Source organism: Ochotona princeps, chromosome 9 (assembly GCF_030435755.1).
Source record: "Ochotona princeps isolate mOchPri1 chromosome 9, mOchPri1.hap1, whole genome shotgun sequence".
NCBI classification, from domain to species: Eukaryota; Metazoa; Chordata; class Mammalia; order Lagomorpha; family Ochotonidae; genus Ochotona; species Ochotona princeps.
Window position 1 is genome coordinate 44084782 of NC_080840.1, and position 69661 is coordinate 44154442.

General features: G+C 40.6%; 2 protein-coding genes and 1 pseudogene across 2 annotated transcripts; all 3 read right to left on the reverse strand.

Moving 5' to 3' along the window:
• Nucleotides 1–1699: 1699 nt before the first annotated feature.
• On the reverse strand, nucleotides 1700–20798 carry LOC131481098 (epidermal retinol dehydrogenase 2-like). The gene is made up of 7 exons (XM_058668377.1): nucleotides 20773–20798; nucleotides 16249–16595; nucleotides 13250–13381; nucleotides 10579–10678; nucleotides 7824–7968; nucleotides 5460–5582; nucleotides 1700–1981 (listed from the first exon to the last, which is right to left on the reverse strand). Exons 2-7 carry the CDS (start codon nucleotides 16579–16581, stop codon nucleotides 1888–1890), a joined length of 927 nt encoding a protein of 308 aa, XP_058524360.1. The 5' UTR covers nucleotides 16582–16595; nucleotides 20773–20798; the 3' UTR covers nucleotides 1700–1887.
• A 457-nt stretch (nucleotides 20799–21255) lies between these two features.
• Nucleotides 21256–55626, reverse strand: LOC101529924 (short chain dehydrogenase/reductase family 16C member 5). The gene is made up of 7 exons (XM_058668898.1): nucleotides 55538–55626; nucleotides 50138–50484; nucleotides 47641–47772; nucleotides 43004–43103; nucleotides 42113–42257; nucleotides 37781–37906; nucleotides 21256–21406 (listed from the first exon to the last, which is right to left on the reverse strand). Exons 2-7 carry the CDS (start codon nucleotides 50456–50458, stop codon nucleotides 21256–21258), a joined length of 975 nt encoding a protein of 324 aa, XP_058524881.1. The 5' UTR covers nucleotides 50459–50484; nucleotides 55538–55626.
• A 1642-nt stretch (nucleotides 55627–57268) lies between these two features.
• LOC105941571 (elongation factor 1-alpha 1-like) lies at nucleotides 57269–60744 on the reverse strand (annotated as a pseudogene).
• Nucleotides 60745–69661: the final 8917 nt, after the last annotated feature.

A 69661-nucleotide genomic window follows, 5' to 3' on the forward strand; every position in this document is an offset into this window, starting at 1 on the left:
ATGTACTTGCTCCCAAGGGCCATTAAATCACCTTGTTATTTATTGCCCTCTAGAATCCTCTAATTTAAATGTGGTCTCTTCTCAGAGGAGAGCCCCAAGTAAATGTGAATGTGTTTAGACAATGTTATGGGTTTTGTAAACCCACAATTGAATTTCAGGCCTTTGTAGCAGTCCAGCCGAGATGCACTCCAATTAGAAATAATTGCTGTTAATGCTGTTATGATGTGTCAGATGCCCACTCTGCCCCTCAGACCTTTGTTCTCTCAAATCCTTTAAGAGCCTCTTTATTCTTCAACTAAATAGACAAGCCCCAAGAATATACGCTGTTGGAATTGTAATATAAGAGCAATATTGTGCCTCACTCTTAATTAACCTTGTTAACCAAGGATTTGGCACAGCACTTGGTGTGTATAAGCAGCACTTTGATCTTCTCTGAGCACATCCACAGTTCAGTAGGATGTCACTCTGAAATAAGATGCCTTTTGTACCTTGGCATACACCAAATTCCCTGAGCATGCTTTGAGTAATGACGTGTTATTCCTGTGAATGAAATAATGTTTGTTATGTGTTAAGCTTAGGGGCCAGGCACGAAAGATATTTGTTATTATTGCTGTTATCATAAAACGAATTTCTTCTTTTGTTCAAGGATGAAGTAGTTTTGGGATTTTACAGGCTCTTGAAGATGGAACAGTCCACAATACATTCCAGACTCCAGACTTGTTAGCTTTCTGCCCTTCAAATAGCATTCTACCTGCCAGATAGACTCTGAATTCTTGCAGTTCTTTTGGGATCATTCAAGGTACCTCTTATCCATTTCTGCTCCCTACAAGAATGCTGCTGGTTCTCTGACTGGACAGGTGCTGTCACCAGTCAGGGAAGTGGACCCATAGATATGATAATTAACACATGTTTCTTAGTCTTGCTTTTATAGTTCATCTCCAAAGCATAAAAGACGTTTGCCAGTTGATTAACTGTATGAACACAATAGATCTGAGGCAAAAGCAGCCTTGATGAATAGGCTTGCATCAAACTGCCCACTTGGTGGAAAAGTGCCTTGCCACAAATCCCCACTTGAAATACTAAGTTAAACACTTCAAACGAACCACCAGGACATGCTTTGTGGATCAACAAAGCAGTAAATCTAACTCAGCAAAATTTCATTTTTAGAGGAAGAAGCAACCACTCTTTGATCAATTCTAGGGAAAAAAGAGGAACCTATTTGAGAATTTGGTCTAGGATCACCACTGAGGAGGGGTGTTCAGGAAGGCCCAGTAAGCCTCCCTGACACAATGGTGCCTAATGGACTTTCAGCCAGACTGCCACTCGGTTTGAGACTCCAGGGAACTGAGAAGGAAGTGTTTGTGTAGCAGTTTGGCAAGTAAAAGGCTGGAAGTGATCCTTTTCTACAATTTGTGATTCAGGTTTGAAAAGGTCAATTCTGAGAGTGAGGTGATGGGATATACATACTTCTGTGTCCACTGGAGAGAAGGCATTCATCTCAGCGCCACTCTTCCCTGTCCACACCTCCTTTATCCAGTGCAAGTTCAACCACAGCCACTTGCTCCATGGAAGTCATCTTTCCAATACCCAAAGCTCAAGGTAGCTCATGCAAGCAGCCCATCTGACACATCAGTTGCAAATGGAAGCCACAAAAATGAGCTGTCTCTGGTTTTGAAAATAAACAAACCAAAGCCACAACTCAACAGAAAAGGTGAGTACAATCATATTTTCAAAGACAGTGATTGAAAATTCTGGTCCAGATAGCAGAATACAAATGGTACTTATAGTCTCTACATATATTCTATCACCATCAAAAGTACTTTTCTTCACTGATATAAGCCATAAGTAGTGTTCGGTATCAGATGACATCAGTCATGGAGTTGGTCTTTAAACTTTCTTCTTTGGGCCAGTGAAGCCATCCATTACATTGAAGATGCCCAAATAGTCTCCTATGAGCATTCCTGTTTTGATGGGCAAAAAACTAAAAAGAACACAAGAGAAGAACTTTTCTTGGTTATCATTCACAACAGAATCTTTAGCAAGTTAGCCTCATAAAGACTTGTCTGCTAAACATGACCCCTATTCAGAGTCTCTAGAGTCCTCCTGGCTTTGTTGAAATCACCCAGTTCACTTCTCAGTGCAGCTTCCGAAGTATCACTATATTTTGTTAAGACTGAAGAGGAGCAAGACAATCTTGTGTAGTGGGGATAGGCTTTGGGGTAGCTGACCTGGCTGGAATCTAAGGCATCATTTGCAGTGCTGGCTTAGGCAATTTATAAGGGTACTTTAAACATTTTATAGAAAAGTGGAATTATAAGGGCCCAGGGTGATGGTTCAGTGGCTAAATCCTTGCCTTGTTCCTGGACACATAAGGCACTAGTTCATGTCCTGGCTGTTCTACTTCCCATTCAGCTTCTTGCTTGTGGCCTGGGAAAACAGTGTAGGATGGCCCAAAGCCTTGGCATCCTGGCACCATGTGGGAGACCCGGAAGAAGCTTCTGACTCCTGGCTTCAGATTGGCTCATCTCCGGCTGTTGCGGTCACTTGGGTAGTGAGCCAGTGGATGGAAGATCTTTATCTCTATATCTCCTTCTCTATAAATCTGTTTCCAATAAAAATAAAAACTTTTTTAAAAAGTGGAATTCTAAGATAAGTTTCTTTTGAGAAAAAAGTTTTGAAATCCACGCAGTTTTTATCACTTGCATTTTCATGAATTTTAAAAAACAGATATTCTATTGATTTGATCTCCAATTTTTAGTTTTTCTTTCTCTCTTTCCATTCTGCCTCCCTTGGCAGAGATAAAGAGAGAAAGAGACAAAGAGTGTGTGAGAGAGGCCTAGAGCCAAGAACTTATTCAAGGTCTCCCTACGGTGGGCAGGGATCCAAGTGTTTCTCCTCTCACTGCTCCTTCCCAGGATTTGTATCTCAAGGGGGAAGCTGGAGTTAGGTGATGCAGCTAGGTATTTAACCCAGGCACTCCAAGAAGACATGAGTGTCGGAATCATTAGGCGAAATGCTTTCTCCATGAACTTTCTGAAGATCCCTGTACTTAGCTGTAGCCCTTAGTTTCCTTAAGTTTACAACACACTCTACTATCTCTGGGAGTCACTACTATGAGAAGATGCAATAGACATTCATACTTTTGGCAAGACAAAGACTGTGCCTCCTCCCTCCTCACTTGCTCATCTAAAGTCACCATTCCATATGGAATACTATTAGTCCATTGATCTTGACTTTAAAGGTGACTGCAGAGCATGGAAAGGTACAAGGCAGGCACAACAAATCCAAGACTCGCTGCAATGTAGATAAACAGAAGGACCCTGTACTTGTTCATTGTCCTTCTCTGTGTGTACCCTAAAGTTTCCAGGTGATTCACGAATCTCCCACCCCATCTTATAACTTAAGGTATGGTTAAGTGTCACTCTCTGGATGATATTAAGTACTATACTAAATCTTTTTTTTTTTAAAGATTTATTCATTTTATTACAGCCAGATATACAGAGAGGAGGAGAGACAGAGAGGAAGATCTTCCATCTGATGATTCACTCCCCAAGTGAGCCGCAACGGGCCAATGTGCGCCGATCCGAAGCCGGGAACCTGGAACCTCTTCCGGGTCTCCCATGTGGGTGCAGGGTCCCAAAGCTTTGGGTCGTCCTCAACTGCTTTCCCAGGCCACAAGCAGGGAGCTGGATGGGAAGTGGAGCTGCTGGGATTAGAACCGGCGCCCATATGGGATTCCGGGGCTTTCAAGGCGAGGACTTTAGCCGCTAGGCCACGCTGCCGGGCCCTATACTAAATCTTAAATTCCAACTTGTAGCCTCTCCCTTTCCCTTGCCCTTCCTGTTTGAGTCTCTCTTCTTGTTTTTATTTCCTCACACTGCTATGACAACTAGGATCCCTTATTTTTTGCTTGTTTTTTTATTGCTTCCCGCTCCCTAAGAAAACAATTCCAAAGGCAGCTATCTTATTTTGATTATTATTATAATAGTAGATCCTAGGACAGGGACTGTACTTTCTACTAAGTGCTTGCTGAATGAAGGTTTGATGGAATGTTTACTTCATCCTTCTCGGGAACTATCTACTCTCTCAAGATGTGGCCCCAAGCTAGTATGTCATAAAAATAAATATATAACCTCCACAATTCAGCATGGAGAAATTCTGTGCTATGTTGTTAAATTCAGCATTAATCTGATGTGATAACCTGCTATCAGACAAGAAGTACCCACTGCACTATAAATGCATCTGCTGCCGCAGAAACAAGACATCACACTCATTTACATGATGGGACACATTTTGTCTCTGACATAATGAAGAAAGTGAGGCCTGGAGAATATGGGAAGTATTCAGAGCCACAGACTTAACAGAAGGACCAAAATCTCAAACTTTACATTGCTTGTCAAAGACTTTTGCTCTGAGTCACATGGCCTAATTCAGCCACAGTGACCCTTGCTGCAATACTTGAAGACAGACTTTGGGTTCATTGTACAAGGTTTAAATAATTGGCTTGTGAGAAAAGGAATTTATGCATATAGGAAGAACACTGATTGTTGGCAGTGTGATGGACATGAGTTATAAATCTATCTTCAACGGAATGAAGAGTTATCATTGTCAATGATCATGGAATTACATGTGTAGCTCAGAGCAAAACTAGAACCATCAGGAGAAAGTTTATAGACAGGTTTCAACTCAAAAGAGCAGAGCAGGTCAATAATGCAATGTGCTTCTTCTGTGAAGGAGAAACCTCTATGAAAGGAAGGATAACCAGATGTTGTGGCACAGTCTAGAAAATGGACCAAGAGAGTAGGAAGCAGCACCCTTTTAGCAGTTTGGCATCACCATCCTTGTTACTGAGCGAAAATGTCACAAAGTACAGTTGATGATGTCCACAATGCAAACCTCAGGAAAAGCAGAGAAAGATGAGCAAAAAGAACTTCCTTTCTTGTGTTTTTAAAAGGTGATTTTTCTTTTAATTGTCTGCTCAATTTCTTTATATTAGTGTTCAACTATATTACCTATTAACATTTTTACCCATATCAACTTTTTCTGAAGCACTTGGCTTGGGGTATAGTCTTGACTTTGGGTGCTGTACTAGAAGAAGTACCTGTTCCAATAGAATTATTTCTTAATGGTTACACAAAAATGCATCACTCCTTTATAAAACTCATCTCACTATGTCCATAGGTCATTCAGGAAATCTATTTGTTTATGAGACAAATGCAATCCTAAAGATGGCAGCCAGGGTCTGACTCATGTTTTTGACTTATAGAGGGGGATAGTACCATGCACTGTTGGTACTGCATCACCAAATTGGCACAGTGATCAGCTCACCGACCTAGGAGATTTTCTTTCTTAAAATTCATTCATGTGAGAGGCATTTTAAAAACAGCTTGTCCTGGGGGATTTGGAATGAACTGTTGACTGACACATTAGCAAAACGATAAAAAAGCAGAGGTGGTTACCTTTTTAAAAACATGATGAAGTACAAAAACTTTGGCATATACAAGTACACTCTTTCTTGCAGAATAGCATCTATGATTTTCCTGACTGCATATTCTGGCTCCAGAATCGGCAACAGAGGACACCTCGGGTATGAAAAAACAAAATACAAATTAACAAATTAGTAAAACAAACTCTTTCATGTTAGGGAATAAAAAGATATCAAGGTATTATCTACTTGTTTCTTTTCATTCCATGTTCCATCTATTTCTATGTTTACTCTCTCATTACCAGTGTGGTATCAATGTGGTAGCACCACTAAAAGTCATGGGAAATGATGATTCCAATAAAAACAACTATTGTTTAATGAAGTCATATTAAACAGATGGCATAAATGTGATAAAGCTGGGTGTTGCAAAACTGCCTGCTGTCAGGTGGTAAGGAGGAAGCTTGGATCCCAACCATGAAGACTCCCAGACCTTCACCACAAACTATTAATATGAGCAACAAGGACTATATCCCAACTGCCAAGGAGGCCACAGGGAATTGGATGCCCTCGGAGGCCGAGTACTCTGAGGTCACCCACCCCCAACCGGAGCTTCCACAGGGGATGGAAGAAGTCCAAACACTACCACGCAGAAACCAACGTCATCGGAAAGACAACCAGAAGCCCTGAGTGGTCCACAGAAACAGAAGAACAATAAACGTCCTTCGGGACCAGGGAGGAGAGCTTTCTCTGGTCCGAGCCTGGCTCCACCTCTGGACCCCCACCCTCCCTCGCAATGACCATTGGGATCGCTTCGAAAACCCCTCACAGCAAACAAACAATCATACAAACTAAAAAAAAAAAAAAAACTAAAATAAATAGACAAACAACAGAAAGTCGAGCTTGAAATCTGACAGGAAAGAGCTGGCGTGGATTGGCTCATGCCTCTCTGGGTGGGACACAAAGATTAGTTACTCCTCACCATGGTGTTGAGGATTTTCCTGCACACCCCCCGCCCAAAAAAATGTTCTGCACCTTAAATGTCGACAAATATCTTGTTAGAGTTACAAGCCAGTCTAGATTATCCTAAAATCTGCCAAGATCAGCAAAATTATACTTCAACACAACAAATGGCTAAATACGAAAATGAAATAGACACGAGACAGCTGAATGGTACCTTATAGCCATTTTAAGGTATATAGCAGCCGGTCCTGTATATAAACTAAAATTGAAATGTCAATGAGCTAATCATAGGTTGTGGTTAGGACTTGCTTTTTTTTTTTTTTTTTTTTTAACATACTGGTTACTCAAAACCATGTCAATTCCATAATGTTGCAAATTGCTGTTGATGTTATATTGGGACTGTTAATTGACTGTGATGATATTCTACCAGCTCTGAGTTCGGACCAGAAATGATCTCCCCAAGAAACTGTTCAACCCATCTGGACAATAAGTAGCTGGACTCTATGCTTGGTACATGTTTGTAAGGAAAGAATCTTGATTGAATTTGAACTGTAATACTGCATCAAGGTGGAGGAATCCACCAGGGGGGAGGGGAGGGGGAAGGGTGGGGGAATTCCCAGAGCTTATGAAACTGTCACATAACGCAAAATAATTAATAAAAAAAAAACTGCCTGCTGTCTCCTTCATATGCAGATGTGCTTGCAATGGGCTGAACAGGTCCCTGTATACCTTGCAACTGGAAACTCGATCTCCAGGATGATAGTCTCTGGAGGTAGAGTCTTTGGCAGATAACACGGGACTGAGGGTGGAGCTCTCAGGAGTGGGATCAGGGCCCTTATGAAATGAATCATAAGAGATCGCTCTCTGCTTCTCTGTCCTCACCTTCATTTTGCCTTAAAGCTCACAATGTGACCACCTGCAAACTGCCCTTCCTGGACACCAGAGCTGTTATTACTTTGGGTTTGGACTTCTGCATCCAGAACTTTGAGGAAAAAAATTCTGTTATTTGAGCCAAATAATGTTTGGTATTGTTAAAGCACCCCACTCTTACAGAGACAGATCCCTTTCAAAGATTTCTAGACCTCCTAGAATCAAAGGAGGGTCACAGAATATGATTGGATAGCAGGAATGATGGCTGTCTGAACAGACTGGGATATGGATGAGAATTTTTTCTTGCTAAATAATTTCCATTCCCCGTTTTCTCAGTGAGAAAGAATTTTGAAACATGGTTTCAGACACAGCAGTGACTGGCAGAGCTGGGATTTCAGTCACCCTAGGTGAGCTCCAGGGCCTACCATCAGAATCAGGAAGGCTAAGACAAACATAATAACTCCGAAACTACTTAAATCAGAATGATTTCCAGAAAAATATTTACACAACTTGTAAAGCATATAAAATAAAATCAAATTGATAACCATAAATCAAAAGGTAGACTTACCTACTAGTACAACCTTCAAACATCCCAGTTTTTATAAAAAATGGGCACACAATTGTGGTTTTGATCCCTTCTTGGTTTTGGGCATAATGCTCCATAAATACAGATTCTGCAAAGCCAAAGGCTGCAAATTTACTTGCACAATAATCTGGAAAAGATAAACAATGCTAATGCACAATGATACTTCAAAAATTCGTGGGAAAATCAGGGTAAAAACTAAGTTTATTTTGGTACCAAAAAAGTTTGAAATCCATGTGCAGTTTTTTCATAATAAGTATTTCCCATGAACTTTTTGAAGATTCTTTATTTGACCTAAGGTTTTTGCTTTACAGATTTACTTATTTTTATTGTAAAGGTAGATTTACAGAGATAAAGAGACAGAGATAAAGATCTTTTGCTCCCAGTTCACTCCCCAAGTGGCTGCAGTGGCCGAAGCTGAGAGCATCTGAAGCCAGAAGCCAGGAGCTTCTTCTAGGTCTCCTGTGTGGGTGCTGTGTCCCAAGGTTTGACCCCATTATTTACTGCTTTCTCAGGCTACCAGCAGGGAACTGGATGGGAAGTGGAGCAGACAGGACATAAAATGGTGTTTATACAGTATCTAGGAGCATGCAAGGCTATGCCATCATGCCAAGTCTTGTCTTAAGGTTTTTCAATGGTATTACATTAGGACAGAGTTATGCCGCTATGACCTCTAAAGAATGTGCTAACAATATCCTATATTCATTCACTCTCACTGGAAAAGGTGAAGAGTTAGCAGGAGGTTTCAAGGTTACAGGTGGTCAGGTAACCATGACTAAATGGACTCTATAATAAGAAGGGCTGCTCCACCAGGAGGCAGAGATAGACTGCGCTTACATGTTAAAGAACTGCCGGACTCTACTCAGTGCTCACTGTTACATGGCATAAGATGTACATCCATTTCCTACCCCAAAGAACTTCAATTCCATTGGGGCAGAAAGTCGTACAAGAGATAAAACAGCAGGTGACTTAGGAAACTAGGTTACAGAGGTCGGCATGCATCATGAGACTCAGATCAGGTTGCTTCCAATGGTAGCTCTTTTTTTCAACTTCAGAAGAGCAAAGCAACTGGTGACTTCAGCTTCCACCTCTGAAAGATCTTGGAAAGCCAGGGTAGTGAAAAGTACCCTTTTATGTCTACTTTAAACTCTCTGTCCTTAATCACATTTGTTTTAAGAAAACATCTGGATACTTAATATACAGAGAAAAAAAAAAGATTTGGAGGAGAAATAGGGTTTAGGTGGACTGATAATTGCCTTCACCTCAGTCATTCAAGGCATATTCACCTGCTGCATTGTGACACAGATATTGCAACTGGCAAACTCCACGTAAGAAGTGCCAGGTGTGGGGTGGTCGGGACCAATACTGCCAAAGCTGGTAAAAGGCTGAAGAGACATAAGGGTAAAGGGCAAGTGCAAATACTTTTCTGGATCACCTGACTCAGCTGGTATATATACAGTTCACTGAGCCCCAACTCAGCACCAGGGAATCTGCATTCTCAGTTAGTGACCACTGGTGGCTCTGAAGCAGAGTAGCCAATACCCATACTGTGGGAAATTATGATGGACTTTGTGGTTTGTCAGGTGAATTGTGGATAGTCTCATACAAGAAGATAGGAATGTTGTGTTAGAAAACAGATCAGTGAGAGTTGTAAATATGCTGATATGATTGCAAGGCAAATGGTTCATCAGACAGCTAAGACAAAGGCAAAAATGAGCCTGAAGAATTCCAAGAAGGACAGCGGAAGGGCAGCCTAGGATCCAGAGAGTATAGGTTGGTAATACCTTGGATGACTGGTTGTTCTGAGACACACTGAGCTGATGTTAATTTTGTGGCTCTTAAATTGTGCCAATTAGGTCAAAGGCATCAGGGAGTGCCCAATGGCAAACTATGCCAGACTACTTCAGCAATCTGTACAATCCAGGAGGCAGGGCCATTGCTCTGGACATCATCCTGGGAGGAAAGGACAAGGATTCTCTTCCTCTTTGTTTCGCCCCATGCTATTGCCAATCAGATGACTATCACAGGAAAGTAAAATTGGCCATTATTTACTGAGAGATCATAAACCAGTGAAAAACTGAAGAGGCTGATTTTAGGTTTCCTGAGTTGAAGAAACTTTCTCCAATTCCCAGCATGTGAGACCCCCTGACGGGGAACTGCAGGAGAAGGCTGAGCGATCCTCTTTATCATCTAAATAATAGTGCTAGGGGAATTTTAGGGTTGCTTTAGGGAGGTGAGAGGGAGAGAAAGAATGAGAGGGAGAGAGAAAGAGCGAGAGTGCTTCCATCTGCTAGCTCGCTCAAATACCTGCCACACTTGAGCTCGGGGCCAGGAACTTAACTCAGGTCTCCCACAGGCTTGGCAGGAGCCCAGTGACTTGAGCCATCACATCGCAGGGCTTCCATGAGTGAGAAGCTGGGAACTGAGGCTCTGTGATATGGGACATAGGTGTATTCAACTATGAGGCCAAATGTCCACTCCCTTTCTCTTCTTTAAACCCAGGAATTGCATAAAATCTAGTGGTTCTTAAGGAAATACTTCAATTTCATGTAGCCAAATGTGTTTACATGAATTATGTTGCTCAATAAAGTTCGCAACCACGTATTATATAGGCCATATCTCTTCATTTATCATTTTTCATTCTAAGTGCATCAAATCACTGGTGGTTATTTAAGCCTATGGTGTAAATTAAAGTTGTAATGAAGTTTGCAACCACATAATAATACTGTATTTCTCTTACCTGCTAGTGCATTAACTCCAACTAATCCAGCAGAGCTTGAAATGCAAACCAAATGTCCATGATTATTAGCAATCATAGCAGGTAGGAAGGCTTTATATGTCTAAGAAGATCAAGGGAAAAATTTTTAGCACTTAATACCACATTGTAGATTTTTTCATATGTTTCTATATTATTGCTGTGATAATTTTTTTAACTCACAAAAATATTTGATACTTCAAACCTTAATCTAAAAACTTAAACATCTTGAAAGTAACCATGTTAACCTGTTACATCAACATTGTTTTATGTCAATAACGTTATGGAAAATAACTTTTCAGACTGATATTTTTGCTCCTCTGATTTTTTTTAGCGACACAACATTAAAACAATAATGAAAGTAAAATAAGAATAAGAGTTGTGGTAGTCACTACTAATTTGTTAATGAGTACTGGAGAATGGAATTGTTCAGATTTATACTTCCTTTCCTCCCTTGACTTAATTTTGAATTTCAGATTTCCCTTGAAAATTGTTCACAGGATATGCTGCTGTTGACTCCCATTTAAAAAGAATTCTTTGTTTTAAATTCACCTCTATCTTTCTGAATAATGTTTTGTTTCCCTTCGTCATGAAATAGATCATTTGTTAGAAAGAAGAGCAGTGTGCTGGCTTTTCATACTATCGAATGTCATATTTTGGGACTGGAAAAGGAAGGTGCAGAACTGCCATCCTGTCTGGTGGTAGTTCATCATACATTGGCTACAGGGTGAAGTTTCATGCCAGATGCCAAAATAATGCACAATTAAAAAGAAGATGCAAAGCATAGAAAGGAACTTTTGGAAAAGATGTCTTCTGCAATAAGCAAGGAATTCTTCACCTTCAATGACCACACGGAAGTAAGGAGAAGCTAACATGTGGAAATGGGTGGAAAACGAAACAAAACAGCGCCACAGGAAAAAAAAAAAAAAAAAAAACCTCACATCTTTGTAATCTTCCAAGAGCCACTACACTTCCTGGTTCCCCATTGTCCCACAACCCAAAGAATGTCTGTAAACTTATCCAGGAAGCAAAGAGAGCCCAGAAGAGGGTGGAAGAGGCCAGGGAAACACTTGCATGTCGAGAAGAACCAGAAGAGGAAGAAGAGACCATGAAGCAGACAGGGAGTAAAGCAGGGAGAAAGAAGACACAGAAGCCCCAGGAATGGAGATTTTTAAGGGGTTTCATTCTCCATCCTTACCCTAACTGCCTGTGCATCGTTATGTATTTCCATAATGTCATATGCACATCAGCTTCAAAAAGTTCATGAAAGGTGCACTTAAAGTTTGTTTTGGCACAAAGATTTTTCAAATTTTCAAATAGCTTCTCATAATAGGCATTTTCAAACAGAATATATTATGTATTAATTACTTATTGCTAGAATAAAGATAGGCTATGTAATATTTATATATTTCATGTATATGTACCTATATATGTATGTATACAAAAAACAAAGTAGAAGCAAGAGAAATCATTTGCAGTATTTCTATAGTAACATGGTGGCCATTAAGTTCTGACTCTTTGTTTTCTCTTTGGAAACCATACCATTATAGTTGGGGTGAAAGTAGGAGACAGATGATCAATAAGCACCAAATCACATTGGAAGGCTACTACAAGAGAGCAGGGTGGGAAAGGCTGGAGGAGAGTAGAGGGCTCACAACTGCCAGCAAACACTCCTAGAAAGAGACTGCCTTCCTCGCCTGGGAACTGATCAGCTGTAAGCATGTCTAGACCCAAAGGCGAAAATCAGTGAGAGGCAGCAGCAGGGCACATGCATGGCATGAGAAGGTCTGAGATAGCTAGTCTGAACAAAGGGCAGGGAAGCAAGCCTCTGGCAATGGGCACATCACCTTAAAGCTCTCATGCTCTACTGACTTAGCTAGCTAGGCCACAGTGCATCACTTTAGAAAGGGCTCTCTGTGCCCCTGGTGCTGGCAGCACATCATGATGAGGGTATTTAGAGGAAACACAGTTAGTATTAGTGCTTGCTTTCACAAAATCATTAAAAAAATTTACTTTTATTGTTAAAGAGAGTGGGAATGGATTGAGAGAGAGAGAGAGAGAGAGAGAGAGAGAGAGAGAGTCTTTCATCTGTGGATTGTCTTCCCAAATGCTTCCAACAGTCCGAGCAGGGCTGGCTGAGGCCAGAAGCCTGGAACTCATACAAGTCTCCAATACAGGTGACAGGGACTCAAGTAGTTTCATCATCATCTGTTGCCTCTCAGGATGCATAATACTTGCTTTATATTAATGATCTCTTTCATAACCAAAACACACCAGCTGAGGCACATGACAACGTTACCCCGGTCGTGTCTAAAGTACATTCACTTATTATATAGCCTTGATGGAGCAGTTCTTCAGCTGGTCTTACCGAGCTGTTAAGAGGGCACGTGAGCCACGTGCAGTCCCTAACCTTTGCAGGCAATCAGTGCATTACAGTCTGATCAACAGGATGTTTTGGTTCTTTAAAATTATTGGGCAGAAGTTCTAGGGGATGTAGCTTTTGTGTGATTAAGAGAGCAGAACCTAAAGACCAGAAGTCCAAAACTGAGATGTCTGGGCTTTATTGAGAGATACTTACAATGTAAAGGAGCAAGTGGGAAGTACTTCTAAATGTCAGAGTAGCTTTAACTTTATTTTGGGAAGAAAAGATAATTACCCACAAATGTGCTTTGAAGTTCACGTCAAATGACTTTTCCATATGCTCATCTGGGCATTCAAGGAAGCTTTTGCCTGTAACGATTCCGGCATTGTTGATTAGGATGGAAACATCGCCAACCTCTTTTTTAACCTGAGTGGAATAATAAGAACAGTATTACCAATGCGACAATTCCTTATATGGTCTAGATTTTGTTTTCCTGTAGTTACAGCATATAAAACCTTAGCTCAGACTGAGTTTCTAAACTCTAAAGCAAAGCTTCTTTTATTTCCTGCGTTATCTACAGTGCATTACAGTGCCATTTTTTTAAAGATTTATTTATTTTTATTGCAAAGTCAGACATACAGAGTGGAGGAGAGACAGAGAGGAAGATCTACCGTCCGATGATTCACTCCCCAAGTGACTGCAATGTCCGGTGCTGTGCCAATCCAAAGCCAGGATCCAGGAACTTCCTCCAGATATCCCAGGTTGATGCAGTGTCCCAAGGCTATGGGTCATCCTCGACTGTTTTCCCAGGCCACAAGCAGGGAGCTGGGTGGGAAGTATAGCTGCTGGGATTAGAACCAGCACCTATATGGGATTCTGGCGCATTCAAGGTGAGGACTTCAGCCGCTAGGCCACTGCTCCAGCCCCCCAGAGCCAATTCTAATGTCTTTCTTATTGTTTTCTCTCCTGATAAGATGATTCCAATGTTAAAATGGTACTTCCTTTTGCAGTGAGAACTGTTCTTATGCCTAGTTACTAGTAATTTGGCTCTACACTCTCTATATATGACATTTTAAAAAGATTTTTATTTATTTCTATTATTTTTTGCTAGGCACAGATGATCTTTCATCCACTGTCTTATTTCTGACTCAAATGCTCACAATAGCTAGACTTGGACTGAAGCTGAAACCAGTATTTGGAAACTCAATCCAGGTCTCCCACACGAGTGTCAGGAACGCAATTACTTGAGCCATCACTGCTGGTTCCCAGGATCTGCATTGGCAGGATGCTGCAGTCAGGAGTTTGAACTGGGAACCGAACCCATGTACTCAGATATTGGACTTGAGCATCTTAATTGGCAAGCTAAATGTCCACTAAATGTAATGTATCATTTTATTCAATGCAAAGGAGAGTAAACATAGCCCGATTATGACTAGATATCATATAGAAAAGGATCTAGCACTCAGAGAAATGAGAGTTGATGTAGGGCATGAATGGAAAGAGAAGTTTAACAGGTATTTTAAATCCACACAGTACAGATGAGAATCTGCCTGCCTATCTTGCTTACATCAACTGGCTGGTTTTCTTCTCTCCACCTCCCACTTCTAGGCATAAGAACTGGGAGGGACAAATAAAAGAAAAACTTGTTTGTTGCTGGGATAGTGGCCAGAGTAGACATTCAGTCATTTTTATTTAGGAAGTAAAAATTATTGGTGTAACATTGGAGCCTTTCCCTTCTCATAAACCTCTAGCTTGCAACCTTGGCTCTTGTATGAGACATTGATGACATGAGATGGGACTATCCCAGCACTTTGCTATGGATTCTGCATTTCACAGCTGTGAGACTGGCTGTAGCCAAGTAGGACAGTCCCAAAACAAATGGGATGAGCTTGTCAGATTTAGTTCTGTAAGATGTACTGGGCATCCTGTGATTGGAGATGATAGGAAGGGAGGTGTAATACAGAAAGATTAATTTGAAAGTAAAAAACTCGTCTTCCAATCATGGGCAAATCTTTCACTAGCAAGCAAGAAATTTACTGACCCCCGGATCTCACTTGAACTCAGAAGCTATGGAAGAATTTTATGACACATGTGGGCAGCTCATGGTAGGTTCACTCAATTTTCCTTTTTCCTAAACCAGGCAGTTCTGGAAGACACAAAGTGGCCAAGCAGAACCATATTGATGTGTGAGGGCCATGTGAGGGCACTGAAGTCCCTAGGGGGCAAGGAATGCGCCTCTGTGAACCAAGAACATCTTTCCTATCAAAATATTGGTACCTTGAGCCCCTAAGAGCTTTCTTTACATGTGCCTTGGTACAATCACTAAACAAGTTGATTTGGTAATAATCTTGAGGGTAAATAACATACCACAGTTTTCTTATGATTCTTTAAAAGAACCATACATTCAATGAAAGCCATGAGTCCCAGTGTAATTCTCAATGGCTAGGTCCTCATCTTGCAAGAGACAGAATACCATGTGAGCACCAGTCCATGGTGCTGCTCCACTTTCCACTCAATTCTCTGCTTTTGGCCTGGGAAAGCAGTAGAAGAAGGCTCAATGTCTTGGGACCCTGAACCCATGTGAGAGGCCAGGAGGAAGTTCCTGGCTCCTAGCTTTGGATCAGTTCAGCTCTGGCTATTGTGGCCATTTGGGTAGTGAACCAGCAGAGAGAAGATCTTTCTTTCTTTCTTTCTTTCTTTCTCTCTTTCTTTCTTTCTTTCTTTCTTTCTTTCTTTCTTTCTTTCTTTCTTTCTTTCTTTCCATAAATCTGATCTGCCCTTCAAAATAAATAAATCTTTAACAAATGAAACCCATCAAGGTGGAATGGATATAGACTGGTTTTAAAATCAGACTAAATTTGAGTGCAAATCCTGGCTCGGTCATGTAGTAGTTCTATGGCCTGGAAAAGGCTATTTAGTATCTTTCTGCCTTGGTTTCTTCATGCATACTTTTAACCTCTAATGGGAGTCAATACAGGCAGTAGATTATGATGGATAAGAAGCAACCAGCTCAAGTCACAGTTGCAGTTCAGCTTTTTATTAGTTGTGAGCCACTTATTGACCTGCCAGAACTCTCAGTTTCCTTCACTTGTGGGGGGATGTGCTCTAATAATCACAGTGCCTTGCATATGCTAGCAAGTATAAAATCTTCATTTCCACTCTCCATACAATATTTTGAAAATGAGATATTGAAGACAGATACATAGGAATTGAGAAAGGCAAATGAGTACAATGCCAATGTACTTCCAGGTATTAGGGTTTTTTACAACCCACAGAAAGTGTTCTTGATTTACCTGATCGGCCACTTTGTATACTTCTTCCCTCCGGCTGCAGTCACAGGTATAGGCATGTACTTTCATGGCTCCAGCATTCAGAGCCAACTGGCACGTCTCCTCATTGCCTTCTTTATTGATATCCCAGAGAATGAGCACAGAGCCCAGGCGGGCAAACTGCAAGGCCAGGAGCCTTCCCAGTCCACTGCCTGCACCTGTTATGAGGACTATCTCACCAGCAACGTTCTTCCGCGGCTTTGAGATTATGGCTAAAACCATACCTTCCAGAACACTAAACAGGGACTTTCCTAAGAAGGCAAGAAACTTCTTTGCTGCTTTCAGGTGGGAAGACATGTTCTAGATGACACCTATAAAGAAAGATGGAAAGTTTGTTTCCTATGTAGAACTCCTAGTGTCTACAAAAATGGAAGTAACTGAGAAACATGATTGAAAAAACTGTTCTAGTAGCCCAGTCTGACTCCAGAAAGGGGCAGGAACCCAATGGGTCAATATCTGGTTCACCTTTTCTGTGTGGTCTCCAAGCTCAGCATCTGCCCTCAGACTTTCTGTGTGCCATACATGCAGAAATGTGGGTTAGCCAGAAACTGTAAGAACCATACCCAACCTTAACCCAGAAGTAAGCTCACTGTATCTTCCTAATAAGTGGTTCTCCACAATAATCACAAATCCTATCGATTGATTTTATGTCCAAAGACTTGACCACATCACAGCATTTATGACATATCTGCTACATTTCTGCTTTTATTCTTGCTTCCTTTTAGATTTGTCTGTTCTTACTTTGTCCTATTGTCCTTTAACTTTGTGTCATTGCTCCAAATCTTAGATTCCAGGGGAAAATGTAAATTTCTATTTGTGTAGACTATTTGAGAAGTGTTCTGAAACTTCTCCAATGGATTTTTTGGCAGTGTCACAATAGTAGGGGACTCCAAGTGGTTCATTGTTAAATTGGAATGAAGAGATGTTTATCTTAAAAAAAATCTTGAAATACATTTAATGAATCTTTCTACTTGTGGCTTCTTGCCACTTGGATCCAATGCTCACCCCCACTCCCTGCCACCCCCAGCTCTACACAGTAGGCCCCAACTCCTCTGAGTGTGAGGAAGGATACCTTTGAGTCCACCCCTTCTAAGACCAGGCAGAACATGTTTCTGACCCGGACATTGACATGGTACTGAATGCCTGTATTAGTGAATCAAGACTGGCAAATTTTCTCTGAGGACATTAGCATGCCAGAAATAACATGTGTATATTCCCGAGGAATGTTGGAAGTATCCTCAGATAACCATTCCCCAAGCACTCAAGATCCCTCATCACCAAATCCACATTACTTATGGGACCTTGGTGAGATAGACCTGGACTCCTGGCTTGCTCTGCCCAGTGCTGAAACCTAGGACAGGATACTTAAACACCTCTGGGACTGGTTTCACATTTCCCAGTTCTGTGACATAGGGTTGTATTGTGTATGCAATGAGAATGTTCCATACTTGACTGCCATGCTTGGCTGGCACTAAGCACTTTACACGGTTATTGCATTTCTCAGTCATAGAGCAGATGCCAAAGGTGAAATTTAGGTCTACTGGATAAATTAAAGGCCTTCCTTTGACTGTAGCTCCTGCTGTCATTTACAAATGCTTTGATGAAAATGAGTTTATAAAATGCTTTACCCATCATTAGCTGAGGGAGGAGTGTGGGTTTCATTTCCTCCTGAATGAGAAAACATATTTTGTCAGGGGCATACAGCTCTGGGGGTGGAGGGTTCCCTGAACAGGTGTTCAATTAAGAGATTCAGACAAGGGCACAGGTATGAGGGGGAGAGTGACAAAGGGACAGTAGGTCTTCACTTTCAGATTTGGCTGAGGACAGTCTAGTTGCTATTATTAATGGTTATTGGGGGGTAGGGAGCAGACTTATCTAGAGAAGGGCTTGCTGTTGGGCCTTTAGAAAATGCCAGAGTCAAGTGCCATAAATTATTGCTCCTATTCTTTTTGTACAGATAAGATCAGAGAGAATATAAGGTAAGAGATGTTTGCTTGCCTTATTTATTGAACACTGACTTGGGTTCAATTCTAGGCACTGGGGCTGAGGAGCTGGGCAGCTGCCCACAGTTGCTGGCTGCTGAAATAACAGTCTAGTTAAAGAGATTAGACTGAGACGACATTAAGAGACTCATTATGAACCGTTGTGTTGTAAAGGAAAGAACAGGTGCTACAGAGAAGATGTCAGGAGAGCTGGTCTGGAGTAGGGTCTGGAGAAGAAATGTGAAAAGTGTGTGGGAAAGGGACACTTGAGATGTTCAAATGATAATATGAGTGAAGTGGAGAGAGACTGGACAATAGTTTACTCAGCGGAGGGACAAAATAGTCTGAATCTTATGGTGGACCTGACCCGCACATCCAGCACTGTCCAGAGGAGAGGAATGCTGGCTGCGAGAGGCAAGGGCACCCTGGTCATATAAGGAATGCTTCCTGTTGTGGCACATGGGCTCCCTCTGCTTTGGTAGAGACAGTCCCAAACCCCCTGCCTCCTTTGATCACGTGTTTTCCAAGAGTAACTTTGGAATGATTGATGGTGTCTCCTAGACACTGCAGACCCTAGAAGGAAAGTGCCCTGAAGGAAGACTCTCATTTTAAATACATAGTCAATGGGCATGTACCTGTAGACTTGCAAGTGTGGGAGTCAGTCTGGGGATAATATTGGGACACCATGGGCACCCTCATCCTAGGCATACCATGGCAATTCAGGCCAAGTCACTTTGCCCCCTTTCAGGCAAACCATTGTGCAAATCCAGCCCGGATGGACAGAGGTCTCCTTTTCTCCTCCAGTACTTCAGGTGGCCAGAAGCCTCACCATGAGCCTGGGTGTCCCCAGTATTCCCCTCTTTCAATGTTGGCCTGGTGTAAGACCTAGCCTAGATCAAGATCATGACTAATTCTTGTTTGGCAGTTGTTTCCCAAGCTCTTAAAAGCTCAGTGACTTGAGGTTGCTCCTATCTTGATAAACTTAATGTACCTGTGCAGTCAGTGAGTTCATGAGATTAAAGTTTGGGTTGCAGTTTTACATCTGCTATTGTTTCCCCTTCAAACTTGCTGAAAAAAAGTTATTTCATTTCTTGTGTTTCAATTTCTTTCCTTGGAAAAAAGGATTTTCTAAGTCAATATATTTGCACAGGAATCTGTATAAATTAAATGAGTTTATTCAGGTAAAGTATTCGGAGCATTATAGGGTCATTATTAGCCCATACAAACTTCTGCTCAAATTAGGGGGGAAATGTATGTGTTTGCCTGTATACAGCTCTGTTAAGTGTATACTGGCTGGGAGACAGGGTCCAAAAGGAGTTGGCTGGATAACAGTGCCTGCTGGTTTCTATAATACCTCTCCTTCTGCTCTCCATTTGCATGATGCGGCAGAAGCACGAAGGGCAGACCCTGCCACGACAGTGCCAGGCAATGTACAGATAAAGTTTTTCTCATGCTAAAATTCCTAACCCCAAATGTTCTGAAATCCAAAAGAGTTTGAATGCCGACACAGTATCTACATGGCATCTTCACATCTGATTTCCTGTGATGAGTTCAGACCACATGTAGGAGCACTTAAAATGTTGGGTCGAAATACCTTCAGGCTATGTGCCTGAGATTGTATGAGACACATACATCAATTTTAAGGTCAGCCTTAGGACTCCTCCTTAGGGTATCTCACTGCGCACATGCAAAGATTCCCAACTCTGAAAAAATCCAAAATGTGAAGCAGTTCCTGATCCAAGCATGTCACATAAAAATCCTCTGCTTGTAATCTTTCACTGATATTGTGAGTGTTCCTGCTAGCATCTAATTAGTTGTCCCTGGTTGGCCAAAGACAGTCACACGAAGTATAGTTACAAACAAAAGTAAGGACAGATCCATTTATTGTAAACACTCATTCTCAAAAATGACATGTACATTAAATTTAATCATGACAAAGATTTCTTTGGTGTCTCCCCTCCCTGTCATGGTCTTCGGGGTCCAAAGGCTGAGTTAAATTGAGTTAGTCTTCAGCAGAGAATCTCTCCTCTCACTCACCTCATCCCCCTACCTCGGCCCAAGGTGCAGTGGCAGTCTGCTCACCTGGTCGCAGGGACAGATTGTCACAACCACAACTTTGAAAGGGGTGAACTGGGTGCATGGGGTAGGGAGCGGGGAATACCCTCAGCAACAGAGAGCAGGGAAGAGGCTGTAGGAGGAACTGACAGGCAGGTGTCCCTGCACGGCTGGGGAAGAGCAGGGAGCTGTCAGCTCACCTCTAGGAGAACCGGAGGGACCTCGGGACACCCGAACGGCACACTCCTTGGCAGTGCTAGTTCTCTCTAGCTTGCTGCATCCCTAAGCCCACCTCTGGATCAGTTGCCGCAGCTGTCTATCTGGCCTCTCGTGCGTGTCCCGGTCTACACCAGAGCATAATACGACTTTGTACAACTCCCGTCAGGGCGTGAAGTTAGTGGACACTTCCTCGGGGAGACAGTTCTTGGGGACCGTGATCACGGCTACTCACCCCAGAGACTTGCCCTCGCTGCCTGCTGAGAAGCCGGCCTCGTTCGCCCAGGCGCCCGGATTCTGCAGGTGTTTATCCCGGCGCCAGCAGGAGCTCAAGCCCAGGGGCCGCACCCGCGCGCCAGGGGTGGGACCTTGTGCGCCGGAGGTGGGGCGCCAGCGCTCAGCCCTCGCCACGTGGGCGTGCTCTGCGTTCCTTCTTGCCCTAGCCCAGAGATTTAGAAACTGGAAATTCAATCCTGGAGACTAGCACAGCGGGACTTCTAAGTTTAACATTTCCGATGCCAAGAGTGCATTATGAAGTCAGAATGTCTGGGGCAGAAGGAATTCAAGTGTCATTTCCCAGGTTTTTGCTGAATACAGCCCAGAGATTGGGGGGATCTAAGTGTTAGGGCAGGGTAGTGGAAGGAAACAGGAGACAGGTGCGGGGCCCAGGAAGGGAGAGTGGTCGCAGCAGCATAGGGCCCAACCTCTCCAGCTACATCTAATGTCTCCTCTTGGGATCCAGAGTCAACAGTTTTCCTTCCGGGAGGGCGGAGGTAAGGTTTGTGGGCGTGGGTGTGGTCTTAGTATCCACCTGGGAGGCGGTGGGTGGTTGCTGGCAGGAGTGGTGAGGGCGCTGGCGGGTGGCCAGACTAAGGGTGAGAACGAAATATGTTCTGAGATGAAGTTGAGCAATTAAAAAGAGGAAAAGTCAACAGTTATGCTGCAACCTAACCTATATATATTTAAAGATTTATTTATTTTTATTACAAAGTCAGATATACAGAGAGAGGAGGAGAGACAGAGAGGACAGTATCCCAATGCATTGGGCCGTCCTCGACTGCCTTCTCACGTCACAAGCAGGGAGCTGGATGGGAAGTGGAGCTACCAGGATTAGAACCGGTGTCCATATGGGATCCCGGGGCATTCAAGGAAAGGACTTTAGCCGCTAGGCCACTGCGCCGGGCCCCTAACCTATATTTGTTGAACAGCACTGCACACCAAGATTCTGAAGACATAGCAATGAGAGAGCTAGCAAGAAAGAAAGGACAAAGATAAGTATCCACGAATAAAATTAGCAAATGATCTCATGTAAGCAGCGGTCCCCTTGGGAATACTTACACTAGAGGGTGGAGTTTGATGGATGGCATAAAGAGTAGGAGTGACAAAGAACCACAGGGTGCTGAAGGGAGAATGGGAAATCAAGACAAACTCAGATTTGGAATTCCATCTGTCTACCTCTGGGATGCATTTAGGGGATGCGGACATTTGTTCTTTGTGTGAGAGAACAAGTAGGTATGCAGTACATGCCAGAAAGAATGGGCACAGCTGAGGGCTGTGTTGAAGGGGCTCTCTGCCCTGTGGGAGCATTTGAGTAACTGGCCTCTGGGAGGGTGGGTGAGGCAGGTGTGTGTGCACTGGTTTCTGGTCTGCCATGGTCACCCAGGGGCACTGACTGTGCTAGGCTCTGCGGAGCTCCTAAGAGGCACTGGGAGAATCATTCATGAACTGCACAGGGTGGGTGATGCACACAGCTCAGGTGCTGCCGGGAGTCCCTAAAGAGGAAACCTAACCAGCCTGAATGAAAAGGGGTAGTTGAGTTGGAAGGGCCTTCCACACTGGTGGAGATGACCTGGGCTGAGACTGGTGGCTCACAACACCTGAAAGTGAGAACACAGCCAGGCATGTTAGATGAGGGCCCCACACATCATCTAATCTGTCTGCAAGAGTTCACGTGGCTGGGCCTTGGAAGACTCCACTTTCATCAGCTGTGTGCCTCTTGAGCATAGCTCTGAGTTGTTACTCTTCTTTCTGATTGGAAGTGCAGGGTGAGCCTCAAGAAAGCAATGTTGAGTGTTGCTAGAAATTTCACCAATACTAAATATGGGGTGTAGACAGAGTCAGATGCATTGTGGATGAAGGTGAAGTCTCTAGCGACCCCTGATGTATGGAGATGCCCATCTTCAATTTGGTGTGCAGGAAGGCAGAGGATCCATAAACCCCAAAACTAAAGGACTTTAAAACAGTTTTTTATTTTCGAATTTTCTGATTTATTTGAAAGGCAGAGTTACAGGGAAAGAAGGGCAGAGAGAGAGCTCATCTGTATACTCTTCAAGTGGTCACAATGGCTAGACCTGGACAAATCAGAGGCTGGGAGCTAGGAGCCTCTGCCGGGTTTCCTACGTGTTTGTAGGTGTTGGACCATCTCCCACTGCTTTTCCAGGCACACTAGCAGAAAGCTGGATCAGAAGTGAAGCAGTCAGGACTTGAATCTGTGCCCATATGGGATGCTGGCATTGCAGGCAATGGTTTAATTAGCTATTCTACAATTCCTGTCCTAGAAAGAATTTTAAAGTAAATTCGTTTTGAATGAAGGCTAGGAATGGACAGTTAAAGATAAAAAAATTTACAGTGGCTAAATAAATACATGAAAAAATGAGATAACCACATCTTGGTTTCTTAGGCTTTAGCGTCAAAGACATACATACTAAAGTCTTTGAAATGGACACATATTGAAATAAGAAAATGAAACATCTTCCTAGATGTAATTCTGGGAACAAGGAGTGAGAGAGGTGCTTTCTGGCCCAATTCCACCCACAGGATTTTAGCTTCTCCAAAGAATCAGGTATGGTTTGCTGCCTTCAGAAAGACAAACTGGGTCATCACAAGCTAAGGAAGAGAAAGCAATTTTTACTCCCGTGAATCCTATGAATGCATCACCTCTTTAGGAGGTAAGGCATAATAGTGAAACAAGATATATAATTAACTTCTAAGAGGTTTGTACAAGTAGAGTAGTCTGGAGTCACTTTTATAAACTTTTGTTAATCAAGGGCATGAAAAACATTACTCACCTGCTATGAATTATAAAAACATAGTAACAAAGTAAGTATAAGCTCTGGCCCAAGTTTTCTATGAAAAATTGATTTAAGTATATTGAAAATGCTGAAAATATATTCACCAATATCTGAACTTATTTTTAAAAATTATGGAATAGTGGAGGTTGGGTTGACGTAGTTTTCTCTTGTTTCTATTTTTTGTTTTCCAGGTTTTATGTTATATATGTTTTTAATTTCATAAGAAAAATGTCATTGAGGACAAAATGTACCTGGGCATTCCCATACCTGATGGCAGAATAAAATTAAGCATTTGTACTCCATCCTCTTCCAAAATTCCCATGGAACAAAAACTGCTACTGAAATCGTGACACTGACAAAAGGGACTACCAGGGAGTACTGACTAGCGATGAGTGGATGGATCCTGTTTCCAGTCACCAGAGTAAAAAATACCTTTTGGAGACACAGCTGAGGAAGATGCTACGGAAATGGGTCACTCTTTCCCACAGAGTGTCCAGGTCGGTAAATAACACAGAGTGTGCAAGTGGGAAGTGGGACATCCAGAGAGAATCTTGAGTGTTCATTTAGAAAACAAGTCAGTGATGTGTTGAGATAAAATATAGGAAATGTGGTTTGTAAGTTGGGACTAGACAAGGAAAAATTACTCAGAAAGCATAAACTATCAATTTGATTATAAAAATGTGAGCCTTTGGATAATAAGAAAATATTTTAAGCACACTAAAATGGTAAGTTATAGGCTGGGAAGAATTTTTTTGCATGAAGAATTATCCACTAGTAATTAGTCATAATGTTTAGTGTTTCTAAAAATCAATGTGAATAGGACTCAGAAAATGGGACTTGGATGAAGCGCAAAATTTACAGATTAAAAAAAACCAAAAAATATCAGAAAAGATGTGAAATTTCACTGGCTTTCAAAGAAAAACAAATTGAAAACGAATAGTCTGATCTTTTCATCCATCTGTCTCCACATATTAAATGAAATGAGAATCCAGGCTTTGTTGGGCTGGTACATAGGTATTGTACCAACCCAATCTTTCCTCCTTTCTCTTTCTGAAGAATTCTCTTAAGTCATGGAGTGTAAGTTGATGTCTTCTATGGATAGCAATCAGGTGATAGCTATCATGCATTTTGACAATTATTTCACATCTAGGAACCTGGGTAGAAATATTGACACTTGTGCAGAAAAAAAGTTTTGTTGAAGCTTGCTTCTAACAGCAAAAACTCAGAAACTGCTTAAATGCATGTCTATTTCATGAACTGTGGTATAGTCATATAGTAAAATTGTAGGAAGCTGAGAAAAAGAATGGAGTTAAAACTCGATTTGTTGGCAGGGAATGATCTCCAGGACATGGTAAGTGAAAAGGAAGCACAGCATTATTTCGTTGAGGTTCTATTTATGAATGTATGTGTGCACACATCCATGGGTGTGATAGGTGAGCACGTGCCATACACATGCAAATGCATAGGACATCAAAGTGTTTATACTGGTTGCCTCCGGAGGGTCAGGGCATGAAGGGGTCTCCCTATGTTTCGATGTTTCTGTATTTTTTGACTTTTACATGTCATGCATTATTTTGTGACGTTAAAACCAACAAAAATAATTAAAGCATGAATTTTTGTTTATGACTTTTTTAAATTTGAAAATTATTTTTTTTTATTAATTACATTGCAATATGTGTCACAGTTTCATAGGCTCTGGGATTCCCCCCACCCCTCCCCAGACCCTCCCCTCATGGTGGATTCCTCCACTTTGTTGCTGTATTACATTTCAAATTCAATTGAGATTCTTTCATTGCAAGCATATACCAAGCATAGAATCCAACATCTTATTGTCCAGATAAATTCAACAGTTTCTTGGGGAAACCATTTCTGGTCTGAAGGCAGAGCTGGCAGAATATCATCCCGATCAATTTAAAGCCCCAACATAACATCAACGACAATTTACAACATTATGGAATTAATTGACATGGTATTGAGTAATCAATATATTAAAAATGCAAGTTTTTAACCACATCCTGTGACTACTTCATTGACATTTCGATTTTAGTTTATATACAACAGGCTGCTATACACCTTAAAGTGGCTAAAGGGCACTATTCAGCTGTCTCGTGTCTATTTTCATTTTAGTATTTAGCAGTTTATAGCATTGAAGCATAATTTTGCTGAACTTGGCAGATTTTAGGATAGTATACACTGGCTTATAACTCTAGCAAGGCATATATCAACAATTGAGGTGCAGAACAGTGTTAAGAGGGGTGTGCAGAGAACTTTTTAATACCTTAGTGAGGAGTAATTAATATTTGTGTCCTACCTAGTAAGGTATGTGTGAGTCCATACTGACCATTTCCTCTCTGGTTCTAAGCTTACTTTGTTGTTCTCTGCCTATCTATTTTTTTTTTTTTGCATCTGTTTTTTTTTTTAATTTTATTGTATTGTTGTTGACAATCTTTACATAGTTAATTGCAGTTGAAAAAAAAAGGTTCAGGGGGTATAGGGAAGTGGGTAATACTATTATGTCCATATTGTTTCCATCATGTATCTGAGGTAAAGGGGGATATTGAGGGAGATGCCCCACCCAGTTTCCCGCCCACCCCAAGTCCCAGATGTGGGGCATGCTCTGAGATATTTGCTCAAGTGGTTTTAATAGTTCTCCAGTTATGAATCGCTGCCAGTTTCGCTCAATGAGGTCGTCCACTGATTGATATGGTCCATCATAAAGTCTCCATTTGCCCCATATTCGCTGCCAACATATAGCTGAGATGAATGATTGACCTATTCTGTCTTCTGTCTTTTCTTGGTTAGAGTTCTGAGTCCAGCAGTTCGATTGGGGAGATCTCCAAAGAAACCTTGAGCTATTCCCAGACCAGGTTCTTGTATGTTCTAGCAAGTACAGGGCCCGGAACAGTCCATTACCCCAATCAGCTGGTGGTTGCAATTGCTGGGTTGGTTCTGTTTTCAGTCCCTAGTTGCACTGGAACCAATGGGTGTTGCAGTCCAGTCTGGTTCTGCCCAGCACATACTCGGCCCTTACATCAACCAGTGGGAGCTGCAGCCTAGTCAGGGCGACCCACAATAACCCCCATCAGGCCCACCCCCTACCCTGGTTTGCCAGTATGTATAGCGGTAGACCAGTCTGTCCCCCATCCCATTTGGCTCTTGTACTTGTCAATGGGTATTAAAGCTTAGTTCCATCTAACCAACTCAACCATCCAGCCCTCGCGGATGTTGTTGAGTGCCTCTCTGTCTAGCCACCCCAGCCCCCGTCCTAGTTTTCATGCCCTCCCGTGGGACTAGTGACCCAGGAAGGGGGAACCCACTTTTTCCCTCCCAGGTCTCTCTCAGTCCCGGTTTATGCACTCTTTAGGTGGTTCTGTGATGTGACTTGACAGAATTAGTTCCCAGTGCCAGCTTCTGCCAGCTGATGCTGCGGCCAAGCCCAAACATCCCTCACCCGCTCTAATTTATGCTTGCACTCACAGGAATAATCAGCCCAGCCTGGCTTTTCCCTGATCTAGTCCACATGCAGCGCACAGGTATTGCAGCCTTGCTTAGTCTGGTCTGTCCTCATCCCAGCCCACGCTCTCCAGTGGGAGTAGCTGTCTGGCGAGGGGACCAGCCCCTTAATCCCCCTGCCAGCTCTGTCCCTCCTTTCCTGGATCTCACGTGTGCTGGTTGGGTGCTGCAGTCAAATCCAGTACAGGCAACCTCACCCTGGCATTCCATAATGTGTACTGGTTTTGTCGCAACCAAACCCGGCTCAACCCACACTCTGTTCTGGTGTTCGGATTTGCCAGTGGATGACATGAACTGATTCAGTCTGGTCTGCCCCTGACCCATGCCGAATGTGTGCCAGTGGGAAACTTTCCATGGCCTATTCTGGGCTGTTTCCTATCATGCTTCTTGCGCTTACCTGCAGGGACTGTGTCCTGCCAGAGGAGTTGCCCAGGCTCCTCTATCAGAATCCCTCCCAATGCCAGATTTTGCGCATGCCAGGGGGTCCTTGAGCCAACCCTACTCAGTTCACCTCCTGTCCTAGCAGGAACAGTGGCTTCCTATCTATTCTAATTTGTGTGTGTGTGTGTGTGTGTGTGTGTGTGTGTGTGTGTTTGGAAGGGGGGCTCTGGAGTGACCCTGATGGTCATTGCCAGAGAGGGTGGGGATCCAAAGTTGGAACTAGGTAAGGACCAGAAAAAGCTCCTCTCCCTACTCCCAAAGGAAGATTACTGTTCTTCTGTTTCTGTTTATGACAATGTTTTAAGAACACATTATCTCTAGGGAGTTGGGAAACAATGGTAGAAGTTCAACCACCGGGTTCAGGTGGTGTGAGCTGTAGCCGTTCTTATGTAATTATATTGAAAATACAGTCGCTTTACCAAGTGGAATTATTTTGGCAGAGGAGATTGTAAAATCCTGGAAGAGGAACATGATTAGTATCAAGGTAGAGCTATTCTATAGCAAGAGAAAAGCTGCGTAAGCTGCAACAGCAGGAGTAGAAAATGAGTGTGTATGTTTGCTTCATGTGCAAGAGTGGGAAGAACACTGCCACTTACTAATCTGAGTTTAAAGGAGCTAAAGGACATTTGTGGCACCACGTTTTTGGGGAAAGTAACCAGGCACCAAAGATATGCAAGAGTTTTGGAAAGCGAAGAATTGAAGCAGACAGCACTAGGATGTCACCACTGGAATTTGCTTTGTGTTGCAATTCCCAGGGTGGCTGGGCAGGACACCAAAATCTCTTCACTCCCTCTCTTCCAGAAGATAAAAGGATGTATTGTTCTTTACTGGTCATTCCACTTACTCCAAGATCATTATCACCTCGAAATAACTCTGTTTTGAATGATCCTGGCATGAGTGGTATGGTAATGAATTGCCATACTATTGACCCAGATTGTTTTGCCAAGGTTGCTTAAATCATGTTGGAAGACAATTCAAAGCCAATATTTCACAGCCTGGCCAGTTGTTTCATCTTTCCACTTTGCCTATCTCTACTATGATTTGCTTTTTGATTCTTTCATTAGTGGAATTACTACTAATGAAGGATGTTAGCTGCTCACTTAGCTATAGAAAAGGTTGTTGGTGGATATTTGACCAGAATAGGACTAAGAGAGCTTTGATCAAGTTCCCAAGTTTTATCAAGATGTGATACATATGCTACAAAATCTATCCATTAAAAATATCCAGTCTGGATTTTAATAAATTGTACCCTTCTATATTTGTGCATTGGTCTAAATCAGTTTTAAAATATTTCTGACATGCCTGTAAATTCTTGAGGGAGCATTTTAAATCAGGTGTTTGGCCTAACTTTATTGGAAAAGGGAAATGATGCAAATGGCATCAATTTTTACCCCCTAAAATATGTGATTACAAATACATGAGTTGATATTTCCCAGGGATTTTCCGCATGCACATATCTTAATTTTGCATTCATACTTACAGATGATGAGCGAGTGTACCCGCTATTTCTAGGACCCTACCCAGCCCCTGCTTCCCAGGTCAGTGCTCTGACAGTGCAACTTGCTTCGAAGTTCTGGCTTTGTGTGGATGTTTTACAGCTCATCTGTCTGGTTTTATTGGCTGTCATAATTTGAATGTGTCAATTCCTAAATTCATGTATTGGAAATAACTCTCCAAATTGATGATCATGGGGATGCTATTGCTATGTAATTAGAGTTCAATGAAGTCATGAGATTGGGCCCTGTGATAGGTAGGATTAGTGGCTTTATAAGCAGGATAAGAAAGATCTGAGCACACTCCCTCTGTTGCTCTTAGAATATAATACTCTGTACTATGGTAGCATGCAGATAAGAATGCTCCCATTGGATGTGTACACCAAGCTCTTGCACTGCTCAGGGCCCAGATTTTGCTTTATAAATATGTCTTTTTCATCTTCCCAGCCTGCAGCATTCCACAATTACAGCAGAAAAAAGAGACAGCTGAGTTTTTGCCTAGTCTCCCTGTCATATGAGCACCTGGAAGGGCCTATCTAGTCCTCTCTCTGCTTCCCAACAAGTGCCAGTACAAGGCTGGCTTAACTCTCAGGACTTTTCATTCCTCAATATCTAGGGTGCAGATCTTACTCCCTTGTCCATCAGTTCTGCCAAGTATTTATATATATATATATATATATATATATATATATATATATATATATATATATATATCTCCCAACAATTTTTAGCTTTATTCTGAAGACTTTTGTTTCTGAACACCTAGCCATTCACATAAGCAGAAATGGAAGTCATTGTGTTCACCCTTGTAAACATTTTCTTTGAAGTATTTAAAAACTGTTTTCTTGAGATAGTGGAAGAGAGAGGAAGATAAGCTTTTCTTTGCTGGTTTGCTTCCCAAATTTCCACAATAGCTGGGGCCACGCCAGGCCAAATCTAGGAGCCAGAATCTCAATCCAGGTCTTCCTACATGATTAACAAAGATCCAGTTACTGAGCCATCATTGCTGTCTCTCATGACGTGCATTAATAGGGAACTGGTGTTGGGAACTGGAGCCCAGAATCAAACCCATGCACTCATATGCATCTTAACTCATGAGTGCTAGGCCAATTGCCCCTTTCTTTGAGCTTTTTTAAAAAAGATCTTTATTGAAAATAAATATAGATTCAAATAGGCAGGTCAGACAATAGCTCTCATTTTGGGGGCCACAAGGATGGAGTACATCTTGCTTAGAACTCAGGCCTCCATGAGCTGGTCATTCCCCACGATCACCCTCAATCTTCTGGTGACTCCCAATCAAGCAGTCCTTCATATCTGCTCCCAGCAGTTTGTGGTTGATTTGCAAAAACAAAATACAAGTGCATCCTCAATGATTCTACTTAATTAACGTTCAGAAACAGCAATATCAATCCATGTAACAAAAGGATGCTGGCTACCTCTGGAGAGCAGTGATTGACAGAAAGAAATGAAGTTTCCAAAGTGTGATCCAAGGACTCCAGCTTGACGCAAGTTGTCATCACATTGTTGTGTTCACTAGGGTGAACATGTGATTTGGTACCCATGGACTTTGGTGTATGTGTTGTGTGTGTGTGTGTGTGTGTGTGTCTTTGGGAGTATCATGGAACCAATCCCTTACAGATAATAAGGGTCATTGTTGTACTCTGAAATTTCAGGGAGTTTGAAATAAAAAGTAACTGGAAAGCAGGCTGCACCATTCCTAAATAATGCAAACTTAATGGCTGGGAAGACAGAAGCTACAGAATAAACCAAGAAATGTGCAAAACCTGACCAAGCTTAAACTCCAATAACAATCAGAATTTTTTTTACCTTATTTAGTGCATATTTTATTAATTTCTTTATTTCTAGGGCTATAAATGGTAAGTATACAGTGTGTATGTAATGAATAAATGATTTGTAAATGATCAGAAACTTTTCTTAGGCAGTGCCATTAAAAATAAGACAAGCCCAACTTAATTTATTTGAATGGCAGATAGATAGATAGATAGATAGATAGATAGATAGATAGATAGAGCAAGGTTCCAACTACTAGTTAATGCCACAAATTTCCAAATAATAGGGACTTGGTTGGGACAAAGCCAGAAACCCTGGAACTCACCCTGAGTCTCCCATGTAGGTGACAAAGATCCAAGTAATTGGGTCATCACCAGTTGCCTCCCAGGTTCATATAACCAGCAAGCAGGAATTAGAAGCAGAACCGAAACTTGAACCCAAGTACTCTGATTTTTGGTACAAACAACACAAGTGGCAATTTTTAATATTAAAGTTTTATTTTATTTTTGATGATGTATACAAAGGATGTATGCCCATGTGGGCTATTGTTCAGGGTGGGGAGAATCAAGGAATGGGACGAAGTGGATGAGACAATTGTTTTCCATCTCCTTTTTTCTTCCTGTACCTGGAGAAAGTGGCGGCAAGAAGCAGAAAGGGCCTCTTCTAGTAGTCCAACTGCATCAACACCCAAGGATGGGGAATGATCACTCCATGTCACCATAGGATCCCTGATGTGGAGCATGTTCAAGGATACTATTTAAGTAGTTTTGATAGTTCTGAGATGCTGCTGACTTTGTTGCTCCAAGGTTGAAGAAATCTTTCCAAGGTCCTTTGGTTGACACACTCCACCTTGGAGTCTTCACTTGTCTAGGTACTTGCTGTCAAATCTTGGATGGGCAAGCTGTCCTATTTGTTCTGCCCTCCATGGTATTAGATGTCCTCTCTAGACCTCAATGAATTGGTTGTCACGTCTCACAGGTGTATCTGGGCATGCAATTCACTGCACAAGCTTCAACAACTGAGAATACCCAGTTCTGACACATACATGTCACAGTCAGATCATAGATCCTGTAATTTTTCCCATGGTTGGAGTTCTGAATCCATTGAGCCAGTTGGGGGTTCCCAAAGATACCTTCACCAGGGATGACCCCAGACCTGACTCCTGTGTGTGGCAGCCAGTGTAGGGTCCAGCTCAGTCTGTCACCCACATCAGCCTACACACACAGGGGTGGTTGCAGTTGCTGAGTCAATTCTGTCCCCAGCCCCCATCTCATACGCAAACCAATGGATGTGGGCACTTTTCTAATGGGCTACAGCTCCCACTGGTGAGCATGGGAACTAGCGCTGAGGGTGGGCCTGGCTGGGCAGGCAATGCCACCAACTGGTGTGAGTGTGGGCTTGATAGTAGAATTGGCCAGGCTGAGCTAGGCACCAACATCCACTGAGGTATATGAGAGCCGAATAGGATGTGGGACAGACTGCACCAGTCTGTTGCACATACTGGCTTGTGCAGAGGCTGAGGCTGGGGGTGGGCCTGGTGAGGGTTACTGGGGGTCGTTCTGTTTAGGAGTGCATGAGGGCCAAGTGTGTGGTAGGCAGGGATGACTGGACCACAAGTAGCATTTTAACTGTTGAGCCAAATGCCTACCCCAGGCCAACTTTAATAATCTTAAGCAACATTTGTGGCTGATTGAAGTAAAATTGACAGATCATCTGGTCCACTCGAGTGTGGGATTATGGACCTATTTATTTAGAGATAAATGACCCCTAACATCATCTACTGTATATCAGCCTAGTTAGGCAAAACTTCATTAGTTCACTAGAGGGATCAAGGAAAAGGCAGTGCCTGAATACTCAGTTTAAGAGAAAGAGAGGTGGCAGAATTTTAGAAACAAAACTGTTAAAGCCAAGTTTTATTTCCTTACAATTATTGCTTGTTTGGAAAGTTTTATTTCTTTAGTGGATCAAAATGTTTCCTCTTGTGTTGCTGTCTCAGGTTAAACTGCTGTCTTTGATTAAAGGCAGGAATACTATGTCCAAAATAATGGAGCTTTTATAATGAGCATTCCATTCTTCAGTTAACAGAATAAACACTTATGAATAAATATTTTGGTAGCCTTACTTATTAGACTAACACATGGTAGCAAAGAAAAAAGCCCAGATCAATTTACCTGGAATTCAGGTTTGATTTTACCATTACCCACCATCTGGTGAATTTGACAGGGGCAAAGCCAGACTAATGTTTGGTTGTTGAAGCTCCAGAACCAATCCAACCCTAGAAGATGTTCTGGTGGTTGGCATGTGGGGTGCCTGTTCTTCTGAGCATAAATGTCAAAAAGGTGGTTTATGTCATGTATTCAAATGCCTCACTGAATGAATTATGAAAATAACTTTTTTTCTCGTCCCATACTGTATAAAGTTTAATGTGTACATTGTTTTCCCTGTGAAATAAAGGGACTAAGAATTATTTGACTCATGTAGACACAAATTAAATTAAATTAAAGTGGTAAGTTTCAAACTTATTTTATTCCATAAGCAGTTTTAGTCCCACTAAGGGCCTTGATGCAATTATATAACTTTAGCAGGACATGTTAGGTAACACAAGCAAGCCTTCACTTTATGAAGGCAAACATTTGTGAGGCAAACATTTTTCTTGACTGTAAAATTGATGTGTATTTTTAAATTTGACACTGAAAAATTATAAACTTAAGACAATCTATAAGGTCATGATATATATTGCATATATTTTTAGAAAAGTGTATTTACTTATTTGTAAGACTGAGTCATAGAAAGTGAGACTTGTTCTCTCCACTGGTTCACTCCCCAAAGAACCCAATGGCTGGGGCTGGGTTAGGCTGAAGCCAGGAGCCTCATCTGGGTCTTCCATATGGGTGCAAGGGCCCCAAAACTTGGGTCATCTTCCTAGGTGCATTAGCAGGGAGCTGGGTCAAAAGTGGAACAGCTGGGATTGGAAGAACAGGTGCTCAGCTGGAGGTGTAACCTGATCTGCTGTGAGACTGGCCCCATCTCTTTTTTTTAAGTTTATTAATTTATTTGAAATGCAGTTAAAGTTAGAGAGAGAGAGAGAGACAGAGAGATAGAGAGAGAGAGAGAGAGAGAGAGAGAGAGAGAGAGAGAGAGAGAGAGAGAGAGAAATTGTCCATTTGTTAACTCACTTCTCAGATGGCTGTAATGGTTACAGCTAAGCCAAGCCAAGCTGGACCCAGGAACGTAAAACTATCCTGGTCTCCTTTCCAAGTGGGTGGAGGGGCCCAAGGATTTAGGTCATCTTCTGAGATTTTGTTAGGCACATTACTAGGGTGCTGGATTGGAACTAGAATAACCAAGACATGAACAAGTCACAGGTGGCAGCTTAGCTCCTTGGGTCAACACATTGATTCCTACTTGCCTCTTTTTCCAAAGTATTATACACTGTTCTAAAATTAAGTTAGGGTAAATTCATATTATATGATTCACCTATTATTTTCAGAGCCCATTGGAAGGGCTGTAATGTCCTCATTTATCAAACAAAAAAATGGTGGGAAAACCAGATAGGCAATTTGCATTCTTAGTGTAAATTGCATTTAGGGAATAAGGCTTCCCCTTTGGAAAGCTTCAGTAATCCTTGTAGACACTGTCTATACCTACATTGCCATAATACACTAAATGGTAGAATGCTGGACTTGTGACTGTTGCTGAAGGACTATGCTATTGTAATAATATAGGAGACAACAGAGGGAGAGGAAATGGGGGGCAGAGGGGAGTGCTTATGGAATCTTATCAGGAAAAATAGTAGTAACTTAACAATGCAATAGACCAGAGCATGTTCAGAGTGCTTTCTTGGTAGACCAGAGTGCATTCAGCATGATGAGGAATTCCAAATAGGCTATCATTAGAACATTTTTTATTTGGTTACCACATTGCAAGCTTAAGCTATTGGTGCTTTCTCTCAGGTTCAGACTGAAGTTCATTTGCCTTCTCTCTCCCTTTGAAAGAAGCCATGAATGTGTCTGCTCCTAGGTACTCACCAAGGGCTATCATCATTTTTGTAGAGATTATTCTAGGGAAAAGCAGAGAATAAAATTAGGATCCTTTAAGACAAGTCAAAAAGACTATCTGGTAAAGATGAAAGGCAAACTACACAAAGTCTGTGGTATGATCTGTGCCGTGCGTGTGTTATTTAATGGAAGGAGAGGACAGAGGACTGCTGTGGTGCACCTGAGAGCTCCCAACATTTTAGTCTACAGGCCTTCCTTTCAGATTCACCCCTGGGTGTTTAAATAGCCCTAATGTTCACACCACAATCAATCCATATGGCACAGCATCTGAATTTTGTGGAAAGATCATGATATCTTTACTTTCCAGACTAAGACACAGTAACAAAAACTAGAAAGAGAATTAAATCAGTTAAAACACAGTCTCTAAGGATCAGTAGCTTGATTTGTCCTCTAGGCAATTCCAATGTACATTCAACAGTGAGAACCATCAGCTTGCATTCTTGAAGTCAGAGGTTGTTTCCCCATCTCAGTTCTGCTTCCACCAGTATTATTCCATTCAGTTCAAGCTAGCTAATATGAGTTTCTATGTATCACATGTCTATTTTATGTTTGATTCTGTCTAGGCCAGGGCATGAAGCAGAAAAACAAAAACTGGAAAACCACATTTTGTCCTCAGGGAGCAGACATGCTGTTCAGTGCGTATGGTGTGATGAGAGTTAAAAGAAAGCAGGAATGTGTGTAAAGGGAGGGGACAATGAGGGACTTCAACCTAGCTCAGGAAACAGGGTAGCTAATGACAGGAAAGACACTGAAAAGTTGCAAATAGCCCAGAAAGTACTGCATTTACCAACAGATTAATTCTGTCTTGGTGATTCTCTGCCTGTGCTTTCCTGTTCTATAAGGTCAAGTTTAGAATTTCTAACCTAATCTGAAAATCCTGAATCAGAAATGTTTCCAAATTAGAAATGCTTTGATTACTGACATGACAAAACAAGCAAAAAATTTCAAACTTCACCTCATGTAATGAGTTGTAGTCAAAATGCAGGTGCAAAGATAATAAGAGACAACGAATCAAGTTAAGGTGTTCATTGATGAATAAATTGAGAAAAATGTGGTATATAAGCACATTGGTATATCACTCATTCATAAAAAGAGCAAAAGCCTGTTATTTCACACAGGTGAAACTAAAGGGCATATGTCGAGTGAAATAAGGTACAGAAAGACAAACACTACATGTTCTCATTTCTATGTGAAAGTTAAAAAGTTGGTTTCACGGTACAGAATGAATAGTGGTTACTACTAATCTCTAAAAAATCTGGGGAATGATGTGTTGGCCAATGGAGAGGGGATGGTTAATGGGTAGAGGGATGCAGTTGGGAAGCAGGAATAACTTCTCATGTTCTGTTGCACAGTAGGATAACTGTGGTTGACAACTATTAATTAGATAATCCAAAATAGCTAGTAAAGTGCATGCTATCAACACAAAGAAAACATTTGAGATGATGGATGTGCAACTAACACTGATCTGATCATTATGCATTGAGCACATGTTTTGAAATATTGCCTTGTATCCCATGTGTACAGCTATAATATGTCAACTATAAAAGGAAAACAAATTCCATATGTACTAAAGCTTTTGCATAAATTACCTTCAGATTATGTGTATTAGATGTATATTAAACACAAATACATGCATGATTAGATTTGGGTTCCATTCCTGACATATCTCATTATGTATATGCAAATAGTTCAAAATCACACAAAAGTCCTAAATTCTAAATTCTTCAAATCTCAAGCATTTCAGAGAGAGAATACTCAGCCTACATTTATATTAAGAGAAATAAAGGATTAAGGTGTATAATCAGATTACAAACTTTGGTTTGAAATTTAGGACTAACATGTTTTAGCAGTTTATCCATGAAAAGCAGAGCAGAACAAAACGAAACAGAACAAAACAAAACAAGACCAAAAACAAAACAAAACACAAAGTCTCTTTAAGCCTTACTAAGATGCCTTAGTTGTGATCAGTTTCAGGTCAAGTTGTCACCATATTGTCAGGTACTTAGCAAGCACTTTATAAAGGCAACACGTGCTCTATGGGCTGAATCCATCTGTAAACATTTTGGAATTCTTAGTTTGGGCCTTGTATGAAGTTACAGAAGCTTTCACAAAATGAATTGAGCAACTTACCAAATTCTTTCAATATTTTTGTGACAGCACACTCAAGTGTTTTGTCCTTCGTTTCAGTCATTAGTGTCTACATTTGACTCTACATTAGTCAAACGGAGTAGTTAACTGAAAACAAAAACACAGGGTCTGGTGCGATGGCTCAGTGGCTACATCCTAGCCTTGCATGTGCCAGCATATCATATGGGTGCCAGTTTGTGTCTCCAGTGCTCTACTTCCCATCCAGGTCCCTGCTTGTGGCTTGGGAAAACAATAGAGGGTGGCCCAAAGCCTTGGACCTTGCACCCATGTGGGAGACCCTGAAGAAACTCCAGGCTCCCGGCATTAGATCAGCTCCAACTCTGGCTGTTGTGGCCACTTGGGGAGTGAACCAGTGGATGAAAGATCTTTATCTCCTATCTCCTTCTCTCTGTAAATTTGCCTTTCTAATAAAAATAAATCTTAAAAAAAGGAAAAAAAACACAAGCTCCTTCATGAAAGAAAAATTTAAAGCCCCAAATAATAAAGGGATTCATTGTTCCCGTGTAAAAAACAAGTATGTTTTTGCAATGATTAAATTCTTACTGAATTTTTGTCAATATCAGGAGTAATCAAGACAGTTAGCAATAGTCTAACAAATTACCCTTGAATCATTAGAATTTCTCGCTTTCATTTAGAAAATATAGGCTGCTTTCTCAGCAAAGGAAGTAGCATTGACTGGCAGCCTATTCACAATAACCAAAATAATAATGAGGTCATTATTAACTTACTGTTTAAGGATCAAGGCAACATATGCAAATTTGGGTATGATTATGTAAACTCGTTCTTCTAAGATGGCATCTAAAACTTTTTTGGCCACATATTCTGGTTCCAATGAGGGTAACAGAAATGAATACCTGGAATAGCAATAACAAAATGTATCATCAGTGTGTTAGCATCCATTGTTACATTTCAGAATGGGATCATAACATTGAGATGTAAGTAGTCACACAACATTTAAATATTAGGGATTGCCTTGTCTTTTATCCCATGAACAGTATTGGAACTAGTGCTGGAATATATAGTTTCTTGGAATGGATTCCTTGTTTTCAACTTTTGCTTAATCAATGATCTGGACAGATGAAAATAATGGATTTTAGGTTTTTTTTCCCTCTTTCTTCCCTCTCTCTTTTCAAACATCATATAATTGCATGCTATGAAAAGGCTAATTATTTAAAAATATTACTTAAGATAGTTTTTTACCAAAGATTATTTCTTGAGTGTCTTTAATGTATCCTTTTTAAATAGTAAGAAGATACAGATGTTTGTGGGCTCAATAGCAGTTGAAATGAATGAGAATACAAAGAAAGTCCCATGAGGTGTTACTTCAACATTTTATACTTTCATGCTCCTCTTCTCAATGACTTGAAACTCAGTAATCTCTAAAACATTCTGTTTATTTCCACTGATTCTTGGACTCTGGTCAGTTTTCCATAACCGAATGCTGGCAACTAGGCTTCATATTATCCTTTCCTAAAACTTGTTTAGACCTACAGCTTGAGAGTCTCCAACATTCACAAAAACATAAAATATACAAATCATTGTATCTTTCATCCTCTACCATTATTGCCATTTTTTTTCCTGGAGACTTTCTTTTTAGCCTTTTACATGCTTAGGAATCCCAAGTGTGTAAGTCATCAGTAGGGGATGGCATGGTGATGCAAGCTAAATTTCCTCTTAATATTCCCGAATCCAGTAAGAGAGCACTGTTTCAAATCCCAGCTACTTTGCTTTTAATCCAGCTCTTTGCTTACCTGAGAAAGCAGTGGAATGTAGCCCAAGTACTTGGGGTCTTGCCACCACTGTAGGAGACAAGAACGTAGCCCCTGGCTCCTGGTTTTGGCCTGATCCAGGCCTAGTTATTGTGGACATCTGGGGAGTAAGCCAGTGAATGGGAGGTCTCTCTCTCTCTCTCTGTCTATCTCTCTCTCTGTCACTCTGACTTCCAAATAAATCTTTGCAAAAAACTCATCATTTAACCTCAGTGTCTTTGCCATTACCCTGCTACCTCATCCTGGCATAACATTCCTTCTTTTAAAAACACTTAATCACAATATTATCAATCCTTACTAATATTGCTATTTTAGTCATTATATTTGAAACAAAGAAGTAAAGAAATGTAAAAAATGTAAATATTAAATATATAGCTACATGTATTTATATTTATTAGAAATATTGCTGATCTTATGCATGTTTAGTACTAATTTGCTGATAATAATAAGATATGTAACACTTTGTTGTTGTAAATTGCGTATTGTTAATTTCTTCTCACAGAATGCTTTTGTTGATTTCTGTGAATTTTTACATCTTATGTAAATAGGTCACATTTTGTCTGTTACTTGACAGGGAGTTAGAGTCTACTTTTTAGCTGTCATGAATGGATGTGGACTAACATTTGTGTACTAGTTTTGGTGAAAATGTGCATTTTTATTTCTCTTATTTCTCTAGGCGTGTTTAACATTTTGAGGAACTGGTAAACTGTTTTCCAAGGCAGCTGTGCTGACTTAACAGCTGTGTGTGAGAGGTGTGGTTTCTCTGCAGCCTCACCGACACTTACTATTGTCTCCTCATTTTCTTTACTGGTGATTCTTGCTCCCTCGTGTGGATTCAGATCACTCACTGCTGCTGCTTGCTGTCATCCTCAAGAGCTTGCTTGTGTATCTCTCAGGATACTAGCCATGAATATCCTGTTCATGACTTGTTCATTTTGACCTTTATTTTTGAAATATAGTTTTGCTGGAAGATTCTTAGTCCACAGTTTCTTTTTACTTTCAGCATTTTGAATGTCGTTCCTTTGTCCTTTGGCTTTCCTTGTGTCTTTAGATAGTTGCTTTGTACATAGCAGGAGGTTTTTTTTTTCCTCGTGCTGCTTTCAAGGCTTCTCTCTGTTTTGTCTTCCAATGTTGAGTGTGATCTTTCCCTTGTGTTTGTTTTACTTGGAATTCACTGGATTTCTTGAATATATAACCTAACAGTTTTAATCAAATTTAGGACGTTTCCAGTCATTGTTTCCTTGAATATTTTTAAGCTTCTTTCTCGGTATCCTCCACGTCTATGATGCCTCAGTGTACATGCTTTTATGTTTAACTGTGTTCCAAATTTTCCTGAGGTTTTGTTCACTTTTACTCATTTTGCTTTTCCTCTTTTGTTTCTGCTTGCATATCCTCTATTCATCTGTCCTCAATTTTATTCATTGTTTCTATAGTCAGCTCACATCTACTTTTAACATGTTTTAGTGAATTTTTCATTTACATTTGTTCTCTATGCCCAAATCTATTTTTCTTTATATGTGCTTCAACTGAAATTTGATGAGATATTACCACACCTTCTTTTTTATTTATGTAAACATGAATTTTCCTCAGACTTCGAACGTATTTATAATAGCTCTTTGGAACGTGTCTGCCATGCCAAACATTGGGCCCACTTAAAGGTGATTCCCATTGTCTATATTTTATTCCTTTCTGAGTCACATCTTGTTTATATTTTATATAGCTCATATTTTTAAATAAAATAGTACAAATTTGGGATATTATATTTTAACAGAGACAATACTGTGGGGCTTGTTATGGTTGTTTATGACATAGTTGGATGAGTTCAGCAAAGTCTGTCTGCATTTATTATTGTCTGTATGTAGCACAGAATGGTCATTCCTCAGAGAATGAGTGTTGATTGGGTTGATTGAGATTTTATTGTCATATATGTATAGTTTTATGTTGATTAGCTACCTATGCAAAAGACTTCATACATCATTTGGGTCCCAATTTTTACTGTCTTTTTTTCTTGTCGTAAGCTTCTTGCTGGCCTAATTTTACTCATATTACACTCAGCCTGCAAACTCCACAATTTGATAACTAGTTGTGTTATTCCTTTTGCCAATATTCTGGTTCATGGTCTTACCCAATTTAAGTCAGGTCTTATGGCAGGGGCAGAGAGATGGTAATTTTTGAGGCAGAACCTCTGTGCCTTGGAGCAGGAGGTAAGGGTGACAAGAAATGCACTCCTCACCTGCTATTCTATGCCAATAACCCTTGTCATTTAGGGTGTGAAGACTGGAATTGAGGATGGCAGAAAGAGCCGCGACCACCCAGGACAGACCTTCTACAGCCCAGTCCCTGGGAAAATGAGCCTGCTGATATTAACTATCTACTAAATCTACCTGAAACAGACACTCTGATTAGAAAGCTGCAGGAGATGGAACATGCCACTTGACTGCTGATCTTACGAGAGCAGTTGCTTCACAGTAAAAAGCTATTCTGGAAGAGGAACCACCCTTACCATTTTGCCAAGTGTGTCTCCTCAAATCTTTCCTAGCTAGTGGCAGTTCGTGGTGAGAATAAGCACTGCCTGGTTGAGGCTGTTTACTCAATAAAGACATTCTACTGTGTGGAGCTGTGGAAAATGGGGTCTGCCAATGTTTTTCTGCTACCAAACCACACAGAACAGCTCTCCATCCTGGAAGCCAGAGAGACTATCAGGTACCAGCAAAGGATGCAGTATGTATCTAATGCAATATAGATGATTCATATTATCTGGGTCATGCCATTCTTTCTTTTAACAATTGTGAAGATTAACTTATGTTTCCACGAAGTTTTAAACTTTTCAATCGGCTTTGTTGATTATCTACCTATGTAAAAGATCTACTATTTCACCTGAATCCCAAATTGGACTTTTTTTAGCCAAATTAAACATTATACAAAAATGTCGTTGTGATATTTCCCTTCACATATTAATAAACTTTATAATATGTTTTGTTTTTGGTGTTATTTATATTTTCTCCTACAATGAAAAACAATTTAATGTTTTCTCAATACATTTTTCTGTTATATTTTAATATTCTGATTTGTATTTTCAGTTTAAGTCTTAACCACAATATAAAATTGACACACTATTTTTTAATTAACTCTTCTGACTTAATACACATTAAATTTTTTCTTTTACTTAATTAGGCATTCTAGTTATTTGTTTTGTTTACTTGTATTTCAAGATGCAATATGATCAAATGATAATGAACAGACATTGAAAACTTTTTATGGGAGCAAAATTTACGGTCAGAGTTGACTTACTTGGATGTGCAGCCATCAAACATCCCAGTTTTCATGAGATACGGGCAGACAATGGTGGTTTTAATTTCAGTTTTTTTTTGCATAGTTAATTCCAGAAAGAGAGACTCAGCAAAGCCTAATGCTGCAAATTTGCTTGCAGAATAATCTGTAACAGAGTGGAGATCAATGAGTTAAAGCTGGACAAGTGAACTCTGGGATTCTTTTAAGAACTGAATCTCCCTTCCTTTTCCTCACAGGCATCACCATCAAAGTCATCTAAGATGACCAAATAATCCACACCTCTATCACCACAATATGAACCCAACATAAAGATGGAAATTATTTCCAGTGTCTCTTAACCTAAGACCACCATGAGCCAATATGTTCATTCTTCTATCTTTCCATACCACTGCCATTAAAAATAGGGAATCGAGGGGCCCGGTGCTGTAGTCTAGCGACTAAAATCCTCACCTTCCACATGCCAGCATCCCATATGGACACAGGTTCTAATCCTGGTGGCCCTGCTTCCTGTCCAGCTCCCTGCTTGTGGCCTGGAAAAGCAGTCCAGGACGGTCCAAAGCTTTGACACCCTGCACTTGCATGGATGACCTAGAAGAAGCGCCTGGCTCCTGGTTTCAGATCGGCTCAGCTGTGGCCATTGCAGCAACTTGGGGAGTGTATCAGTGGACAGAAGATCTTCCTCTCTGTCTCTCCTCCTCTCTGTGTATCTGACTTTTCAATAAAAATAAATAAATCTTAAAGGAAATTGAAAGGTTATTCTGGCTTTGAAGATAAAGTCAAATGCTCTACAGATGCAACCATGGTACAAGAACTTCTCTGCCTTGGAAAAGTTCTAACTTCCAAAGTCATGGACTGAATAGAATAAAGGCTTCTGATGAACACAGCACTCACCTGAGAGTCCCTTGATACCAACTAACCCTGCAACACTAGAAATACAGACCAAGTGTCCACGGTTGAGTTTAATCATGGCAGGAAGGAAAGCCTTGCAAGTCTGGAAGATAGAAATAGGCTGCTTTAATATTTAATTCATTGGTAAGTACTTGTTCAGTATCATACAAATTTAGTAGTCCTTTTAACATTTATGCTGTGATAGATTTTATGACAGTGCAAAAGGGGACATCTTGTCATCACTGTTCCCAAGGAGCTTAGGTTTCATTTTCTCACTCTGTAAAAAACATTATTTGATTTATTTGCCTTTGAAGTAAATTATACTAATTGTCTAAAAAAGGAATTTTGTATTTACAGTTGATAAAAGAATTTAATATAACTTTTCCTGGGATTCTGAGCTTGTACATGTGGCTTTTAGCAGTTTGCATTAAAATTCAGTCTCATTGTAAATAAAATCCGCCCTCACACGGTTGGACTAGTAGGATGGGAGAAATTGCTCAAAAAGAAGTAGCATCAATGTTGAGTAAACACACACTGGTAAGTAAAGTGCTTTTGAATTATCTTCATGACTTAGATTTTAGATACTTTGGTAAATTATACTCATTCATCCGCTAGACTGTCCACCTGTCTCTTGTGGAATGAATAATTCAAACTTTATTTGACCAGTAGTCATTGGAGCCAAGACATTTCATAATGTTGTGCAATGAGAAGTTAGCATGTAGAAAACTAGTAAGTGTGGAGTTTTGTCCGTTATAAAAGCTTGGTTCCAGAGGCAGGAGTCCAGCAGTCTTACTTCTGCATTCTTCTTTCCATTAATTATATATGATGTTTCTCATTCTGTTGTTTTGTCAGCTCTGTCATTTCACTGGTCCCACTATAAACAAATCTAATAAAACACTGACAATACTCATAGTCTGTTTCTATGAGACATTTTATTTTTAACAAAGGCAGAAGCTTGCATTTAAGAGTTTTGGCAAGTCTGCTGAGAGCTGCTCACCTGCAGAAGTCCAGATGTACCTACATACAGGGAACAGTCTCTGGAACTAAGAATGGCATCTCAGCTTTGAAAATCTTTCATCTTCCATTAACATTTTTCAGAGTTGCTGGGAGCCAGCACCATGATGTTGTAGGCTAAACTTCCCCCTGTGGTGCTGGCATTTCATAAGGGTGCCAGTTCATGTCCCAGCAGCTCCACCTCAGGTCCAGCTATCTGTTTATGGCCTGCAAAAGCATTGGAAGATGGTCCAAGTACTTGGGCCCCTGCATCCTCATGGGTGACCCGGAGGAGGCTCCTGGCTCCTGGTTTTAAATTGACTCAGTTCCAGCCATTGTGGCCATTGAGGAGTGAATCAGCATATGGAAAGTCTCTCCCTTTCTCCTTCTTTCTTTAAGTTTATTTTTCAAATAAAAACAAAGTAAGTCTTAAAAAAAGAGTTGCTGAGCTGAACATGGATACCTCTCAAATAAAATTTTAAATAAACATAAAGGAGCTATAGGAGTTCTTGTTTGTCCTAGTGCTTAAAATATCACTTGGGATACCGATATCCCATATTCAAATGTGTAAGTTCAGTTTCCAGCTCTGCTCTGCATTCTAGCTTCCTGTCCGTGCAAACCATGGGAGCAGCTCAAGTAACTGGGCTCCTGCCACCCATGCGAGAGACGATTCATGATGACATGAAACTGCATACTCAGAACGGTGCAAAATTTAAAAGTATGGAAGGTTTATTTTTGCAATTTTCAATTCATTGTTTTGTACTATGAAAATTGAATCCCTGGCTGAGGGGGACTACTACATTAAAATGTGGTTTTGAAATTCTATGTATCAATGGAGAACATTTTTAGGATGTATTGAAAAATAAATTGGTTATAGAAACTCATTATTTGTGCTTTTAAGTGGATATGTATTAGTAAAGTGAAGACAACGGAATATAAATGTCAACTTAGCAATTTGCTGTCAAAATGTGTTTTAATTTCTGTAATTTATTTTTAATATTTTAATATATTTTGTATGGATCCAAGTGTACACATTACTCCTAATCAGACTAAGTCTGTAAAACAGTCTGACTTTCATGATGAACAACTTTTTCCTGACTCCATCACCTGTGAGATGTAGTGCAAAGGGGCATCAGATCTGCTTAATTTTGTTTTATCTTATTTATGTAACACTTGTGGCAATTTTCTCCTGGAAAAATCTAATTAATGAACTTCCTATGTTTTTCCACACTGGCTTATAGGCCAGAGACATCATCTTTGTTTCCACAAAACATTTTGGGTTATGAAATGAAAACAAATGTTCAGTTTAGTTATAGCAAAAGATGAGTTTACTACAAAACAGAATGATGCCATTTTTAATTTCACAAATTGCCAATTGTATCAACTTAAATGACTTTTGTGGTATCAACTACATTTCAACATTTTAGGGTAGTGCTGAGTTGGAAAATGTATAATAAGTCTTTGGCTATCTATAAACTTTCGAAGAATTTAAAACTCAAAGAGAACACATTTGAGTATCCAAGTAGAGTTTTGTTTATTTTGTTGTAAAGCTTCATATGAGATGGTAAGCTTAGTGCAGTAAACCTAAGCTAGCAATGTGATGGCAAACTGAATTATATTTAATGTTCTTGATGAGAGCTAAAAATGACATTGGACCTGTATTATGGCACAGTGAGGTAAGCTTTGGCTTGTGCCACTAGCATCCCACATTAAAATGCTCTCCTACAACAATGCAAAATCTGCTAAATATGTCTGGGAAGGAGTAGAAAATGGCCCTAATACTTGGAACCTGCCACCTACGTGGGAAAGTAGGATTGAATTACTAACTCTTGGTTTTGGTTTTACAGCCATTGTGATCATTTGGTAAGTTAACCAGTACACAGATGATCTCTCTGTCTCACTCACCCCCTGCTCTTTCAAATTAATATGTCCTTTTAAAGAATGACATTATTAATGCTATGCATATATTCTTGTCTAAGCTGATATATATGAATATTAAATTAATTGACAAAAGAAGTATCTCTTATAAAGATAAGGAACTTAAAATTGATCTTAGCTTAGTCCATCTGCTGTGAAGAAAGGCAAAGAGGGGCTTTATTTTTATCTTTTTGTAGATTTCCCAGCAAGCAAAGATTCTCATCTTGTCCCACTGCAGTTCCATGGCCATTTCTGATGCTCATTCATCTGATTCTATTATTCAGGCACCATGAATTATCCCTCCCACCAGAGCACCTATGATAAGGCACATCTCCTTCAGCTCCTGCCTGCTTCCTAGAGTTGCATTTCCCAAGGTGGCAGCCTCTAGGTGTCTGGCTGTTACAATACATATTTAAGTAAATTAAATGATATAAAGTTAAAAAGTTAGTCCCTCAGTCTTATAAACCAGAATTTAAGTGCACAATAGCCATAAATGACAAGCGGCCATTCTGTTGGGGAGCATAGTTAGAGAGCATTTCCATCATTGAAGAAGATTCTACCGACCAGTGGGTCTAAGTCAACCAGTACTGGGGGACACACTCCTGAATGAGAAATTTGCCAGTTCTCCTTCTGCCAAGAATTTCTGTCCTTTCTCATATCCTCCTTCTGAAAGCTTAGGACATAGTTTTCTGTTGCTTGTTTTTGGGTAACTTATTTAACTCCTTCAACTTCAGTTTCCTTATTTGTGAAATGAGAATTGAATGGCACCATTTAATTGGTGAGAATTCAGTGACACCCTGGTTGCATGTGCAGTTAAAGAATATTGGGGCCAGGCATTTGGCCTAGTTACTAAAATCCCACTTAGGATGCTCAAATCCCAAATTGGATTGTCTTGGTTCTGATTCCATCTTCCTTAAAATACAGATCCTGGGACACAGTAGTAGCAACTGAGGAAATAAGACACTTGTTGCTATTGTGGGATAACTGAATTGAGTTCCTGGCTTTGGCTTGGAATAGATGTGGTTGTTGTGGATGTGTAGGCAAGTGAACCAGTAAATGATGGGATCCCGCTCTCTTTTTCTGGCTCACTGAGTGTCTGCCTTTCAAATCAAGAATATAAGTGAATGAAAATTTCGGATAAGTGAAAATTTTAATTATAAACAATAATTTGCAACCACATGGAGGTCCTATAAACACTCTGCAGATGTGGAGTGTTATTATTACGCCTGCCTCTCATTCCCTGCATTCCACACAGGCACATACACCGCTACTCTGAAAGCAGTCCCTGCTCTCTGCACAAGCTCCTCTTTCACTCATGAACAATTTAAATCTCCCTTATATAGTTACTGTTTGCCTCACCCATAGCTTTCTATTTTTGGTGGACAGATTTCTGGACAGACGAATATGAGGGACCAATGGAAAATGTGGGAAAATTTTATGTAAAGTGTGTATCACCAAAAGAATCTATCTATAGATTTTTTAAAAATGTATACCAAGATCAACTTAGCTTTTTAATTACACCATTCAACACTGGGAAAGGTAAACTGAAAGGAATTCCCTGAGGATTTGGAATAAGACAAGGTCAGGCAAGTGAAACAGGGTAGGGGTGAATCCCCACCAATTGATCAGCAGAAAACTCCCAAATGCAGACGACATGGAGAATGGCCATTTACACATACACACAGACCTTTCACACTTAAGGATATAAGAGCGAGAGAGAGAGAGGTTACCCAGAAATGAGCGAAGGCATTGACAAGGAACGATTTTTCCACTAGGTGATCTGGAATGTCCAGAAAGGGCTTTCCTGTTACGATGCCAGCGTTGTTAATAAGAATGGTCACATCACCAACTTCTTTTCTGACCTGGACAGAAGAGAAGCAAGTATTAAGTCAGTCATGGTCTGTCATTTTCCTATCATTTTTTTTCTTATCTTATTCAGATAGTTTCTTTAACACTAAAGGTAGTTTTGCTTACAGAATTATAACTTCTGTGTGGCAATGACCTGCTGTGTATTGCGCAGTGTTTTCCTTACTACTTGTGTTAGGGCAACTCTTTTCCTTGTGGGGTTTCACTGCTGGTGGTGATGTCTGGATACACTGTCTGCTTTGATGCCTCAGGTGGAATCAAGTTTTCTCTCAATAGTGTAGGTTCTGATAGCTACTTCTTCTGATCTAAAGATCTATTTATTTTTATTGGAAAGGCAGATACACAGAGAAGAGGAGAGACAGAGAGGAAGATATTCTGTCCATTGATTCACTACCAAAGTGACCATAGCGGCCGGAGCTGAGCCAACCCAAAGCCAGGAACCTGGTGCTTCTTCCGGGTCTCCCACACAGGTGCAAGGTTCCAAGGCTTTGGGCTGTCCTCAACTGCTTTCCCAGGCTATAGGCAGGGAGCTGGATGGGAAGCAGGACCTCTGGAATTAGGACTGGTGCCTATATGGGATCCCAGCACATGCAAGGTGAGGATTGTAGCCACTAGGCTACCATGCTGGGCCCTCTGATGGCTACTTGTATAGGTGTCATCTCCCTATCTCTTTCATGAGCGTGTGGTAGGAGCACATCTTCCTTCATGTCCAGCATTCAGCCCAAATGCATAAAAAACATATATGGTACACTGTGTGTTAACTGTGATCTGGTGTTTCTATTGGGCTTGTGTGCTAATTGTGATCTGGTGTGTCCATTGGACTGCCACATATCTAATTATCATCTGTAATCTGTGCTTCCCTGGGCTGCACAGCAGTGCTACTGCTATGCTGCTTCCTGATGCCTCATTGTTGACTTTCCATCTCTCCTCTGGAATTGAGCAGATTGCCTGCTTGCCTGATGCATAATAAGCCACAAGCCGTGCTCAGAGAAAAGCGTACTCCTGGAAACGCTGGAGAGCCATTTCTCTTTCATTCTGTTGTCTCAGACTATGTGATGACATTGATATAGAACACTCAGGGGCAAAGCATGAAGGGTGTTTAAATATTGATTTGAACACTTATCAAAAATTTTGTCCTGATATGAATCATTTGACTGGCACATCCTACATTTTTTTGTTTCCAAACAGGAAGCATTACCTGCCCTGACTTGTTTTTCTAACTCCTGGTCTAGGCATTGCTATGTGTTGAGTTTGCCAGATGACAGCATTTATAGAGATTCAGTAAATGCTGCTGCTGATGTAGTAGAGGGGAACGGATGGCAAAAGCAAGAGCTGATATTGCTGGGCTGAAGGATTAGGTGAATTAAACTGTTACTCTGGAGAGAAGCAGGACAGAAGAAAATATTGGGGAGGTTGACATTTAGAGCAGGACAGCCACTTGGTTTGGTGAAGTAGTCAGTGTGAGCCAGTGCTCGCTCCCACACCAAAAAGACAGGGGCACAGGGACCCATGGGGCCAGCATGGTGTTGCACATGAAACCACTGTTTGGAAAGCTCAAGTTCTGTGTCACAATGTTGTTCCAGTTCAAACTACTCTTATTTTAATCCAGCTTCCTGCTAATGTGGCTGGGAAGCAGCAGATTATGGCACCAGTACCAGAGTTTCTGTTACCCATGTGGAGAGTCAGATGGAGCTCTTGGGATCTAGAGAGGGCAAGTTATGTGGTAAAGATTACACAAACAATAAGGCATCAAGCCAAGACTGGGCTCAGTTTTTGACAGCTCCTGGTGATGTATGAGTCATTTGTAAAAGCAGTTGGGCAAGACTGAGTACTGTAGGCTAATCAAATTCTTGCTAACATTGTGTTATAGTGGAAATCAAAAAGCCAAATTTCTTCTGGAAATATTATGAACATATATGTGTATTATACATGCAGATTTTTGAATGCTAGAGAGAAAGACAGACACACACACACAAGGTGCCTGTCTTCTGGTTTGTTCCCTGAGTACTTGCCACATTCAGGCCAGGGCATGCTGAAGCCTGGAGCTGGGAACTCCCTCCACATGTGTGGCAAAGACCCAAGCACTTGGGCCATCTTCTGCCTCCTCAGTTCTACATGAGTGGGAAGTTGGGGAAGGGAGCTGGAACTGATAGTTTAACCTAGATACATAATTACGGAATGCAGGTTTCTTATCCTCTAAGCCAAATGCCCATTCTCATGTTGAATTTTTAACATATAGACTCTAGTGAGAGACTCATGGAGATCTGGGGAAGCTGATGGCAAGTGCCTCTCCTCATTTGGGAAAGTGTGTGCTGGATCCCTATTTTGCGCCATAGAAGTGAAGAATTCCCACCTGCTTACCTGACCAGCAACTCTGTAGACCTCTTGTCTGTTGCTACAGTCACACTTATAAGCAAAGACTTTCACATCACCTGTTTCTTTGACCAGTCTGAATGTTTCCATATTACCTTCTTGATTAATGTCCCAGAGAACTAAAATGGCCCCAAGCTTGGCAAAATGTATGGCTAAGAGCCTCCCAAGTCCACTTCCAGCTCCTGTGATAAGTACAATCTCTCCAGAGACTTTCTTTTTGTTCTTGGGAATTATCTTGTAAACTAAAGATTCTAAAAAGTAGTATAGAAATTTTCCCAAAAATATGATGGTATCCACAATCACATTCATGTTGATTCAGCGAAGAAGCGAGTGTCCTAATAAGGAAAAAGGTAACTGATAAATCCATTTACCACATGACAATTGCAGTACATATAGATCATTCACTACAAAGAATTAATTTGCCAAAACATACATTTTAAGAATACTTGTCAAACACATTGCATTTTAAGTTACATGAATAATAATTGTGAGTGTTTTCTGTTAAGAAGAACATCCTCAATTTGTAAGACACTTGCTTGTGCATGAATCATTATGCTGCATAGGTGGGACACAGATTTCTGGGTCAGTGTGACAGAGAAATAAGTTCTTAGCATTTGATTCAATAAAACTACCTGTTTCTGCCCCATCAGTTTCCTGTAATGTTTCTGATGACATTAAATAAAATTTTGCTATCATTAGGCAAATGTTCAATAACTTATAAATAAGACAAATAGAGCCTTTATGATTTTCATCTGATTCCCACCATATCTCTTTGATACATACACGCCAGGTATAGTTAAGGCTGTTAAAGACTGAGGGCACTGAGACAGATGACTATTGAGTAGTTTTTCTCATGATCATGTGGTTAGCTAATAAAATAACCAACACTGAAGCTCAAGGCTAAAGATCTCTTGAACTGTGGTCTAGGCCTTTACCTTTAGTATAGGTTTTTCTTGTCTCAGTAACGCCTTTTCCTAGTGTCACCTGGGAATGCCAGTATGGCATTTTTTTCAATGTTTGGTGATACTTTGCTGATTTTTAAAAATCATATTCTGTTGTATTAGGCTACTTCAAAAGTTAGCAGAAAATGGAATTAAAAGATAGGTTTATTCTGTTTAAACATTTTGAAATCCATGCCTATACTGTATGTCCAAAAGGCTAATAAAAATGTGCATTATAAGAAAAGTTATGCACTGATTTTAGTTTCATTTTCTTAAAACTTTTTGAAATAGCCTCATACTTCAATATTCTTGTGCAACCATTTACTGTATAAATCAAACATGAGTATATACGAAACCTGTATTAAAATAAGCTAGCTGGACTGAGACTGGCATAGTGGAGTAAGCTGTAGATTGAGACATCAGGTATTCTGTTCCAGACTGTTGTTCTAGTCCTGGCGGATCGGCTTCCAATCCAATTTCCTGCTAATGCATCTGCAAGACAGCAGATGAATGCACACATACTTGAGCCCCTGACAGCCACATGGAACCTCAAGTGGAATTCCTGGCTGCCGCCTGGACCAGTCACAGCTTCTGAGGCCATATGGAAAGTGGACAAGTGCCTTTCCCTCTCTCTTTGTCACTCTGCTGCTCAACTAACTAATCCACTAACTAAAAGTCTTTCAAAAGGTAAAATTTTCTTTAAAAAGAAAAGAAACAAATAACAGAACAAGTTGACTTGAGGAAACTATTATCACAATAATGATGGTGATGGTGTCAGTAGCACTAGCAAGACCATTTGTATTAATACTGTGAATTATTTCTATATGCCAGAAATATTCTAAATGCTCAGTGTGCATAAAGTCATTTACTTCTTGCAAGCACTGTCATATTTAAAGGCTCAGAGAACAGAGTCATTAGAGGCTAAGGAACTAGCTCAAGTTCTGGCAGTTATTGAGAACAGTTTGAACCCACATATTAGATTCACTGCCCAAGTTCTTAAACACTAAGTGCTAACAAAATGAGTATCCCATTTACTTTGAAAAAACAAAGCAGAACTTGAATTTAGTAAAAATAATTGTCTTTGCATGACCTTTACTTTTTCAAAAAAAGATTTATTTTATTTTCTTATTTGAAAGGCAGAGTTACCAAGAAGGAGATACATAAAGAGTGTGGGGGGCAGGTAGTCTTCCATCTCTCCACATGAAAATTCACTCTTCAGCTATCTGGGTTCACTCCTCAGATGGCTATGATTCCAGGAGCTGAGCTGATCCAAAGCCAGAAGACAGGAGCCTCTTCTGAGACTTCCACTTGGGTCAGAGTCAAAAGGACTTGAGCCACCCTATACTGCTCTCCCAGGCCATAAGCAGGGAGCTGAATGGGAAGTGGAGTAGCCAGGACATGAACCAGCACCCATATTCGATGTGGGCACCACAGGTCCAGCCTACTACACACCATGGTGCTGGCTCTATGACTTTTAAAAACATTTTTAAAATTATTTTTATTTATTTTTATTTTTTTTAGGCTCCATGACTTTTGCTTCTTTTTAAAGTAGTCAAGAATGAAATTTGTGATGTCCCTGGGGTGCAACTGAGGATGCAAAAGGGCCCAGATACCTTTACCTTGTTGTTAGTCTCATCCTGCTAAAAATCCCTCCTGCGAGAAGATAGAGAGAGTCGTTTTCAGAACCCCACTGAAATATTAGTGTAGATTTTGGAAGGGAAGAGTGATCCCTGGGGGAGAAAAGAGGGCTTTCATTGCAACCATTGCATATTTATGAACATGAGTTAGGTTCAGAACATTAGGGGTTCATTTTGGAGATGCTGTTATAGGCTCTGAGATGAGGAGGACAGACTGTGGATTTGGAGGCTGACAAAGAAGCACAGGACTGCAAAAATATCTCATAATTCGGGTTCATCCTCAGCCAAAGGCATGATCTAGAGCTGTCTGACACAGAGAGTGGTTCTCAGTAGCAGCATGAGGGATACTGGACAGAGAGGATCACCTTTGAAACTTGGCTTCAAAGGCTGGCTTCAAGATGGAGCATGGAGACAAGACATTATACTCTCTACAATTTATTTGGAACTATTGTGGATATTAGCTGTAGAAAGGTCATCAAATAGAATTGTGTATTATGGAAAAATTATTCATGATTTTATTTTTTTTTTACACTCAGTAAGAGTTAATGCAGATCACAAATTTACAATTAGGAAATAAGTCAATTCTCTAATTTTTCCAGCTTACAGAGACCTTTCTGGTTTATGCACAATCCCAGAAACATGTAGTTTATTGCAAAGTTGAAAGGAAATCATACTTTGGCATCTTCTAAAAACAAGTACTGATATGATAAAGAAAGCCTTCAGCCTCACTGGAATTTTATATGGGAAATAAGAAACGACCAGAAATTTTTCATTCCTTTTTTGTACACCAAGTTTATTCTTAGGATATGTAACTTTATTGATCTTAGAATAAAGTTGAGGAGCTTGCTATCAAAATTATTGCACTTCATCAACATAGTATGCTATGGCACTGCATTGAGGTTGAGATTTTCAGCATTTTCCTAATCATTCATTGATTCAGTGTTCTTTAGATAAGGCATTACAAACATACGATGTTATTTTGGAATGAGAGAGAAACACACACAAGAGCCTTAGTAAGTAGGAGGTACAGGTCTGAAAAGATTCTAACTGCACATTGGTCTTGGACAGTGATGACAACATGCACTCTAGAAAAAGAACAATGAAACATGAGCAAATATTTATCAAGACTAAATGGCATCATGTGGCTTTCATGCCTTATTCGATTTAATTAGCAAAATAGCCATGTGGGGATAAGACTGCGATTCAGGTAAGGATATAACTCACCAATGCCTTGCCATTTGTAAGTGAAAGTAGTATTTCAATCACATTTTATGATTCCAGAACTCCTATATTTTATGTCACTGTACTTGTGACTTCCCTAAGTAACTCTCAGTAAGCTTGGCTTTATGTTCCAAGAACTTAAAATTTTCAGGAATGTACTAAGTGTTCTGGGATAAATGATAGGTTATGAGAGTGGAGTATTAGCAGCATGTCACAATGTCACCTACAGCCGAATGAGCAGAATTCACTGTAGGAAGCACAAATTCAAATGCCGTGTATTGTTGACTGCTCTGGGTAAGTTTTGCCTTATTGAGTATGTGTTTACTTATCTGTGAAGTGGGTTCAGCACTTATTTCCAAGGAATATACATAGCACAATAACATGCAGCAAAAATTCAGTTGGTTGAAAAATTCTGTGCAAATATTAACTTGAAAGTTTTAATTTGACACTTGCACAAGAGCCTCTTTCATGATGACATTACATAGCTAGTTACTCCTAAAGATGTCCAAACATCAAAGCATGGGAAGCTTTTCTGTGCTGTGTAAGAATTATTTCTTTACTACGCAAGTGCTAGGAGTGAATGGGGCAGGGGTTTCCTAAGCACTGTTGCCTAGGTAACCTATTCTATATTAGATTTGGGTTATTATAGGACCCTGTCAAAAGCCACATGTAGGGGCCTGTGCTATGGCATAGCTGGTAAAACTGTCACTGCCTGTGGCAACTGCATTCCATATGAGCACCTCTGATTCGAGTCTCGGCTGCCCACCTTTGATCCAACTCCTTGCTAATGTGTCTGGGAAAGCAGATTAAGATGGCCCATGTACTGGGGCTCCTGCACACTCATGAAAGACACAGAAGAGGCTCCCGGCCCTCCTGACTACCACAGCTCTGGCTGTTGTGGCCATTTGGAGAGTGAACCAGCAGATGGAAGACCTCCCTGTCTTTCCTTCTCATACTTTCAAGTAAACAAATACATCTTTTGTTCTTTTAAAGCCAAATGCAGGCACTCAAAGACATGCGCACTGGTACACACAAGCTAAATGCAGGCACTTGCATGCCTGATCACTGGTACACACAAGTCAGTTATCAGCCAAATAAAGGTGCTCAGTGGCGATTGCAGGCCAAATACAGGTATTCATGCATGTCCAGAGGCATACACAAGGCAAATACAGATGCTTAGATGCATGACCACTAGCACACACAAGGCAAATAAAGGTGATTTGTGCATGTCTGCTCAATCCCCAAACAGGCACGCAAAAACCATATGTAAGCCTAACACAGCACTCATATAAACATCCACTGGCATGCAGGAGTCAAGCTCAAGCACTTAAGAGCACATTGACTGCACACACAGTACTCTTTTTTGGCTCTCTCCTTGTCCCTTAATACCTCCACACAATTTGCCTTAATTTTCCAAAAGCCACTGAAGTGAACCCAAACAAGTAGAAAAGAAGAGTAAAGAGATGCCAGGAGTGACAACAGGATTATTTCATGCCTCTGTTTAGGAGTTAAATTGTGATCAGAGAAACTTGCTCTCAGAGGCAGGTGCCTGGCTTGCTCTTAGGGCTAACCAATGGGCCTCACAGTACCTGCACGAATGCTGCACTCAGGGAACACAGGTGTTCTTGCAGAGGCTGGGGCAAGCAGAACTCATGTCAGCAGCCAGAGACTGTCTCTTAAGTGGTTTTGGTTTTACTGATCTTCCCACGCCTTTTCATATCTGTCTGGGTGCCAGGTAGAAAGTGCAAGCGTGGGAAATTGCCTGTACCTCACCTCTGTCTGCAATGTAGGGCATACAGCCTATGTTGTCACCCCCAAGGTGGCTTGTCATAGGGGTGTGTCCTGTGAAAGTGTAATTTACAGGCCGAGTACTGTCACCCATTTTCAGTTCTTCTGTGGTTATATCGAAATCTTTGTTTTTATGTCAATAACACAAACACTTACTCAGTTCTTGTGGGAAATTGCAAAGTAAAGTTGTTGACTCATTTAAATGACTAGGTTATCAGGACACATTAGTTTATCACACAGTAAACTTGAAGAAATAGCACAGAAATGCTCCAAGGGCTACATTTAGAGCAGACATTTGGATCATTACAGTCTTCCATTTGTTTTTCTTATTAAATTTTGTTTTAATTGGTCACAAAGTTCTGAGACAGATAGGAGAGCTTTCTCTGGTCTGAGCCTGGCTCCACCTCTGGACCCCCGCCCTCCCTCGCAGTGACCATCGGGATCGCTTCGAAAACCCCTCACAGCAAACAAACAATCATACAAACTAAAATAAAAAAAAAAACCCTAAAATAAATAGACAAACAATAGAAAGTAGAGCTTGAAATCTGACAGGAAAGAGCTGGCATGGATTGGCTCATGCCTTGCTGGGTGGGACACAAAGATTAGTCACTCCTCACCATGGTGTTGAGGATTTTCCTGCACACCCCCCCCCAAAAAATGTTCTGCACCTTAAATGTCGACAAATATCTTGTTAGAGTTACAAGCCAGTCTAGATTATCCTAAAATCTGCCAAGATCAACAAAATTATACTTCAACACAACAAATGGCTAAATACTAAAATGAAATAGACATGAGACAGCTGAATGGTACCCTATAGCCTTTTCAAGGTATATAGCAGCCGGTCCGGTCCTGTATATAAACTAAAATTGAGATGTCAATGAGCTAATCATAGGTTGTGGTTAGGACTTGTTTTTTGTTATTTTGTTCTTTGTTTTTTTTTTTTTTTTTTTTTTTTTTTAACATACTGGTTACTCAAAACCATGTCAATTCCATAATATTGCAAATTGCTGTTGATGTTATATTGGGACTCTTAATTGACTGTGATGATATTATACCAGCTCTGACTTCGGACCAGAAATGGTCTCCCTAAGAAACTGTTCAACGCATCTGGACAATAAGTAGCTGGACTCCATGCTTAATATATGTTTGCAAGGAAAGAATCTTGATTGAATTTGAACTGTAATGCTGCATCAAGGTGGAGGAATCCACCAGGGGGGAGGGAAGGAGGAGGGGGAGGGGGATTCCCAAAGCCTATGAAACTGTCACATAATGCTAAATATTAAAAAAAAAAACTAGTACCTTAAAACTTCTACTGATAGACATATACACAAATTCACACACAAAACAAATGGTGTACGAAACATTCTCCTTTGATTCATAAAGTTTTACTGTGTTTTGATGTCATTAACCAATCTTTTACTATTAACATTAAGTGATCAATTGAGACAAAATTAAGACAAAATTTTAAGACCATTCTTCCACCACTTATTATGACCTGGGTGACAGGTATTATGGATAATAACTAATTTAACCTACTGAGCTTTCTAGGCAGACTTGGTGACCTTGCCAGCCCCAGCAACCTTCTTGTTCACTGCATTGATCACACCCACAGCAACTGTCTGTCTCATATCATGGACAGTAAAACAATTCAGAAAAATAATTAGAGAAGCCCTCGACACGTATGGGTTTGCTAAGAACCATATTAATGACAGTAGCTTCACCAGATTTCTAGAATTTAGGTTCATCTTCCAGCTTCTTTTCAGAATGATTATCAGTTTTTTTTCAGCTAAGCAAAATTGCAAACAATGTGAGTTGCGTGAAAATCTTGTAGAAGGGTATACTCAGCATTGATTTGACATGGATGGTTTAGCATGATCACCTAAGCAGTAAAGCCAGCTACTTCCATTGGTGGGTTGGTGTTTTGCTGTCAGTGGGTCATGTTGCCTTAATGAATATCTTTGACGGAGATCTTCTTGACATGGAAGCCCACATTGTCCTCAGGAAGAACTTCACTCAAAGCTCCCTGGTTCAAAGGACTTTACTTCAGTTGTGGTGTTGACTGGAGCAAAAGCTAGCTCTGTGCTAGGTTTGTGTACACTGGTCTCCACTCAGCCCATAGGTACAGGACCAATATCATCAATTTTGCAGACACATTGAAGGGGAAGAAGTAGACTTGTTAGTTGGTCTGTTGGTGGGACGATACAACAGGGTTTCAAACAGCATGAGTTCCACTGGCATTCTCATCCTTGTGGGTGTCTTTCTATTCCTTGAACCATGACATTTTATCCCAGGGCTCCAGCATATTTTCACTGTTCCCACCAGAAGTTGGCACAAATGCTACTGGGTCAGGGTTGTAACCAATCTCCCTAACGTGGGTGCTGACTCTTAACAATTTCCTCCTATCTCTTCTGACTATAAGGTGGCTCAGCAGAATCTATTTTGTTAACACTAACAGTGAGTTGTTTCACACCCTCAGTAAGTTATTTCACATGCAGTGTGTGATCAAGAAGGACATGCTAACTGATCTAGCCATTCTTGGAACTCCTAGTACAAATTCTTTGACATCAACAACAACAACCAGCACAGTCATCCAAAGATGTGCATGCAATCATGTTTTTGATAAAGTCTCTTTGTTCTGGGACATCAGTGATAGTAATATGATACAGTCTCAAATTTCTACAAGGTGATGTGGGTGGCGATACTACACTCATACCTGGTTTTCAGTTTTTGCAAGACTCAGGCATACTTGAAGAAGTTCTTTTCCATCTCAGCAACCTGCTCAAATCTGTCAGTGGTTCTATTGATACTGGCATATTCTTGCCCAAATCTACATGTCCAATGATGATGATGTTGATATGAGTCTTTTCCTTTCCCACTTTTGCTTTGATTTCGAGTGGTTTTCATGACACCTATGTTCCGGCAGCAAACCCATTGTAAAAAAAAAAAAAAAAAAGCCATGATTTTTTTTTTATTCCATCATTCTTAAAAATGCTTTTAAATTTTAAATTAAAATTATGTAAGATTTATTAATTTGAAAGGCAGAGCTTCAGAGAAAGAGAGAGGAGACTTTCCATGTGCTGGTTCACTGCCCAAATGATTACAAATCCTGGAGCTGGGCTGGTTTGAAGTCAGGAGCCAGGGTGCAGGGGTCCAAGCACTTGGGCCATTCTCTACTGCTTTCCCAGGCACATTATAAGGGAGCTTGGTTGAAAGTGGAATAGCTGGGACTCAAATGACCTTAGCTGGCAACTTTACCAGCTACACCACAGTAGTGGTCTTTTCTATCTCTGACTGAAATATTTAAAAGGAAGTTGTAAGTAACACAGTATTGTACTGAAATGACACAATATTTATTTCCTAAGAAAGATGTTATCTAGTGTATCCTCAATAAATTTATCAGGCCTAATAAAATTAACATTAATTTTATACTACTATCTAATATTAATTCATATTCAAATTCCCCCAATTATTCTAAAGAGCTCATTAAGATTCATGTGTTGGATTGGTTGGGGTATCTCTTTAATACCTGTTTTTTTTTTTTCCTAGAAAAGTCTTCCTAAGTCTTTCTAAAAATAGATATCACTAACTTTTGAAGGATTCAAGACCACCTGTCCCACAAAATACTTTCTAGAAGTTATTGATCTAAGTTTATTTTCTCATGGGATTATTTAACTGGACTTCTATTTCCCATATAATCTCTAACTTTAAATTAAATTTAGAGATTTATTATACCTTAATTAAACTGTTTTATTATGCCAGAAAATGTCACACATAATGTTGAATGTGTCACTATGTTCAGCTTAGTGTCTCATGTCAGATTGTTTCACCCTTAGTGAGAATCTTGGAATATGCACCAAAAGGTATGTTTTGCCACTGCTTTTGATTACTGTGGAAAATCTTTTTAATTTTTCATGAACTTTCACTCACAGTGTCTCTCTTTGGGATCTCTTTACTCCTCCCCACTCTGGTCAGGTCACACATGTGATTCTGCCTTTTGTTGTCACTCAGCAAATTCTTGTCTCCTTTGTGACTTTTCTCTGGGCCTTTGCTCCAAACCTGGCTGCTGTATCTGCTCCTTGTAATGGGCCCACTGTGTTTATGTTGTCCTATGCCCATTCCTTTTCTTGGACGAATCCTCTAAGCTTGATACTTGTATTTCAACTATAACCTTCAAAGGTCTATTATGAAACTCACAGCCCTTATTTTTGATTCTGTGTTCTGGTTGAGTAATTCTTTAGTCCTCCTTTTGCTTGGGCAATAAATCTCAAAGGTGGAGGATTTCTCAGTAGAAGACTACATTAAGCAATGTTTATTTATTTATTGAGATTCATTTATTTGAAAAGCAAAGTTCTAGGAAGGGAAAGAGAGGCAGACAGGTGGGGAGGGATCTTCCAGCCACCGATTTACTCTCCAGATAGCCACAACAACCAAATCTGGGCTAGATAAAAGCTAGGAGATTGGAACTCCAGGTCTCTCAAGCACGTGACAGGGGTCCAATTGCTTGGACCATCTTCTGTTTTTCAGGTGCATTAGCAAGGAACTGGATCCAGAAGTAGAACATTTAAACGGGTGCCTTTAAGAGATGCTGATGTTGCAAGTGGTGGTTTAATTTGTTCTACAATGCCAGTTCCAATCAATATTTCAAAGTAGCTTTCTGTGCAATCCCTGTAGAGCCATTGGGTTATCACCAGTCACCTGAGAGGTTACAGAAATGAGAAATTGACTTGATGATGCTTCTCAGACTTTATGATAACTTTTCAGTTGTTAACAAGTAACATGGCAAAGAAGGAATTCTATGTGAAGAAAAACTCAAAAGCACAGCCTCACTGTGATGATCCTATTTCTGGTTAAGGATACCGGAGACAAATATCAGGATCAGGGTGTAGATTTAGCTTAGAGGTAAGACACTACTTGGGGTACACACATACCAGTTCTGACTCCATTTACCTACATACACAGGCTGGGAGGATACAATGATGGCACAAGTACTTGGGTCTCTATCACCCATACGGAGAACTGTGTTGGTTTCCTGGATCCTGGCTTTGACCTGGTCCAGCCCTGACTATTATGAGAGACAGAAAAGTTTAATGAAGGAAGATATCCAAATCCAGATGAGGCTACCTCCTGTTCAAAAAGGGCTGACATTTTAAACATGTTTCATGTTCCCGAGATCACTGAACTACCCTTTGACCTTGACAGCAAGAGCTTTCAGTAAGCTCCAGTGAATTCAACCAGTGATTGGGACCTGCTCTAAGACACCAGATATGTCCTGTAATAATAAAATATAGCAAAATAGCCACAATAATCTTTGAGGGCCTGCATCTTTCCAAAAGTTCTCATATTGAATCTTACCACTAATGTGATCATATTAAGAGGTGGAACTTTTGGGAGTGATTAGGTCATAAGGGTTCCACCCTCACAATTGGATTAGCTTCCTTATAAAGGACCTTGAGGGCACCAGGCAACTGCTTTTTGACTTCTTATCCCTTTCTGTCTCTTGCTGCATGTTCATCACCTCCAGAGGATGCAGCTGCAAGGGGCCACCCTGAAAGCATTCATCAGCACTTGGCAGACACCACATCAACTGAAACCTTGATCTTGGATTTCCCAGACCTGTAACCATGAGAAATATGTTTTTATTATTTGTAAGTTACCCAGTTTCAGGTATGGATGCAGCTGCAAGGGGCCACCCTGAAAGCATTCATCAGCACTTGGCAGACACCACATCAACTGAAACCTTGATCTTGGATTTCCCAGACCTGTAACCATGAGAAATATGTTTTTATTATTTGTAAGTTACCCAGTTTCAGGTATTTTGTTATAGTGCATAAACTGATTAAACAAATTCAGTACAGAGCAGTGAGGTGATGCTGATATTAAAGATGGGAAAAAGTGGATGTAGCTTTGGAAATGGGTGATGGGTACGAGCTTAGATAGTTTGATGTTTGTGCTGGAAAAACCCTAGATTTCACTGTTGGATTAATTCCTTTAAGGTTTCAGAAACAGAACTGTAGTCTGAGAGGCTATTCAGGTGGTTTTCATTGTAATATTGATGGAGACATGGAGAGAAAAAAAATGCACTGATGAAATCTTAAATGGAAATGAGGAATGTCTTATTGGGAATTGGAGGGAAGACCATCTTTGTTACAAAGTTGGTAAAGAATTTGGCTGAACTGTGTTTGCATATTGGTATTTTGCAGAAGGCAGAATTTGAAAGCAATGAAACAGAACAAATATGCGTAGATTTTGAAGAAAATTTTACACCAAAATGCACTGTATTTTAAATCTGCTTTTTGTGGGCTTTTTGAGGAGTCTACCTTTATTTGGTGAAAGAACTATCCAAACAAACATTTCAAGGTGCTGTGTGGCTTCCCTTGATTGTTTATGGCAAAATGTAAGAGGGGAAAAACGAATTAAAGGTAGAATTCAAAAGTGTGTGTGCTAGTTTTAGCCTGGCAAGAATGCAAAGAATAACATGGCTTATTCTACAGAGAATATTGAGTGCTGCTAAGCACCTATTTTCTATGGCTAGTATGGATATAAGGAAGCCAGATACTTGTCATGAAGGCATTGGAACAAAATAGCCTCCACAGTATTTTGGAGAAATTTGGGGCTGCTTTCTCCATCACAGCCCCAGAATGCTGAGACCTTGAGGGCAAACTGGGCTCAAGGGAGGAATTCCAAGGTGTCGGTGAGACCTTGGAACTTGCTGCCCAGTGCAGCTTCCTATCTGCTCCAGGCATTCAGACATAGGGCTCCTTGATTGCTCTGGTTGTAGCTCAAGACTCTTGGGCTTTGGGCTGGTGCCAAAGTCTAGTGGCTAATGTCCTCACCTTGCATATTCTGGGATCCCATATGGGCACCAGTTCTAATCCTGGCAGCCCTGCTTCCCACCCAGCTCCCTGCTTGTGGCCCAGGAAAGCAGTCAAGAACAGCCCCAGGCTTTAGGACCCTGTACCCATGTAGGAGACCTGGAGGAAACTCCTGGCTCCTGGCTTCAAATTGGTTCAGCTGTGGTTCTTGCAGCCACTTGGGCAGTGAATCAGCCGATGGAAGATCCATTTGTGTAATTCTTTCACTCACCTAATCATCAAAAGATGTTTACCCATCACTTCCTGGGACCTGAGGTGGTTGATGTACAGTTGCACAACCACTCTCATTTAAAGCCCCTTAAAAGCCTATGCTGGTCTCTGCTTAATGACTTAGTGACTATATCCTCTTCTTGCATGTGCCAGGATCCCATATGGGCACCAGCTCATGTCCCAGCTGCCCCACTTAACTTCCAGCTCCCTCCTTGTGCACTGGGAAAGTAGTAGAGGACAACGTAAAGCCTTGGAACCTTGCACCTGCATAGGAGACCCAGAAAGTCCTGACCCTGAACTCTGGTCATTGTAGCCACTTGGGAAGTGAACCAGTGGATGGAATATCTTTGTCTCTCCTTCTCTCTGTAAATCTGTCATTCCAACAAATAAATCTTGAAAGAAAATAGATGGGGGAAGAGCTCTCTCTTCATTGCATGCTCATGCTTTGGCTGTTTCATCTCTCTTACACTTGGACTCTTCATCTCTTGCACACCACCTGCTGTCTTGCTTCCCATGGATGGACTTTGAGGACAGAAGCTAGCAATCTCCCTCCCTTACCACCTGCTTTAATTATCTAAGTCTATATTTAAAATGCTTTAGAAGAGGCAAAAATCTCTCACTTAAGAAAGAAATATTAGGCTCCCAAGCCTAGATCACAACAAAGACTTATTGGAAAGGAGCACATGAAAAGTACTAGGGACTGAAAGCTATCATCTTAATTTGTATGTTTAAACTTAATCTCTAGTCACTAAATCAGGCCTAAGAGATGGAGTGATTAGGTCACAAGAGCTACCCTGCTGATTGGATTAGTGTCTTATTAGGGCTCAAGAGAACCAGCTAGCCAGCTCTGCCCCTCCCACCTTAAGAAGGCCCTTAGCTGACCTTGAACATGAGAGTCTTGATCTTGGGTGTCCCATTGTCCTCCTGAACTGTAAGAAATAATCCCTAAGGCATTTTGTGGTAGCAAAAACAAAACAAAATAAAACAAAACAGAAACTGAAAAGAACCAAACCAACCAAAACCAAAAACAACAACAAAAACCAACCCGAAAAACAACAACAGAAAAACCCCGACGCAATCTATGGCTGCTTGAATTGAACTTGTTAAAAAGATTTTTTTTATTTGAAAGGCAAATTTATAAAGAGGGAGAGAGAGAGATACAGAGACAGAGAGAAGAGGTCTTCCATCTGCTGGTTCAAACCCCAGATGAATGAAATGGCTAGGCTGAAGCCAGGAGCCAGGAACTTCCTCCTGATCACCCACGTGAGTGCAGGAGCCCAAGCACTTGAGATATCTGACACTTCTTTATCAGGCACATTAGCAGGAAGCTGGATCCGAAGTGGAGCACCTGGGACTGCGGCCACTTGGGCAGTATCACCATAGACAGCAGTTTAACCCACTATACCTTAGCACAAACCCAAATGATAATTTTTAATAAAAAAAAAGTATTGGCAGGCACTCACATGGGAGATCTGGAGGAAGTTTCTGACTCCTGGCTTGGCTATTTCTTTCATTTGGGGAATGAACCTGTGGATATGAGATTTTCTCTCTCCCCCTCTCTTTATACATATCTTCCTTTCAAATAAATAAATTCTTAAACAAAATTTTATAGGACCTTATAAAATAATCTTTTCACTTTTATGAAACCAATTATGTGTCCAATATAGATTCATAAAAGATGAAATAAGCATATCTATTATACACGAAGTTTGCTACTGTTGATGCTTCCTTCTGATATTTCTTAGAACTGTGCATGTAGATATGCATGTACATACACCAAATATGCATTTTAATAACACACTACCAGGTTTTTTCACAAATTGCTTTTTAACAATCTTCAACTTTACATGTCAACTTTTTAAAAAGAATTTTTTTTTTAATTTGAAAAGCAGAGTTATAGACAGAGAAAAAGAGAGAGAAGAGAGAGAAAAGAACTTCTATCTACTAGTTAGCTCCCAAATGACCACAAAGGCCAGAGCTGTGTTAGTCCATAGCTAGGAGTTTCTTTCTGGTCTCCCATGTGGGTGTAGGGCTGAAGGCCTTATGCCATCCTCTGTTGCTTTCACAGGCTGTAAACAGAGAGTTAGATGGAAAGTGGAACAGCCAGGATGTTGGCATCCCAGGTGGAGGCTTAGCCTGCTATGGCATGACACTGGCTACCGTGTCTAAATTTTAGATGCTGCTTAATATCAAATCATTTTCTCTAACCCACCCTAAATATTCCTTTCTACAATTTAGCCAGATCAAAATTCAATCCAGTAGCAACTTTCGCTTTGTACTTGAGTGCCTTTCAATTCCGAGCGTCCTGGTATTCATAGAGAAATTATGACATTTGTCTAACTATGCAAAGGTTTGGAAAAGTCTAACCTCTTGGTTTAACCCATCTTACATTGGTTCATGTATTCTATCTATCCAGGAGAGCAAAGGAGAGGAGACCCTGACTCTTAACTGGCTTGACCCAAACTGACAAACATAGGCTGAATGGTCTTCACCTAACGGCAGGGGAAGCAGGAAAGCTTCTGGAATTAATGCTTCACATACTGCTGCTGCAGCCACCCCTTTTGAGTCCCTGACCTGCAGGCTTGTTTTCTTTCTTTTCTTTCTTTCTTTCTTCCTTTCTTCCTTTCTTCCTTTCTTCCTTTCTTCCTTTCTTCCTTTCTTTCTTTTAAAGGAGCAGTTACAAGAGGGAGAAAGGGAACGCAAGAGAGAGAGAATAATTCTCAATCTACTGGCTTACTTCCTAGATGGTCACCGTGTCCAAGGCTGAGCCAGGCTGCTTGGAACTCCATCTGCATCTCTCACATGGGTGGCAGGAGTACAAGTACTTACATCATCTGCTTTCCCAGGGAATGGGATCAGAACTGAAACAGCTAGAACTGGAACTAGTACTCATGTAGTATGTTGGCAATGCAGGTGATGGCCTAATCTGCTGCAACACAATGCCTGTTCTGACTCTGTAGTAGTGAAGTAACTTGAGCATGTTTCCTATGGGTTTCTACACTTCTGAATTTTTGTGACTGCTTTGTGAGTTAACTTGCTGTTCTCTGTCCTATAAGCTGAGATTTGAATATGGAGGCATAAGCATACATGTTAAACAGGTTTTACCTGGATGCATGAAAGATGCTGTGTAAATGGCATATTTAAATGTCTTGTTAACTTGTATGGTGACACTATGTTATTTATGGGACTAAGGTACTGAGCATCTGGCTTCTCAATTAAATGGTGAAAGCTTTGCATTTATGTGTTGTAAATTTACATCTCATATCTTTAATTCTGTCTGGCAAGCCTTATTCATCAATAATTTTATCAGATATTACATAATACTTGTTTTCTAATTTATTCATTCTTTCTGCTTTGTTAGGTGACTTTCTTTTGTGAAGGTCTGCCCTCATTTAGTTGCTTTGAAATAAAGTTGCCTACTAGGAATACTTAGTTATTTCCATGTATTTGCTGATTTTGTAAGTTAGGAACTAGCAAATGTATGGTTCAAATAACATGAATTTTGAGTTCCTTTGTTTTTTAACAAAAATTGATTTTTTTGTGAAGATAACAGCAGGTTCACACAGAGTTGTAATCAATAATACAGACAGAGATATCATCCAAATGTTTTTACTGGTGATTTTGAGAGATGATATAGTATATTTTCATAGTTGAGTTATCAAATCAATACAATGTATTTTGTCTTATTAAATGTTCTCCAAATTTTTGTGCATAGTTGTACATGTGTACATGTTGTGTGTGTTCTCCACAATTCATCGCATGTTTAAGTTTGTGCCTCTAGTGTTCGATCAAGATATAGAACAGTTAATCACTACAGGGATCCTGTGAGTTGTAACGACACCCACACACTACCACTCTCCAGCACCCACTTTTGGTTCCTAACCACTGGTTCATCTGTTCTTCATTAGGGAAGTAATTATAGCAAATGGCATGAAGGGGGTCCACAGGAACAGGTATTACCAAGAAAATTGCATTAAAGACTACCTGATATACTTTCACAACATTGAAAACACAATGTATAAAATGTTTGAAATAAAATCTAATTTAGAAAGGTGTGTGAACCAATGTATGGAAAAGCTGCCAATGTGGACCTGTCTGGAAAGTTTCCCATTGGCAAAGCCTGATGCAAATTATTCATTTAAAATACATATATTTACTCAAAAGGCAAAGAGGCACAAAGAGCAATATTCTCCATCTGTTGGTTCACTGCTAGAATGTTCGTGTAGCCATGGTTGGGTCATGCTGAAGCCAGGAGCCTGCAAATCAATAGTCTCCAACATGTGTGCCAGGGACCCAGGTACTTGAGCAATCAACAAAATACTAATTCAAATTTTATGATGAAATATGAATAAAAAACTTCAGTAGTCAATTACACTTTACTGAGTAATACTAGTTTTGCTATTTTTAAAGTTTTCCCATAAATTCCTAACCATTGGTAAGATTTTTTTGTTGTTTTGATAAAAATTTTAATGATCATGACATAATTATAATTTTCCTCATTGACTATTATGTTAGTTTTGTATAATTGCAGCTTACACTTGCTGTTTTAGTGCTACTTCAAAAAGATTTACTTGGAGAATCAAGATGGCAGAATAAGGTAAGGACACATTAAATGGACAGAGAAACATTTAATCAGGATGAAGCAGAGAGGACACATTCCAGGAAATAGGAGAGGACAGAACAACAGCAGAGTGATACCTGGAGACTGACAGAGAAAAGCAGCAAAAACAACTGTGTGATGATGCAGTGACTGATAATCTAGCAGCATTCAGCTAACGGCAAACTGAACACTAGCAGAAGGAACTCCACCAGCAACCAGGTGGGAAGAGACTTTCATGGGAGCTTGGGAGGTGAACCCAGACAAAGAACTGTATGTCCAGCTGGTCTGTTTGATTTGACCACCAGCAGAGATAGAGCAGTAGATCCCAGATGGGCAGTGTGAGAACAGGGTGAATTTCACAGCACAGTCAGCCCCCTAGAGCCTAATTGGGTGCCATTTTGTTTAAGGAGGCAAAGGCAAGGAAAGGACTGAGCATGCTCTGAGCTGGGAGTGGACTCTTTTCTGACTCAGTGAACTGCAACAGCATGGTGTTCTACAGGTTCCACCCAAGACAGGTCTGGGTAGCCCCAGACTTCACAGCTAGCAGATCAAGAACTCTAGTAGTGGCACATCAGGCGCCATTTTGTACAGTGTGGCAAAAGTTTTAGGACTGCAGGGGACAACAGTGAGCTGTGCATGTGCTGAGCTTGCATAACTCACTGAGGTCCATGGATAGCACTGGTCCCGCAGGAAAATAATACCAACTATGGCATCATACAAGTCAAAATAGATCCATGTGGCCCTCAGACCTGACAGTCAACAGGTTCTTGCAAGAATACCACCACCAACAATCTAGCTATATAGGACACCTGGTGTCTCCTGAATCCTGGGACCTGCTCCAACTGGAAGTGGGAGAAAGGTTGTACAGACAATAATGCAGCAGGAGGTACAGAGCAGGGAGCCAGGAGCTGGGGGCTATGGAGACCATGTTGGAAGTCTAACATAAGAACCCAGACCTGGAACTTGCTGGAGGGAGTGGCGCAACGTAAACAAAGAGCTATGTACCAACTGCAATAAGTAAAATCGAATTGTAGACCTGTGGGTAACAGAGCTTAGAAAGCTGCCCCAAGGGAAAGATTCTGCTAACCAGAAGTACAATGAAGCAAAAGAAGAGACAGAGGCACAATGAGTGTTACTAAAAACTCCCATGCAAAGGAGCAAAACCCTATGCCAACCTCAGAGTTAACTGAGGAAGACATCGAGAAACTGGAGGATACAGAATTCAAAACACTTGTTATAAAACTTACCAAAAATGAGAAGCACATGCAAGAGTACAAAGAATTTGATGATTTTGTCACACAGGGAATGAATCAAATGAAAGCTGATACATTAGAAATGAAGAATAGAGTGGGACAAATTAAAAGTACAGTGGAGAGTCTCCAAAATAGAATGAAACAAGCAAAAGAATCTCTGAATCAGAAGATACTTCTTGTCACCAGGGGGAAGCAAACAAAAAGCTGGAAGTAGAGCTGCATCAGGCCAAAAAAGTGTTCAAGAATTGAAAGACACTATTAAGAGGCCTAACATAAGAGTTAAGGAAGTCCCAGAAGGTGCAGAAAGAGATGCTCGGATTAAAGGTGTATTCAGTGAAATAATAAGAGAAAATTTCCGTAATCTAGAGAAAGAATTGGGAAACAACATCCAGAAGGGGTACAGAACTCCCAACAGGCTTGATCAAAAGCTATTTTCACCACAACATATGATCATCAGGCTCTCTTCAGTTGAACATAAGGAAAAGATCCTTAAATGTGCTCATGAAAAGAATCAACGGACATATAAAGGAATGCCAATTAAACTCACAGGAGAGCTCTCACAGGAAACTCTACAGACCAAGAGAGAAAGGAGTGACACATTCCAGATTCTAAAAGAAAAAAATTGTCAGCCCAGGATAAATATCCAGCAAAGCTTTCCTTTGTCTTTGGAAATGAAATAAAATTCTTCCTCAGTAACAAAAAGTTAAATGAATAAACCTCTTTCAAAACTGCCCTACAAAGGATACTTCAAGATGTTCTCTTGACGGAGAAGAGGAATAGCACCCACCAAAACCAAAGGCAAGTGTGAAGAACATCCCAGTAAAATGACAACAGAAGACTAAATCAATGAACAACCCATTCCTAAAATGACAAGACCAAATTACCACCCATACATATTAACCCTAAATGTAAATGCCTTAAGTTCAATCAAACATCATAGATTAGTAGACTGGATTAAAAGACAAAACCCATCTATTTGTTGCCTACAGG

What these genes read in the sequence shown, in the direction of transcription:
- LOC131481098 (XM_058668377.1), bottom strand. Translation starts at nt 16,581, where the DNA reads ATGTCTTCCCACCTGAAAGCAGCAAAGAAGTTTCTTGCCTTCTTAGGA. An exon ending in ACTTCAAAGCACATTTGTGG is followed by an intron (nt 10,679 to 13,249) that starts GTAATTATCTTT and finishes TGATCTTCTTAG; the next exon opens with ACATATAAAGCCTTCCTACC. An exon ending in TTCATCATGTTTTTAAAAAG is followed by an intron (nt 1,982 to 5,459) that starts GTAACCACCTCT and finishes TGTTCTTTTTAG; the next exon opens with TTTTTTGCCCATCAAAACAG.
- LOC101529924 (XM_058668898.1), bottom strand. Translation starts at nt 50,458, where the DNA reads ATGAATGTGATTGTGGATACCATCATATTTTTGGGAAAATTTCTATAC. An exon ending in ATGCCTTCGCTCATTTCTGG is followed by an intron (nt 43,104 to 47,640) that starts GTAACCTCTCTC and finishes TCTATCTTCCAG; the next exon opens with ACTTGCAAGGCTTTCCTTCC. An exon ending in TGGTATCAAGGGACTCTCAG is followed by an intron (nt 42,258 to 43,003) that starts GTGAGTGCTGTG and finishes ACTCTGTTACAG; the next exon opens with ATTATTCTGCAAGCAAATTT.